This window comes from Asterias rubens, chromosome 20 (genome assembly GCF_902459465.1).
Source record: "Asterias rubens chromosome 20, eAstRub1.3, whole genome shotgun sequence".
Lineage (NCBI taxonomy): Eukaryota > Metazoa > Echinodermata > Asteroidea > Forcipulatida > Asteriidae > Asterias > Asterias rubens.
This window is the reverse complement of record NC_047081.1, coordinates 1,596,052-1,666,100: the sequence shown is the minus strand read 5'-3', so window position 1 is coordinate 1,666,100 and position 70,049 is coordinate 1,596,052. Positions and strand designations below refer to the sequence as shown.

At 40.3% G+C, this 70,049-nt stretch overlaps 3 protein-coding genes across 7 annotated transcripts; 1 reads left to right on the top strand and 2 right to left on the bottom strand.

The window, feature by feature from the left end:
• Nucleotides 1-22,162: 22,162 nt before the first annotated feature.
• LOC117304049 lies at nucleotides 22,163-38,049 on the bottom strand. The gene is made up of 12 exons (XM_033788528.1): nucleotides 37,944-38,049; nucleotides 32,774-33,084; nucleotides 32,248-32,361; nucleotides 31,608-31,749; nucleotides 30,663-30,757; nucleotides 29,846-29,962; nucleotides 28,303-28,924; nucleotides 27,125-27,217; nucleotides 26,405-26,457; nucleotides 24,899-24,973; nucleotides 23,835-23,909; nucleotides 22,163-23,604 (listed from the first exon to the last, which is right to left on the bottom strand). The coding sequence occupies exons 1-12, from the start codon at nucleotides 37,993-37,995 to the stop codon at nucleotides 23,503-23,505; spliced, it is 1,851 nt and encodes a 616-aa protein (XP_033644419.1). The 5' UTR covers nucleotides 37,996-38,049; the 3' UTR covers nucleotides 22,163-23,502.
• On the top strand, nucleotides 27,225-54,089 carry LOC117304050 (solute carrier family 15 member 4-like). Of its 5 annotated transcripts, none has more exons than XM_033788532.1 (9): nucleotides 27,225-27,338; nucleotides 47,668-48,430; nucleotides 48,912-49,116; nucleotides 49,642-49,811; nucleotides 50,454-50,680; nucleotides 50,900-51,095; nucleotides 51,448-51,657; nucleotides 52,333-52,467; nucleotides 53,096-54,089. In XM_033788532.1, the coding sequence occupies exons 2-9, from the start codon at nucleotides 48,028-48,030 to the stop codon at nucleotides 53,362-53,364; spliced, it is 1,815 nt and encodes a 604-aa protein (XP_033644423.1). In that variant the 5' UTR covers nucleotides 27,225-27,338; nucleotides 47,668-48,027; the 3' UTR covers nucleotides 53,365-54,089. The 5 variants fall into 5 exon arrangements, with proteins under 5 accessions (XP_033644423.1, XP_033644422.1, XP_033644424.1 ...); XM_033788531.1 differs by lacking the exon at nucleotides 27,225-27,338 and adding an exon at nucleotides 42,035-42,153; XM_033788533.1 differs by lacking the exon at nucleotides 27,225-27,338 and adding an exon at nucleotides 43,858-44,280.
• A 1,156-nt stretch (nucleotides 54,090-55,245) lies between these two features.
• Nucleotides 55,246-62,491, bottom strand: LOC117304052. Its single transcript, XM_033788534.1, has 3 exons — nucleotides 61,816-62,491; nucleotides 60,110-60,211; nucleotides 55,246-59,452 (listed from the first exon to the last, which is right to left on the bottom strand). The coding sequence occupies exons 1-3, from the start codon at nucleotides 62,489-62,491 to the stop codon at nucleotides 57,510-57,512; spliced, it is 2,721 nt and encodes a 906-aa protein (XP_033644425.1). The 3' UTR covers nucleotides 55,246-57,509.
• Nucleotides 62,492-70,049: the final 7,558 nt, after the last annotated feature.

The window sequence follows — 70,049 nt, the reverse complement described above, 5'->3', positions numbered from 1 at the left end:
ACCTCCTTCGATCATTTAAAACGAAAAGGTACTCAACAAATTGTGTCTCCGTGATACAAAATTATGCGTCCGTTTCCGCAGGGGTGATCCCCCCCCCCCCCTCGAAACGCGACCTTCAACGGTGGTGGACGGAGATACCAACTCGGCGCCAAGTCGCTCTTCTCACCTCATTGCGGAACTTTGATGGAATTGGGAAAATGATTTCACAGCCATTCTATCTCACTGAAAGATGACAGAGACCATGCAAGGTTAAGTCATTATTCAAGGACGTGCGAGAATCTCGGGCAGTTATAAAAATTTGTTAGTATTTTTCATTTAAATTTTTTTTTGAGGCGGAGCGCTTTGATTCGATACTGTGTCAGTCTACTGTGAAAGTCGTATTAACTTGTGTCGTGCATGGACGAGTGGTCTAGTTCACTGAGCCCAAGCTTTGGTGTTGTCAGCAGCAGTGGGTTCGAATCTCGGTCATGACACTTGTGCCCTTGAGCAAGGCACCTAACCCTATTCTTCTTAAAAAGTTGGGAAGGTAGTGCAGTTACTTTTAATAACTAACCAACAAGTTTGTTGGCGTGTCCTGGTCGAGCGTCGTTGTTTAAAGGACCCAAGCTCTAGTGTTGTCAGTAGCAGAGTGTAGGTTCGAATCCTGGTCAAGGCACCTGTGCCCTTGAGCGAGGCACTTGGCCATACTTGCTACCATGCCAGGCGCCTACATTCCAACAGACTGTGAAGGGGGCAACCAAACCTTGTTTCAGCTTGCCCTTGTGGCAGTTGATTTGGGTCGACAATTCAAATCGTTTGAGTGTATAGCCCCACCCTGAAGTGGCCGTAGGGCCTTGTGATGATAGGGAATATCTCATTTGTTGTTTAAAGACATTGGACACTTTCGGTAAACAGTATTGTCCAAAGGCCCACACTTCGTGTATCGCAACTTATATATAAAATAGCAAACCTGTGAAAATTTAGGCTCAATCGGTCATTGGAGTTGGGAGAAAATAACGGGAAAACCCACCTTTGTTTCCGCACGTTTCGCCGTGTCATGGCGTGTTTAAAATAAATCCGTAATTCTCGATATCGAGAATTGATAATTGTTTGAATGTTTTCTCAAAAAGTAAAGCATTTCGTGGAATAATATTTCAATAGAAGTCTTTCACCATTACCTTCTGTAAACCCGGTAAGTTATTTGTAAATCTGTGAACTTTTATTATTATTTTTTCTGTTCCGAAAGTGTCCAAAGGCTTTTAAGTTAAAAGGTAAAAGTGTCATCTACAAGGCGGCACAACCAAAAGTCCAAAATATTTGTATTCCAAACCCTCCCCATCACCTCGAGGTTCCACGAGTCCTTTACCATTACCTTTTTTGCCATTTCGGGTTCCTTTGATCTTTGGCTTCACCCCTCAGAGACGGTAATTGGAATTTGATGGCGATATTAATTTTTGTCATAGCGGCAATTTTCTAATCTCACAGCCTCTTTGACTTTCACTTTCATAGCCAACACACCATCGGATGCTGACCATAAATTGTACATCTTATATACTCCCGGGCACTGTCCTTGCAGCTATCTTACGAGGAAATCATATTTTCTTTAAGGAAGGGAGTTATCTTCCAAGATATTTGTGCATGGTTTTTGGCCCATTTCTACGGAGTGTTTTTTAAAGAGACATTATGTGAAGAACAAAATCGGTGAAAAATCTTGGCTTGACAAAAACAAAATCCTCGTTCATTTTTTTTCTCAAAGCGCTATGTACAAAAACAAAGCTACATGAAAGACGAAAGTCATTAGCAAAACAATGTGAAAGGGTTAAGAAAATACATGCAGCCATAGATAGAAAGAAAGAAAAAGGTTTCGGAACTGTGACTGCAATCCTATATAAATGTAAATATGTAGAGTGAAACTAACCAGCGAAAGTTTCATTTCAAAAGGCATGGTTGCGTTTTGAGTAACTCGGAGCGAATGTGTCCACGCAGATTACACAATCTGAACAATTTTTCTGAAAGTTAAATTTTGTTTATAGGTGGATAAAAACTGATATATTTTTTCCCATAGGCCTAATCACATTACTTCTGAATGAAATAATTCTCCAAATGCTTTACCGAAGCTGCGGTACTCAATTTCTTATGATGTTGTCATTAATTATTGTTTGAGTGATCACCATGCGTTTACCTTCCGCTTTCAGTCGAAGGATTGTCCTCTTATCTATAAAAGTTATCTTTCAATAGAAAATCTTCTTTTTTACAATTTGCACCCTTTCTCTTTCAAACACCTGACAGTCGTTGTGTGACATTATTCTTTAATGGATGATACCTTTGGCACGTTTGAGTACAATATGTCAATAAAACGTTGTTTATCTGACAGGAATTGTGAAGATGATTAGATAAGGATACATAAAGTGACTTCCGGACAGATTTTTTTCCCGGAATATGACTTTCTTAATTTGACATTTACGAAACTAAAGGAAGTGTTTTGCGTGTGAGTAGATTATCCTGCACTCGCTCGACGTTTTTTTGTTTATTTGTCTCCAGTTGTTGCACTTATAACACTCTTTTTTTTGTAGCCACCCTCATCTTTGTGCTAAACTTCCAACTCCCAGAGGGCACAAAATAATCCCAGACAAAACATGTTTGAGTTGGGAGTTCTTTTAAAAGCATTAAACGATTAAAACCCTTGCCATCCTCCCCCTTAAAAGGGTCAACATGTCTTGTGTCAAAGCTTTAAAGGCACTAGGACACTATTGGTAAATACTAAAAAAATAACTGTTAGCTTTAAGATTTACTTGACAACAAGCAATTGAGAGCTGTTGATAGTGTATAAAACATTGTGATATACGGATCGCTCTGAAGTAACGTAGATTTTTATATAAAAAAGTGGTTTCGTACTAAAGTATTTGAGTTTAAAAATCAAGCATGAAAGCACACAACTTCGTGTGCAAAAGGTGTTTTTTCTTCCATTACTCGCAACTTCGACGACGAATTGAGTTCATATTTCTACAGGTTTGTTGATTTCGGCATATGTTGAGATACACCAAGTGAGAAGACCGGCCTTGTGGGGCAATTCCACCAACTGGGCCGATGAATTGAGGTTTATGCATAGTTTAACCCAGATACTTTTGCCTTGTCTAAAATACAGTTTGAACTAACACTCTATGACTCGAATAACCGCGGGGAAACTGGGTAACAATTAGCGCGGTAGAATGACACAAAAGCACAGCCATTCTCAAGTCCCCAAACGCCCCCCCCCCCCCCCCCCCCCACACACACACACACACACTTCTTTCACCAGGTGCAATGATAATTTGGGCGGGAAAAACCTCAAAGTCAAAACAGCCGCGTATTTAATGTGATTTGCTCATCTAATATTTCTTCCAACGACCATAATTGCTCTGGAACGGATCCGTGGATCCCTGTGGATGGGGGAAAGATTGGCGGTTTTTTAAGTTATGTAATGAGGCAGGGATGCCAGGAACTTGCGGCTGGTTTCTTTTTTGTTTCTTGTCCTTTTTCTTCTTCTTCCTCGTCTTCTAACTGTTTTAGAAAGTTCACTGGTGGTGTTTTATCATTCAAGTTGTTCATTTTTAAAATGTCTTGCCTTTATGTAGGTTCTCCTCCTGTATTTTATTTTAGTTGTTCATGTGTGTTTAACAGCGATCGGTTAATCATTTCCTTTTTATTGTTCATTGATTAATGTTTATTGCTTTTAAATGTTGCAGTGTATAATTGACGTAATTAAGCCATTGGCTACATGTTTAATTTTAATAAACCATCAACAATAAAATTGTAAAAAATAAGAATAATAATAATATAGTCACACAATTTGCGATTCTGCATGCTGTTTTGGAACCCGTTTGCAGAAGAAAAATATTTCGAAACCATGTAAAATAAGGTCAAACCTTTGTTTTATTTTCACCTGGAAGAATTCCAAGTCCAAGTTCTCTTTCCAGATCCATAGAAGACAAGACAAGAGACAAGACAAGACAAGACTTCCGTTTCAATCTCACTTTCATTGAAAGCCATCTAACCTCATGCAAGAACAAGGATTTACACGACCCAAACGAAATGTAAGAGGGGAAATATGGTAAATAATTCCCTCATAGAATTCAGCCAGCCCTAGCAGCTGTTTTGGAATCGAATTAATTTCGACTTGTTGTCCTAAGGCACGATCAGCCTCGACGGTTTCGCAAAGGGCCTTCCTTTTGTAATGATTTAGATAGATATTTAGAGAGAGAGAGAAGGGATGGAGAAAAAGGCGGAAGAGGACACGGCTAATGTAGTTTAAAGCAGATTAGACGGCCAGCTCTCTTCTGCTTCTGTACTTTCAAACAGGGAATTCTGTCACTTTAGTCCGCCATTACAGACAACCGTCTGTAGTTGGACAGCGGTTTTTTCTCTCTCTTTCGTGATGAGCCAGTATTCTTCGCAGACGGGTGATGGGAAGGTTTCGGTAATAACTTGTGGAAGCCGGGACGAATAACAAAAACATCGGATCGATTAGACTGCATTGATTTGTGGGGTTTGATTAAGCAGTGTTGGGAGAGGGGGACGTTTATAAGAATGTAGAGTAAAGTGCTGTGAAAACAGATCATGTAATAAGAAAGTGTTCTATAAAAAAGGGAAATGGCTTTCGGGGGTTTGGGGAAGCGTGTGATCGATTTTTCTATTTGAAGGGCTGAGCGTAGAGGTATGGTGCAAGTGGTTCTTATTATTTGTTTGTTAAATATATTTCATTTGAATTACAATTGTCTAGCTTTCCGAAACCAGAAGCAATGGAAAAAATATACTTATTGGAAGTGAGTCATCGCTAAATAACAGTTTAAAATGGTTCAAGATTGTAAGCCGTTCTGTATAGGGAACATCCATTCAAACCAGTGGTGTACCTACGCGATATGTCCGTGCCCCCCCCCCCCCCCGATTTATTGAGATTAATAGATTGTCAATTGTTTAAAAAAAATGCAAATACAAATTATAATAAAATTTACTACAACAACAACAACAACAACAACAACTAAACCATTAAACTCGCTGTAGAAACCTCAGCCATTAGCCACTCCCGTTCGAGAAAGGGTCTCTGATGTGTTGCTATTTGCTAGCAAGATTGTGAACTTCTGCTTACCGATTTTGCTAAGCACGGTTGTGAAAATGTGGTGCAGCTATTCGGATATTAATATAGCCGATGTGGCGTGCGTTAACCCACTTGCATTGTCAAGTGACGAAAATGTTACAAGAGAAGCCGGTATCATTAAGTGAAAAGTTACACGATGATCGCATAAGTAGCGGGGACACGTGCACCTTGCACGCCGTGAAACGACACCGTCAAGTAGTACACTCGACTCCTCTGGACATGGTTTATGTTTCCACTGCGTGGTGTACGGCAACGTAAGCATGACCAGCGGTCAGCGCGTTGACCCCGGCCCCGCTAGCTTGAATGCAGCCCAACTCCTCCCATTCCCATCCAGTAACAATACCCTGTTTCTCCAGAAGACGATCAGAGAAAACTGGTCGAAACGTTGAGTTGAAACCTATACGTTTCTTCTCAGAACCATAACACCCCAACTCTGTAAGAGATTATCATTATTTTAACCATGCAAAGTTTCAAATCCTACTTAAAATCCTCTTGTCCTTTCCCAGAATATTACTCTAATAAAGTTCCACTCTCTTGTAACTTGAGTTTGTCATTTTTGCCAGGGCTGAGATGAGCGGTCATCAAGTGCAGCTTCAGCCAATGATACTGACCGTTCAGGCCAACTGGCCCTGCGGTCTTTATTTGTAATGTAATCCATTCTGGCTGACTCGAGCTTCGCTGACTCTCAGCAGTTCTACTGATTCAATATTCAGCGTCATAACTGCACTTGAAATATTGGTGTTGAAAATAACCGTAATTGTACCGTTAAGATCTTTGGTAATGATAATTCACTCCCAATGTATTATACTTTATTTGAAAACTCATTATCTGACTGAGAGGAGCTTTTTTGTCTCAGATTTTATAAAGATAATATTTACTATTTAGGGACATAATGACCGGTCAACGAAATTGTTAATGACCGCCTTTCGTAAATTTGCGACTCATCCGTAATTATTGTAGGTGTTGATATTACACGGTCCGAAAGGAGGGCATTAGTATGCACTGATATTGATAATGACTGGTCAGTAGCAGGAATAATGCATTGCTCGGTCGTTTGGTGTAGTCTCACTTTCTCCCAACCACTCAAATTATTGCCTTTGATTGTTTTAGGTGTTTGTAATTTGCGCAGTTGTGTATTGCGTGAGTTTAATGAAGGTCAACTGCAAATCCTTAATGATCGACACTCGCCTTAACAGGTCATTAAAACCTGTTAGTCCCTTAATTTATAAAGCTGCTGAGCACCGAATCGTGTATTGCTGCTAAAAAATAAAATTCTCCTTGCAAATGGTACAGCTATAGGTCACCGGTTGAACTTATTACATAAACTTTACATGTAAGGTATCACGGCTGATGTCGTGTTGGCTGTTGGCCCCTGCTAAGCACAACCACAGTTTTGCTTACCCAGAGTAAGATAACCAGCCAAAATAGCATTCCTCTTGTACCACCTCTGGCTGGTGTAATGCTAATTGTTGCTTAGTAGAAAAAAGCTGTTACACGGAGCAGATTTTTGACATATTTTGATCATCACCGAGCCGGCCCACTGATTGCCCAGGATTGCACTCTTACTAGCCTCCGCTCGTGCAGAAAGGTATCTGTTCTAATTATCAAGGGTGTTTCATTCTCCCGGTCAGTTACACCCAACACTATTTACCTTCTTGAGTGGAGACTAACTGTAATTTATTCATGATTATTTTTCGCTTCGGATGTCACGCTCCAATCAGTGCGGCAGACCGTGGAAATGTATTCCGAATTATTTGAATAGACACTCTAAAATCACGCTCTTTATTCTTATAATGGCATGGTTTGGTTGAAAAAGATAGCACTCATTTTAAAGGCAGTGGACACTATTGTAATTGTCAAAGACTAGCCTTCACAGTTGGTGTATCTCAACATATGCATAAAATAACAAACCTGTGAAAATTTGAGCTCAATCGGTCATCGAACTTGCGAGATAATAATGAAAGAAAAAACACCCTTGTCACACGAAGTTGTGTGCGTTTAGATGGTTGATTTCGAGACCTCAAGTTCTAAACTTGAGGTCTTGAAATCAAATTCGTGGAAAATTACTTCTTTCTCGAAAACTATGGCACTTCAGAGGGAGCTGTTTCTCACAATGTTTTATACCATCAACCTCTCCCCAATTACTCGTCACCAAGAAAGGTTTTATGGTAATAATTATTTTGAGTAATTACCAATAGTGTCCACTGCCTTTAAAGGTAGGGTTTTACTCCAAAATTAGCGTCTTAGCAATTTACTTTTAAAGTAAAGCACTGCAGCTAATATGATAATGTATAGCATTAATTGACAATTTTCTTTACAAGAATGTGGTTTTACAGAGACTTGGAATAGACTCCCTAATATGCACTTTTACCTTATAACTACATGGCTTGAATTGGATGGTTATTCATTTTAAAGCCATTATACTCTTTCGGTACAGAAAAAAAAAGTGCACAGATTTAAAAAATAATTTACAGGGTTTACAGAAGGTAATGGTGAAAGACTTCTCTTGAAATATTGTTCCGTGAAATGCTTGACTTTTTGAGAAAACATTAAATTAATATCAATTCTCGATAGCGAGAATTACGGATTTATTTTAAACACATGTCATGACACGCCCGAAACGTGCGGAAACAAGAGTGGGTTTTCCCGTTATTTTCTCCCGACTCCGATGACCGATTGAGCCTAAATTTTCACAGGTTTGTTTTTTATATATAAGTTGTGATACACGAAGTGTGGGACTTGGACAATACTGTTTACTGATAGTGTATAATGGCTTTAAAGGCAAGGTATACCTTTGGTAATTATTCCAAAAATTATTGACCATAGCAAAATGTAATTTAAACTGCCTCTAGCTACCGGGCAATCTTGGTGGTCTAGTTGGCGAGACATCTACTCTAGAATGGCCGTAAGTTGTTTTCACAAGACTCGGGAAAGTACTGAACAGCAGTGCTTAAAGGCAGTGGCGTGTTTGGTAATTGTCAAAGACCAGTCTTCTCACATGGTGTACCAATTACCAATAGTGTCCACTGCCTTTAAAACCCATTCGTGATAAGGATAAAACGAACTAAATTTTATTCCCCTGGTATGAAGCGCTGCCGCTAATGATAATGTATGACATTTTAACAATTTCCTTCAATGGAACGTGGTTTTACACAAAGGATTCAAATAGACTTCAATCTGAAAAACATTTGAAAAGCGTTTCATGCAAGAAACGTTTCACAGTTTGTGTATTCAGTGGATTGTTCTCCATGCGTGGACGTAACAGCTCCAGATTTTCGGCGATATTATCTACACAAAAAACAGGGTGATGTATAGAAATGTCTCCTACAATATGGTAGTGGACTTCGGAACAGAACATAAGTTAGAAAAAATCGTGCAGAACTTGAGGGACGAGACAAACAAGCACAGGTAAATCATAAATTGCTTTTAGGAAATGGAAAAGTTCAACAAATACGCGACGAGGGTTAGGGGAATGTCTATCAGTCGACCCGTAGATACTTCCTTGAAAATGGAGATCATTTACATTTAGTCCGAAAAAACCGACAAAACAGCTAATAAAAAACCCACAGTTGTCTGGAATTTTGTCTATATTAAACATAAACTGTCTAGGAGTTGTTACGGGGAAGAATAAACTATGTTTCCGATCAGATTTCGTATCTATTCAGGAAAAAAGAGAAGCATTTTACAAAGAAGGCCCCCATAGACGGGTCTTTTTCTAAGAGAGAATATTTGTGCTGATTAAAGTTATTCACTCCAGTGAAATTCAATCCATTCCATTCTTTGGAATAAAATGTGATCATTCCGATGCCTTTGCCTTGAGAAAAGAAAATTCATTAAGACAACAGTCATGCTCGGAAAAAGGGGTCGTAACTCTTTTACGCGGAAAAACAATAAAGAAGTCTGATGCAACACTTGGCGCTTTATACACTCTCGGTAAAGTAGGGGCGTGTGGACGTGATCGCTGTCGTGCTCTCATAATTGGTGAGCCACGCGATGATCGTAAATTTGGATGTCAAGAATACCTTATCCAAGATCATTCCATACAACATATTTTGTGCAAATTGTTTGTGATGGTTTTGGGTCGAGAGGTCTCCTACTTCTTCGATCATATTACATACTTTTTTTAAATCATGGAATAATATTTTATATTCAGTATATATCCTTGAATGACTGGCGCCTCCCATACGGTTTTTCACTGTTGATTTACCAACCGGTACATCAATCACGTGAGTGGTCATGCGTACTCAATGAGATGGGATGATCAGGGTTTCGCAAGAGGGCGCTGTTGATAGCCGTTATGTTGAGAGAGTTGTGATAACTTGAGACTATTTAGAAGCAATTTTTGAAGCAACAAACTCGTGTGTGCACACTTAGACTAAACTAAAGATTGGGTTGTTGTGTGGATGACGCATTCCTAAGACATCTAAAACCACACAGTCCTATGCAACTTTTAATGTTGTTTTTTCGTTCGTTATTTTTTTGCAATTTCGATGACTAGATTTAGCAATAATGTTCATAGTGTTTGCTACTGTTTTCCCCCTTGCTTGCTGCACGTAAGCGGCGAATCGTGATCGTAAGCGCAGAATTCCGCGGTAAGCAGAGCCATGAAATTGGGCCCAGATGGATTCAGGGCTTACAATATTACCAATTTTGACAACAAAAGTATAGGCCTATATATAGATTGTATAGGAAAATCTGATGGGTCTTGGGGGAAAAAGAACGCACTTTTCCCTAAAAGCGAACATAGCATTTTACCCTCCAATCAAGTGATTGTCTGTGTGTTCCATTTCCTTAAGATACAAATAACTATCAACATTACTTTTTCTCAGAAGTAAAGGAGATTGATCAGCCACCCACGGAAGAACACATAAGGTTGCCCTTTCGCGAACAATAAAATCACTCACTGGGGATACTTTATTTAGATGCGTAATCAAGCCACACAACAATACTCATGAAACCCGGGTATAACGAATTTCTAAAACGATCTACGTCGCCAAATAAACACACAGTTTTTGAACGAGCATTGACCCAATACCTATAATGTAAAAACGTATGGTTTTATTTGCTCTGCTGAAATTGTTTTTGTCCTGTGTTTTTACGTTGTAGACCTCTATGTTTTTACCTTCTGAAACAGTTCCTTTCCGGTTTCATTGATGCTATTTTAATATCAAAGTAGAACATTGCATCTGTGGGCAAAATATGATTGTCAACCAATCTTTGAAATGTACCCACAGAGGCTCGCATGGTAATCGTTTATTGGAACGCAACCACCCGTAGCACTAGTCTCATCTACATATTTTCAAACAGTATTCTCATGAACATATTCCTAACAGTAGCACTAGTCTCATTGACACACTATTCCCAACAAAAGAACTGTCTATTTCAACTGGACGTTTCGATCATCAGTATGCTCTGATCGTTCTGTGGAGAATGCTGCTGGAACTTTGTTTGAGCCTGCGACTCTCGCATATTTTTATTGCCATAGCATTCTCGTCATTATGAACTCCACATTTTTTAAGAGTTTCAGGCAAGAATCGATTCTGAGTGGACGTGTAACAGTATCTTCTTATTTTTCCCCCTCCCCTGTACAATGATTATTTACATGTTTTGTCTGTTATGGGCAATTTGAAACTGCGAGGCAACCATCGATCATGTTCGTTGAAGCGAGCCGTGAGTTGTTTGCTAATGATTACAGAGTGGCCATTTTGTTTTGTTGAACATACCTTAGAACATACCTTGAAGGCTAAACTATCACCTACAGTTGATTTGATGAGAAGTGTGGCAGGGAACGGGGCTTGCTTGCCCATTAAAACTCGAAATTGAGCTGAAGGGCCAATAAATTAAACCATATCATCACTAATTAAGTCATTTTTGTCATAGTGTTAGGATTGAGGGTTATATTCCTTGATATCCTAGAATGGACCAGAGGGGGTCAGGTCCCAGATTGCTTTTTTTTATTATTTTTTTTTTTTTTAAGAATTCTTTTCAAATATATCTTGGATGGTAGCCCTTTATCAATGGCTCGCAGGGATAAATTCAGCGTGTTGCCATGCCACGCTCTTTTAGGGAAAAAAACTTTTGCACAATACTAATAAAAAGATTCATTATGTACTGTATTCAAACAAGGAACATGACCAAGGTTTCTTACAGAAATTGTAACAGATTTATTGTGTATGTTTGGTAATTGGAACCCTGTTTCTTTCAATCATAATTTTATATTATATCAGATGTTCAGGCCATACAGAACACACACAAAAGTCACAAGTTTGGGTTTGGGCAGGAAGGACGGTTGTTTGTTCAGCTTTTGTGCCATTCATGTGAGCCATCCTGGTACGTCATTTAACTGTTATATCAAGATCCCATGCTAATATCAAACGATACCAATCCTTCCAAGTTCCGCTGTGGTGACTACCTCGTTCCCCGGTGATCTTTAAAGCTAAGCTGTAGCGACAACCTCGTTCCCTTGTGTTTTTAGCCCAGAAAAGAGAGTCTGTTGCTACTACTGATAAATAAATATCTGTTGATACCCAAGCTCTATAAAATGGTAACTACAAATCTGAAATATTGACCGGTGAATTTGCATAATTGACCGTTGCTTAAAACAACACAGGGCTACGATACCTGTGCGTTTGTGTTTACAAAGACGCTTTATTACAATATTGACACTACGGTGTCCCCAATGAGACCATCACATCAAGGTAAATTTCTATTTCGTAAACAAACATCTGATCAAGTTGATAAAGTTGACATGGTTCTCAAAAAAATAAATAATAGCAAGAGACCGAGAAGGCCAGTGTGTTTTCGTGGGACCACGCTCCTATGTCAACACGTATGCTGGCTAAATTTAACCATATAGAAATGACCACGGCAGGATGTCGTACGTCCCGGGCAGTTAAAATATACCTTAATCATGCTGCCTCTATCTTGGTCAAGTTCCTCGGATCAAATAACAACAATGACTGCTTATAATCATTTTGCAAATAGGGACCAGACTATTTTGTTCTTCCAGCCTCGGTTTCGTAACATTGATGTCAATAATGAGAAATTCAAGTTGGCTGCACCATGACAACGGTCTATAGAGATCAATGAGCCACACGAACTCTTTGGTAGGAGTTACGTCGCCGCATTGTACACTGGTAAACTACAGCTCATTTTGGGCCAGGTGATATCTTGCCTCTGTGCACCTAGACTTGATTCAAGTCCCATTCACGTGTGAGAGGTCCCTAAGCATATCGCGCCAACTACACTTCTAGCAAACAATCTGTACAGCAGTGCGCGCTCGCCATCAAAATGTGGTCCCGGAACAGTTAGGGGATTGTACTTTTTATGTGATGACACGGGATTGGGACTTGAGTCAAGTCTACTGTGCACCACACACGGCTGCACTGTGTACCACCAGTGTACAATGCGGCGACGCACCTCCTTCCAAAGGGTTCGCGTGGCTCATTGATATCTATAGACCGTTGTCATGGTGCAGGAGGGGATTGTATTCGTTTTCTGGTGATGACACGGGGTTGGGACTTGAGTCAAGTCTACTGTGCGCCACACACGGTTGCACTGTCTCGCTGCAACTCCCCAACCACCCAACATGGACACAAACCATACCACCCGTTAGTTCAGCTGCACAGACCTTGCATATAAATGGCAATATATCTGTCGATACACCAGATTACGCGTCTAATTCTGTATGCAAATAGCTGGCAATTTAGACAGGTTCCCTCCCTCTCCACCTGCATATAAACAAAATACTGCAGAGCTTGACGACTGTTTGTTCACGGTTTGTCTAACACAGAGTTGAGAGCCAACTCTAATTTGAGAGAGAAATTACTTCTTTCTCAAAAACTACGTTACTTCTGAGGGAGTCGTTTCTCACAAAGATTTTTTCTACTATCAATAGCTCGCTATTGCTAGGACAATTAACAATTATTTAATATAAAAAACTGCAGAGCTTGACTACTGTTTGTTCACGGTTTGTCTAACCTAGAGTTGAGAGCCAACTCTAATTTGAGTGAGAAATTACCTCTTTCTCAAAAGCTACGTGACTTCGTGAGGGAGTCGTTTCTAACAATGTTTTATACTATCGACGGCTCTCTATAAACAGTTGAGTAATTAAGTGCCCGGTGCCTTTAAAGGAATGGTCCTTTGGTAATTACTCCATAAACTTACGACTGCTAAAACTGTCTCAGCTCCCTTGTGAGTATGCAACCCGGGATTTGCCATGCACAATATCAACCTTTACCCTCGCAGGTATAGCCGACCGTTTATACACCTGGTTGGAGAGAAGCAATTCTGGTAAAGTATCCTGCTCACGGAGCACAAGTGTCACGACCGGGACCCAAATCCACACTCCGACGACTTAACCACCAGAACTTGAATTCGATGCTCTAAACCAATCGGCCATGACACCCTAAACTATTTGTTGAGTAGAAAGTTTTCTGCGAAAGTGTGTATTCACTCATTGCTGTACATGAAGAGAGCCATAACATAAGAATATCAGAATTTGCTGAGACATAAAACAGCCGTACAACAAAAGCTCAAATCTCGCTTTTGAATTCCCATAAGGAGGAGAATTTTGAAACAGCAGTTGAAAGGTCTGATCGACCGAACGGTGAAAAAATCGAATCTTTTTTTACGCGCGTTGTTTGTCTTTTGTAAATAGGCCTCATTCACATTGGGTGCAAATACAGCAATAATCAACGTGTTTTAAAACGTAAACGAAGCGTATCGTTGTTTTCATCAAAGATCTGGCCAACATTAAAAGGTTGAACAAAAAAGGGTCATTAGTATTGGACCCATGTTCAGTAACTATTGACAGTCTGTGATACATCTAAGTGTTTTACGTGCAGTTTTCACTGTATGCTATGGGAGTTTATGTTAGTGGTGCATCCATAATGTTACCTCTTTCATTATGGCGTCAATGTGTTCGAAATAGTGATGAGGGCACACGAATACCACTTGCTGCACACCTTAAAAGTACCGATGGACACTATTGGTAGTTACTTAAAACAAATAATATATGCAAAAAAACTGACCTGGTAACGAGCAATTAGGAATGAAACACGGCCTCCTTCTGAAGTAACGGAGTTTTTAAGAAAGAGGTAATTTGCCACTCATATAACAAAATACTTCAGGCCCGAGACCTTTTAGTATTCATCTGAAAGCACATAATTATGTGCTACAAGAGTTTTTTTCTTTCATTACTCTCTTGGAACAGTTTTGATGACCACTTGAGTACAAATTTTTCACAGATTCGTTATTTTATGCATTTTATGATTTTATATCAAGTGAGAATACTGGTCTTTGACTATTACCAAACGTGTCCAGTGCCTTTAACTCTTCCATTATGACATCAATTTGCTCGAATGGGTGATTAGGGCACACGAATACCAATTGACGCCCGCCCTCAAGAAGCTTCATTGCTAACCTGACCACGGATATACAGTGCCTCTGGCGTGAATGATACCTCCAACCCATTGAGGTTCATGCATTATGTAGCATGAATGCCCAACCCTCGAGCTTTGTGAGGGTGTCCAATCCACCCTCGAAGACTAAATGAACCAGACGAGATTGCAGGAGAGCTTTATGAATATTGAGAATGTAGAGAGCCTATTGAGGGTTAAAGTGGGAATGTCAAGGTACTGATGTACACAATCTGGTGCGTTTAGGTTCTTGATTGCGTGAGGTTTAAAAATGTACCCTCAAGACAGTTTGAGGCGAGAATGCAGCTGTGGGTTCGATTGGACTTGTTTGAGGGTTAGTGTACTTTATCATCCATTTTGGATGTATCTTTCGTACACTTGAAGTCCTGGCAAAAAACAACACTTGAAGTCTGATGCTAAAAATACAAAAGAGCCTTATTATTCAGTCATTGCGGTACCTCTTGTACTTCAAGCCATAGATTAGCCGCAGTACCTCTCCAATATATTCAGTGAACATGCAGGAGGCATATGAGTTATTTCAAGCCATAGATTAACCACAGTACCTCTTCAATACGGTGAACATACAGGAGGCATAAAATATGAGTTATTTCAAGCCAAAGATTAGCCGCAGTACCCCTTCAATACGGTGAACATTCAGGAGGCACTCACACTCAAACACACACGATTCATGAAGCTAACGTACTACGCTACGGTGTGGAAACGCAATATTGACCGATTGACACGTATCACACTAAAGATTAAACCAATATTATTAATTGCATTTTGTTTGGATTACTGGTTTGTTGATCAAATCCAAACTGAACCAGACACTTGGCTTGGGTTTAACCACTATCCAACGTACGTCCCGCGGAATTTCCAATAATTATGTGAGTATTTTTTAAATTACCTACATATTATATCAATAAAAAATTGCATCAAATCAGCTAAAAATTATAATGTTAATCCTGCTTGAATTTTTTTTATGATAATCTTGATTCAATACTAAGAGATTAATCCATTAATTTGAGTCCTAAGAGGATTGGTAATGGATGGGGATTGTCGCCACGAGAGGGGGTATTCAGAGGTGTTTGTGATGACGGACACCACGTCTGAGGAAAGTTAGGGTAGTGGAGCGGTATAGGCTACTAGCACTGTGAATGGCATGGATGTGATTTTTTTGTTTTCAAATTTTTTTAAGATGAAAGTGTATGTTTGTGGAGAATCCCAAAACTCACAAACCCGGCATGTATGGATTTGCGAGCCTGTGTCATTTTAGCACCAATGGGAGTATCATATTCTTCCTATTGTTATTATTTTTTTAAGGCATAATGGCAGTAAAAGGCCACTGGTCCAAGATATCCCCAGATCAAATTACAAATTCAATAGCAAGTTTTGGTATAATTATTTTTCCTCAATGTAAACTGACAACGTAAAATTCAACTAAAAATGGAAACTGAGCATTTTGAACGTTTTCACATTTTCCCATAGATCAATACAGCGCTAGGGTCTTATTCCGGTAGGGGTAATGTACACTTTCACCCTGAAATTTAATCTTCAATAAAATTGAGGTGAGAAAACAAACATTTCTTTATAATTGTTTGATTTACTTAGGGACACAATTCCAGTTGGGTTAGGTTACGTTTCATTTCTCCGGAATGTATTGATGAACTATATATTTGCCAAATGACAGATTGTATAGTTTGGGGACATGGCATTACGTTGTGTACATGAAGCCCCTACCAACGGCCACATCGCAAGTATCTTCAAATCAATTCATTTCACTTCTAATCAATATTAGTTTATATTATAAAATTACATCACCACATAAAAAGTCAAAGACTAAGGGAATTTATTAACAATAAAATTACATTACAAATATTTATATACATGTATAGTATGTTAAATACAATATTGAACAGATTACTTGAGTGTGAACATTATTTCGAGGTATAATTATTCGAGAGATTAAAATATCATTTCGAGGGCACAAAATAATCTGTTATGTTTATATTTTGTAGCCTTTTCAATTATTGTTTCTCAACAGAGAAAGTGTTCACCAACCATGGTACTTAAAGGAACACGTTGCCTTGGATCGGACGAGTTGGTCCATAAAAAGCGTTTGTAGCCGTTTTTTGTATAAATGCATATGGTTGGACAGATGTTTTAAAAGTAGAATACAATGATCTACACAAATTTGCCTCGAAATTGCGTGGTTTTCCTTTTACTGTGCGAACTAACACGGTTGGCCATTTAAATGGCTGACCGTGTTAGTCGAAGAGGTAAAAGGAAACCCGTGCAATTTCGAGGCATGTTTGTGTGGATCATTGTATTCTACTTTTACAACATCTTTCCAACCATATGCATTTCATAACAAACGGTTACGAACGCTTTTTAAAGACCAACTCGTCTGATCCAAGGCAATGCCTTTCCCTTTAGCTCAAATTTCTTTGTACATAATTCGGGTACAGTCTGATGTTTACCAAGGTAGAACATGTTTGTTCCGGGGAGGGTTTTCCCCCTTTTTATGCATCTGTGTGTTTACCAACCGACTCGAGACATGCATTTGTCCTCGGACGTTGGGTTGAATCACAGATCGACTGTCGAAACTTGTTTAGATGTGCCATCCATCCAGGACTACCCTCAAGTGCGCAAGAGTCCATTTGGGACGTTATACCCAAACCCTGTCATTTTGACAACTGGCATTGCTCATCCCAATAGTCATATAATGAGAGATAAACTTTCGTATAGAATTAAAGGCAGTGGACACTATTGGTAGTAACTCAAAATAATTACCAGCATAAAACCTCACTTGGTAACGAGCAACGGGGAGAGGTTGATAGTAAAAAAACATTGTGAGAAACGGCTCCCTCTGAAGTGACGTAGTTTTGGAAATAAGTTATTCTCCACGAATTTGGTTTCGAGACCTCAAGTTTAGAATTAGTCTCGAAATCAAGCATCTGAAAACACAAAACTTCGTGTGACAATAGTGTTTTTTATTTTTTCTTTCATAGCTATCTCGCAACTCCGACGACCAATCGAGCCTCAGGTTTGTTATTTTATGCATATGTTGAGATACACTAAGTGAGAAGATCTTTGACAATTACCAAAGTGTCTTTAAATCGATCGAACTGTTCCCAAAAGCAAAGGTATACTCAACTTTCCCTTTACTAGATCTCTTAAGCTGACAGCAATGATCCAAGAATCTAAGAAATCAAAAGTGCAGTGGTAACAATGGAACTCCGTAGGGGGATAGGGGGGGGGGAGATCTCATTTAATTACGGAGGCCTTTGGGGACATTGTTTTATTGTTTAGTTTCCTGTCAACAGTGTATAATTGCAAACATTAAGAATTTTACAAATTGTGTTCGACTCTAAAGGTTGCCCTCAGTAGTTCTGGCTGAAAGCTTTTTGAGAGAGTGGGAAGACTGGTCTTTGACAATAACCAAAGGGCCCGGTGCCTTTAAACCAGAGGCAACAGATACAAGTTTTTATTTTGATGTTTTGCCCTTCGAGACTTATCTCATGTTCACACAAAAACGCCACCAGACTAATTTCAACTGTAGCTTTTAACAAAGTTTGAAGTGAAGTATACCAATAGGTTGTAGTGATTGTTTATTCCTGTAATATAGATTGTACACGATGTAACTAAACTGTTACAAATTTATTTCAAAACGATGAACTTTTTCAGATATCGCCACTGTTATGTTTCTCAGATTCAAATTTTTGGGATAACAACTGAATTTTTTTTTCATGACCACATTACAAAATTCCGTACAGTGTGTTTAAATGCCGCTGAAAATTGTGCATTATCATGGTCTTTCACCGTTATTCACACGACAAGTTCAACCCGGGTTTGAACAAACAAAAACAAAACATGTGACTACTTTGTCAGGTCTGCCAATCCTGTATAATACGTTTAACGTATATGAACAATAACAATTATATTCTAAATTTTGAATTCCTTGTAAACAACGAGAAATATAGCAGAAAGAATGTATTCACACAATCAAATGTTAGCGCTCACTTTCGCTCCCCATAGACGACCGCACGATTATAATACGCAAACAAAATTACTTGGTCACTATTCAACATGAAATGAGGCAATAGTTGTTTATAATACGTAACAAGTCTAGAGCAAGCTAGTCGAAGCGTTGAGACCAATTTCAGAACTGACTCCGCGGCAGTACAGTTAATTACGATCCTATAAGCTAAAGTAGTAGACCAGTCTAATTTCTATACCATCCGCCCTGGTAATAGTTAAAAAGCAGGACAGTTCTTTTCAGAACTGAGAAGTCTCCCGAACCTCCGATTATCTACTCCACGGCAGTAGAATATAAAAGCAAGACAGTTCCCTAAGAACAACTCTACCTGGCAAGTAGATACACACAGGGTGTTACCGCAAACCAAATACATTGATACCTCACCATGCAATGCCTCAAATCCTATATACGTAACAAGTCATTGCGCTTCAAAATGTTCAAGAAAATAACGAAAGAGTTCTGTACGTACCTGTTTTATTAAAGTCCTTTCTTCTCCGCGGATATGGCCACTATAATCAGGCGAATATCCTTTAAAGGTTAAGAAGAAGAAGAATTTCCCAAGTTTCACTTGGAAATTTATTTAGTTTCTACGAATGTCGAACCGGGTGTGCTTATTTGACTCGTAAGATAATGTGATCATGTACTTACTGCTCCGACGTTGATTACAGATCCGTCAATTTAGGTTTTCCTGCCCGAAAAAAAGAGCACATCTTCTCTCGCGGTGGTTTGCTCCGCATACCTAAACATGAATGGAATGCGGTGATCGAACAACCACCAAGATTTTGTGAGCTCCTCGTCCGAATTTTGAAAGTTCCTCGGGTGAACCATGAAGGTAGAAATACTTTAATTTTTGTTTATATATCTATTACATGACTATCTCTAGCCTTGTTTTGTCACTAGTCTAGTTAATGCAGCTGCAGAAAACCGAAAGAATTGAGCCCGAAATAATGAAGAAACATACACATGTCGGTGACGAAACCTTTTCATATACGCATGAGGTCGCTTTCTAAGAAAGGGCGTATTTTCTTTGCAAGCAATATGTCAAAGCGACTGTTTGATTTATTGTGTCACGAAAAACTGATACACTTGCAAACTTCAATTTTCTCATCAAGATTTTGTTCCGTTGAGGCAGTGTTTTTTTTGTCAGTGACAAGGTTGTATTATTGTTTTCGATCTGTTGTGAGGACTCCCCGGACCTCGGCCATTATTTGCTCTTTTCTTGAAAATTCCATGAAATGTTGTTGACGCTGTGATGATGGTAATATATGTTGTTGTATAGATTCATTGCGCTCTTTATAGCTTTGTATTATTCGAAATGATAGAGAGTAAAGATTTTTGTTCAAATACTTAATCATGTAATAATCCCTTTTCGGCCGAGGTTGGTTTAATCTCGACGTTTCCACAAGGGTACTTACTCTCTATGACGTCACCAGGAGACTCAAAATGATGTTTAGCTGTTCCATTGTGGGTTGGGGCAAGTTATGTAAAGGTTATTATTACGTAATACTGCATCTTTTATGACATAAAAGCTCATGTAAGGCAATAAAATAAAACAGCAAAAACATTTTTTTTTAATTTAAATATCGCCTTACATTACGAAGCCGGACGGCCATCTCTAAATGGAGGCAACAAGATTTGGGCTATCAAACCACATCAACTGCCACCAAGGGTAGGCTTACGTTGCCACCTACTCCTGGGGCTGAAACAGGGTGACCTTCTTCCCAGTGGATAAGAATGAAGACATGGGTATCATCCATTATAGACGATGTGACCTATGTTTACATTCAAACCGCCCTCTGTTGACAAAACACTATATACGTCATGTTTCGCCGGGCACTGAGTTGCGTAGTCATAGTAAGATTGCGTACACTTTCTAGCTGGCTGCCAAAACACAAAGGTTTTGCCCGGCGGTATGCGCGCGAATCATGTTATGGTTTTCGTGTGACGTCAGAGGTCACATCGTCTATAGGAACCATTGACTGGTAAAGCAGAATGCACTAACCTTCCAAACTTGTTTACGAAGCAATAATTATTGTTATAAAGTGCCTTGGTTAAGAGCACGTCATGACCGGGATTCGAACCCACACTGCTGCTGACATGAGCTTGGGTCCGGTGAGTTCGCTCGGCCACGACACACCATGTGACTGGTGTTTCAATCTGCACTTGCATTCAATCACAAGTCAGAAACCTTCCTGCCAAACAACGAGGCGTTCCTGTTTTTCTTGTATGTTAAAACCGTCAAGGATTTTATAGAGCAAGTTAAGTGTTATCTTGTTGGGATCCCAAAAACAAAACAACGAAAAAAATGTGGTCGATTGAGCTGTTGATAAATTCCAATGGAAATAATGTGACGTCATGTTATACATGACAACTTTACGTCTGCCGAAAATACCCATAAAGCCACTCCACCCCCCCCCCCCCAAAAAAAAAAGGGGGGAGGCAACAGAAAAAAAACGACTAGGAGTCCTGAATTAGACCGTAAAATGGGTCACCGATGCCCCCTTGAAGAAATCGTCTGAACCCCCCACAAATTGAAGGCCTCTGCATCGGATCGCTACATTTTCCCCCGTCCCTGGGACGAGGTAGCCGATGGTAGGTTGATACATACGTGCGTAACTATTCAGCCCCTTATTGGGACACCTGCGTGTAACTAAGTGTAAAGATAACACATTAAAAAATCATCGATATGGTCGTGTGTTGTCTGAAGAGGGTGAAGGGGAAAAAACATGACGAGCCAGAATTTCTATTAGCCTTTTTTGAGGTGTGGCGGACATTATAAACGAGTGCACTGTTTGGTTTGACTATACAGACAACTATATACACGAACCCAACAGTGTAACATGAATATGTCAACCATAATATCTCAAAATGGCTTACTGCAACGTCACAGCACGAGTTTTTGCCAACCTATACGGGAAGATATAATTTCAAATTACTCCGTGCTGACGTATTACACTTTCTTTAGTGTAAAAATCGGGACATACCACCAAAAAATACTAATAATAATTGTGTTTAGAGATAATATTCATGAACAGCCATTATGACTAGCAACTAATTGGCTTTTAATGAAGTTTCATCACTGAACACAATTTTTTGTTTTGTTGTGGTTTATCCCGATTTTATACTAAAATGTATTTAACAACAACATGAAATGTTCGAGTTTATTGTGTGTATTTATTCAGTGTTATAATTATTCTCGGGGAGGGGTGATTTCAGTGAGGAGATTGGTAAAGGTGGTTGTCAGTTGGGGAGTAGCTTTGTAAACGAAGGCCTACATGTTCCATTTGTTACTAAATGACAATCAAAATAATCAACAGCTACTTAAGGAGTCTTTGTTTCATCACTTTATTCAGATGAAGATTACATCAATTCTTTCTTCAACCCTCAAAAACATTTAAAAATGTACCCGTTCAGTTTCCCTTGAAGATACATCTATTGTGCATAATTGTACCAATATGAACTTTATTATCAGTGAGCCTTCAGTTTAAAAACTGATCATTAATTTTCAACATTACCAATCATCTCCTCGCCGAAAACATCCCTCCCAAGAACTATTATAACCCTGAATAAATACACACAATAAACTCGATATTTCATGTTGATGTAATACATTTTAATATAAAATTGGGGTATATCAAAAAATACAAAAATTGTGTTTAGAGAAAATACTACATGAAAAGCCAAGTTAGAATCACAATGTACTATGCTGCTCAATTTTATAAAGCCAGTGGTCATAAAAATGTGTTAAGCACATAACTAAATTGCTCAGCTGAAACAGAATACCTGCCAAAAGTCCAAATGATAAACATTGGTGTCACTGGTGCCCTTGTCCTTTATGCTTGGTAAAATAAAATGTCAAACGATGCTTTTGCTCTGTGCAAGTGAACTAAGCTTGAAATCACAAAAAGCACTAAGCCATAGAAGTATCTTGTTTACCTGAAAACACAGGTTAGCCTACCAGCCAAAAGTCAATACGGTTTACAATACATTGGTGCCATCCAACTAAATTTTCCTAAGCGAAAGAAATTGCTAAGCAGTGTTTTCTGCTAAGCACCTTATGGAATTGGGCTCTGGTCACTTCCCTTTGCAAGGAAAACAAAAATGAAGCATCGAGGGAGGCAATGTGGCTTGTGTACGTTAATCAAATGTTTAATTTGCCAATTATGTTTATTGATGTCAACGATGAATTAAAATAATGTAACTTCCACAAGTTGTGGAAGAATGATAACGTCATAACAAGTTTACTAAGCCTCCAATTCTTAAATGGTTTTGACTGTTTTGTTCTCTGCTAACGATTGAAAGTTTGAAATTTATATTTTTTAAAAACGTCTTTAAAAAAGATTTCTAGTACAAAAGAAGTGCATAGTTATAATAACAAATAATTGAATGTATTTTTTTAAAGACTGGTCCGGTTATTATAGAAGAGGGCGCCCTCTTTATAGATCTGCAAGTCTTCAAGCTATGATATACTTAATAAGGGCTCATGGTTTTTGTAACTCACTGTCATATAAAATCTGAACAATTAAATTGAGCATCCTCACAGACACATAATTGTATGTCTGGATTTTGGGTGTTTTTTTTTTAGAATGGTGAAAGGGCGCCCTCTCTTTCTTGATGTACACGTCTTCCAAAAATCAATGTACATGTGTATGTACTGTACGTGTGGTACACAAGCGTGCATAGTTTATTTTTGTAGAACTGTTTCGAGCAGTGTCCGTCCTGTACAAAATTACATTCACTAGTTGTTTTTCTTTCTCTACCAAGTATTGTTTAAGTTACAGCGAATTAAAGGTAAACTATAACATTAATCAATCCATGAAATGAGCAAAATGCGGTTACAAAATCATTTCACACACAACACAAAATTCGACTTTCCTCTAATAAAAAATATTTAAAATTTTGATTTCTTTTGGAAATAAACAAGACCATCTCTAGCAGAGATTGAGGAGGGGGCAAACTTCGTCTGGTTTGACGTAGCTGTCAATCACCTTCAGCACCAGGCCGTTCAACATACGGGCTACCTCAGTCTTGCACTGTGGGAAATCAAATAAATAAATAATCAATAAAAAATAGAGATACCACAGGAGTGTCAATGAAAGAAATTGTAATAATTGTTTTCCATTTTATTTGTCGGTGTCCCAGTGCATTCTGTTCATCATGAAAGCAAAATATTACTGAGCGATACTTTTTACCGCTAGGTGGCAGCAGACTTATCGGTTAAAGGAGTTGTAGGCCTATGTAAATAACTAGAAATGAACTTTACCTCAGCAACAGTAGTTGGTGGGAGTTTGTTGCAGATACCATTGGCTACTCTCATCAGCTTCTCCTCGAACGATCCCTGAATCATCACAGAGAGCAGAAGAATAGCATTATAATTTATTCATATATTCAAATAGTACTTAAATCAAACAGAGAAACGCGCAAACTAGCCATCGGTGGCAACTTCGAATTTTAACGGTCGTGATGAGGTTAAAAAATACCGGTGCATTATTGCTTACATTCCAAGGTTTGCTCAGTCTTGCAAAAGAGTAACTCCAACTTCAGAAACTATTTCAGGTCAGTTACCTGTAACCATGTAGGTCTACCTCCATGAGCAAGTTCGAGTGTGCACAATGGTTAACTAAAGGTTGACCATTTTGACTCGAACCCAGGCTGGTCGACCATTGGTTGACTACTGTGGTCGACAATTTGGAACCAGCCTCGAGCCCATGGTTTCTTCACTGGTCCAAACAGCATGTTCCATTCTAGCATGTGTTAAGCGCAGAGAGGAACCAGTGACACTTTAGCGAAAAGGTGGAAAGTTGACTAGACTCGTTCGGGTGAGTATTGTAATGAACATGCTTTGTGATGCATTTCAAGCTCCTTTTGTTATAGTGTTTAAACACATGTTCTGGCTCTGTATTGGCCTGCAATGAATGTGTATTGTTGCGCCAGACGGGGGTACAATGTAGTCAGTTATGTCATTTATTTATCATTCCCACCGCTGCCACAAAAATCTGTAACGGATCAACCCTGCATATCTGTTTCCATTTTTGAGTAGTTATTTTGTCGCTGAGTTTAGCAAGTGGTTCCCCTCCCTTTCTGGCGGATGCAGGGTTGATCCGCTACAGTATGTCACTGCGCATGTGCGTTGCTAGTCTGTGGTCGACCACTGGTGGACTAAATGTGCGCACTCGAACTTGCTACATGATGTAGCTACTAAAGAGGGCCTGAACCCTGGTCATTTCACCATGATAAAGAATTCAAACATGGATGATACCAGATAATAATTGTGTCTTTGATTTTGTTGATGTCGAAGCGAAGGAGCATGAAAGTTAAGTTTCTTACCGCACGTTCCAACAGGTAGCTTTGGAGAAGATCAACACCGTATGTGCACGAGTCACACTGCCAGTTGTTCTTCACCTGAAATATAACACAACAACAATTACACATTGATCAGGGGTCGATTTCACAAAGGTAGTCCTATAACTTTAGGACAAGTCCTAGGCAATGCTAAGAGATATGACCAGTCCTAAGTTAGAACCAGTAACTCATCCTAACTTAGGACTGTTCCTATCTCTTAGCATTGCCTAGGACTAGTCCTAAGTTAGGACTACCTTTGTGAAATCCACCCCAGTGGTGACAGTAAAGGCACTGGAAACTATTGGTAATATTGCCAAAGACCAGTCTTCTCACTTGGTTTGTCCCAACAATATGCATGAAATAACAAACCTGTGAAAATTTGGACTCAATTGGTCGTCGAAGTTGTGAGATAATAATGACAGAGATAACACCCTTTCAGATGCCAGATATCAAGTCAGGCTTTTATTGTTTTGAGTGAGAAATTACCTCGTTCTCAAAAACTATTGCTTCAGAGAGAGCCGTTACTCATAATGTGTAATACTATCAACAGGCTACAGCTCCCCATTGCTTGTTACCAAGTGAGCATTTATGCTAACCTTATGTTGAGTAATTACCAAAAGTGTCCATGCCATTAAAGCTAGAGACCAGTCTTCTCAATTGGAGACTTTCTGGGACAATAGAGGGCAGCAGACTTACCGGGTAAATCCATTGTTCTCAGAACTATGCGCATGTTCAGAACTACGTAAACAATGGAAATTTACCCGGTATGTCTGCTGCCGCCTAGCGTTGGAAAGTCTCCTATTGGTGTATCGCAACATTATGCATCAATTAAAAAACCTGTGAAAATTTGAACGCGATCGGTTGTCGGAGTTGCGAGATAACTATGAACGAAAAAAACACCCTTGTCACACGAAGTTGTGTGCTTTCAGATGCTTGATTTCGAGACCTCACGTTCTAAACTTGAGGTCTCGAAATCAAATTCGTGGAAATTTACTTCTTTCTCCAAAACTACGTCACTTCAGAGGGAGCCGTTTCTCACACTGTTTTATTTAAGTAAGGTTTTATGCTAATAATTATTTTGAGTAATTACCAATAGGGTCCACTGTCTTTAAATAAAACGTTAAAGAGCATTATTATGGTGTACTGTGCACGTTTAGCGTATTGCGAAAACGAGAAAACAGCTCGAACAAAGACAATAACTAGTTTTTTTCACACAAATTGGATCTACTTTCATATAAAAATGTGCTTATATTCATATACAATTTATTGAAAACACCACCATGTAGGCTAAATGGATTAAATTTTTTGACAGAACCACAATTTCAATTTTGATTAATCATATTATGTTAAAATTAAAATTGAAACACAATTCAAACTTGGGACGTGATTTTTTTTTTTTTTTTTTTAACATCATCTAGTGGCACTCACTCCCGATTTGGGACAAGTATTTTGAACAATAATGAAGGTCACATTGTTACATTGTTTATTTACCTCGGGTTCAAGTTCACCTTCGACATCATATGGGAACCCGTTGTCCAGATCGCCTACAAAAACAATAGCATGGAGCTATAAGTCAGTTTAACATTATTTATTAAAATGCACTGGTCATTTTCCGCAAGGATAAAGACAAGTCCCTGCTGGCAGGTCCAGTGCATGATTCCATTGGATACAATGGCATTGGATAAACGTGCACCCATTATGCCCAACGGGACACTACTGTCAAGTCCGCAATAGAATTTGACTGCGTATCTCTATGTGAAAATAATGAGGTCAAAGGTTAACACACACGCCAGTTTTTGATGCCGGTCTCTGGCGTTATTCACGAGCCTCGAAGTGTGACGTCAGATGTTCAGGCTAGAGACATCATTGCCGAAACTCTGGTGCGGTTTAGATCAAAAATGTTCTGAGAGGTGGGGATTTCACAAAGAACTAAGGCTAGTCTTATTTTACAAAGAACTAAGGCTAGTCTTATCTCGAGTTAGGACGAGTTACTCGTCCTAACTTGGGACTAACCTGTAACTTGTAATATATCATAGGACTATACTAGTCTTAAATTAGGACTTGCCCTAACTTTTATGTGAAATCGACCCCTGGCTAGATAAAGTGAAGTAACAATAAGTCTATTAAAACAAAATACAAAGTAAGAAGGCAATATTGGATCAAGAGAGGGCGCTAGTTATTCACTCGTGTAGGTTTAGGCATTCAACTTACCGGTATTGATTGTGTTGATAACCACAGATCTCCGACCCCTTGGTACGATGCACACTAACCTCTTAAGGTTAGGAGGTGCATTTCGGCAAAAATCTGGCTTGGCAAACATCACAATAAGGAACATGTTAATAATATATGGATCCAGGCTACTGGGGAGAGATAGGGGATAAATTTCCGATAAAGGGAACAGTCGGAGCGGGAAAAGATGGCGGCGGTAAGTTTTATGTATACATGTAGAATGTTATCAATCATTTGCCCTCTTATAGAACTGTCTGGCATGAAGGTCCTAGGTTTTGGTATTCATGATGCTACTAATAAAACTGCTCCCACTCTTAAATCCCTCAAACGTAAGGATTATGGGACTCGCTATTGAGTGAAAAGTGTGTAAGTATATTTAACTGCCTTTTGGGTTTAAATTGGACTATGTCTGGTAATGGTTTGTTCCCTTATTCAATATTGTTCACAAATACAACTGTTGTCTGTTCCTTGGGGTCCTTACCAGACAAGCAATGTTTTTTGAGAACCCCCATCCGCCACATGCATAATTGTTTACTCCTATATTTTTCTTCTTAGTTTTCTTCAACATAATGGTATTGCTATCTAACCTTTATAAAGCTGATTGTGTCTTTGCTGTTATTTTATAGTTTGCATGGTGTGTGTCATGCAAATATTGTGCATATTAAGAGCTGTATACATGCATGCCAAATTCCGAGATTCTTGTGGTTATGTTATGTGAACTCTCCCGTGTGATTAACGTTACACAATCTACGTTCCACATACAAAGAATACTAAGCAGGCTGAAACGGGACTTTAAAAGAGATCGGGAATAAGTATTGAGGCTAAATTCTCAGGCGCATTCATTGTCATTTAAAGGCTCTGGACACCTTTGATAATTGACAAAAATTAGTATTCCCACTCAGTGTATCCCAACGTATGGATAATCTTTGAACATTTTTTACTCAATTGGTCATCAAAGTAGAAAGAGAATAACAGGTAAGGAACAACAACCTTGTTGCATAAGGAGACTTTGTGGTGACACAAGGTGGCAGCAGACTTACCAGGTATATCCCTTGTTCTTAGAAATGTGAGCATGCTCAGACTGACAAAAACAATGTAAAAACTACCCGGTAAGTCTGCTGCCACCTAGCGTTCAAAAGTCACCCATTGATGATGTTTACCTGCCACTTGGTACGGGTTTTTCCCCAGGAAGCCCTCTGGAAGCCCTGGTGTGGATGGTTTCTTTGGTGGATATGGTTTCTTGGGGTGGATGACTTTCGGGTTGGGGACAAAGGGCAAGGTTGGGCGAGGGGTTTCCGGGCGAGGGGTTTCCGGTTCGGGCATCGGTTCGGAAGTTTTGGTGGGTTTCTGCGGTGGAGACATGGGGTCAAGTGGTCCGGTTGGTCTGGTGTGATGACCTCCCCAGTGAGATGGGCGTGGCCAGACGGGGCGCATTGAGCCCGGGAGCCACCACCTCGTGACAGAAGGGCGGGGTCTACTGACGGGACCGTGTCCATGGTGTCTGCCGTAGTGGTACTCTTGGTACTGGTGGTTGTGGTGAAATCCACCATGGGTGCTGTTCCGATCATGCTCACGGTGGGTGCTGTTCCGATCGTGCTCACGGTGGGGGTGATCTCTAGGTGCTGGCTCGCTGTCCGGACGGGGTCGGGGACGGGGCCTGAACCGACCGGGTTTAAATAAATCCATGTCTGGGAGGATGTCGTCGAAGATTCCGCTCAAGGAGTCCAGTGGGTCCACTTCAAAACCGGGACAAAGGCCAATGGCTACGCATGTCTGGTTGTTCTATTCAAGAAAAAGGAAACGACGAGTGGCTTAATTTTTAAAATGAGACAAACCTTCGAAGAGTGTGTCCTTAACTGTCTGGGTAATAATGTTCCTACTATTTTGCTTTTGCCATAACCGACAGCGGTTACTGGCGAACAAAAAAAGATACAAGAAGAACCGGTTGACTTGTAAGTCAATTGTAGGATATTGTAGTACTGCTATGATGTTTGTTGGCCCCTGTCTTCTTTTGATTCGTTTATCAAATGTTTTGGGCAAAGTTTGCACTTTGAAATGGTTAATCGTTCAGCAAACAAATTATGAATAGTTGACGTTAAATAGCTTCTTTTCTTGTATTATTAAAACAACATTAAAACTTGTAAAAGGCGCCCTGGTGGCTTTGCCACTGGACTCACGCACGTGGTCTTCCCTTCCAATCGCTTGGGATTGCGGTTCCACTAAGCTGTCCAAGCCACGAACACCTTGAAAAAAAGGATAGAGTTCAGTGTGCTTGACTGCTCGGCTACGACACAGAAATCATTGTTGCTTTAAGACATGTGTCAGGACCGGGACTTGAACACACCTTCTGCCGACCAGACACACCGGTGTTTGAGTCCGGTGCTCTTAACCGATTGGGTTATTTGACATGCATTCAAATGGTCGTTCCTCGCTTACGGACACAAGTGCCAATACCGGGACTCTTTTAAGAGTCGAACAGAAACACCGGAGCTTGCGTCCGGTGTGCTTTACCACTCGGCCACGACACACTAGACTTGACTCAAGTCCTAATCCCGTGCCACCGCCAGAAAACTATTGTATTGTGATGCTCTGCATTTCCCAAACCTGTTCCGCATTCTGGAGACCACATCTTGACGGCGAGCTCGGCGCGGTTTCTTACACGAGCACGGGACTTGAATCAAGTCTACGACGCTCCATACTTACGAGGTACTGTTTGGCCAGGGCTTTGACTTCAGCGCTGTATTGCTCAACTAGCTGAGTGCACTCTGCTGCCACGGGGGTCATGCCGCAAACCTCTTTCAACAAAGCCGTTACCTCATCCTAAAAAGACGGGAAAAGAAAGAGAGAAAAATCTTGAAAATTTACCACTTTACAGAAAAACAATCATTTTAAAAGGAGGACAGTATGCTTCGTTTTTGAAAGCGCAAGGGGCACGAAGGCATGTGCTCCTTGGTTAACGTTCACTCTATGACTTGAAAATTGTAAATTTCTACTGGAGCATTTTAAGGCACCAGGGCAATGCCAAGGGGCAGAAGGCATTGACAGTTGATTTCGTTAATACCTCCGTGAAGTAGTAGGTCTGAATTGGTCCTTAAGAATGAGCTCATAGCTTCAGCTTTCTATGCTGAAAATTTTACAAACCCGCTGTGCCTGTGTTTGTGTGGAATGTGTGGAACTTATGCACGTACAGTCAACCCTCGTTGTAAATAGGTTCTGCTTAGAGTACATTCAAAGTCTGAAGTCCTAAATCTCATTTCTTTAGCCCGGTTTGTTTATCAGAAATGGAAAGGTCTATGCCCCATTTCGAATCCACGGCTTCGGCTTCGGCTTCGGGCTCCGTTCTCTCGTCTGAAGCGCTGACCACCTACACGCAAAGCACGCGCAATTTTACAAACAAACGCGCGGGACCATGCTAGCCCGAGCTGAATCCAAAGCCGTGGTTTCGAAAAGGGCCTATCATATACACAGCTCTGTGCCATAGAGTTACATCTGTGTATGTTGAATGGCGTTGAACACTTACCAAAACTTGATCAGTGATCAGCTCTGTGTACAGAGCTTCGACAATCTCGTCACAGGCTTGGCATAGGTAGTCATTACCAAGGGAGTGTCTCATCACTGTATCATGAAGAAGATACAGAATACATTTTATTATTTCCAGTTGTCTAATAGTAATAATAATAATATTAATAATATAGAAGTCTTATAATAGCGCACGTATCTACCAAACAAGGTACTCAAGGCGCAGAGTATAATATACAAACTCTCAGAAAGATTGCAGTGATAGATTCTGCGACCCAATAATTATGTAGCACCATTATTTACATTGTGCTACGGCACATTTAGCACCCACAGCCAGGATCACCGGGCGAACCCCTTCTCTTTCGCGATAAGTGCCTAGGTTATTTTACATGCGGTACACAACACATGGGACCAACGGTTTTACGTCCCATCCGGACGAAGCAATGGCTAAGTCTCTTGCTTAAGGACACAAGTGTCATGCCAGGGTTTCGAACCCCTACTAGCTTTGCGCAAAGAAATATCCCGTTAAAGGCAGTGGACACTATATTTGGTAGTTACTCCAAATAATTGGGGTTGTAGGTCAACTCATTCCTCGTCACTCTACTAAATCCAATAAAGGGTTTCAGATAAAATAATGGTGAATAAATGGCGAATAATTGTTGTTTCAAATCTCCACAAATAACTCGTTGTTAAAATTATTTTTAACAAAACTTTCATCAAAGCGATGTGCCCTCCAGACCATGCCAACAATGACAAACATGTATATAAGTATATAGTATAAAATATAGAAAAAGTATGAATTATGACAAAAAGGAGATGATAAAATATTATAGAACACTACTTTAATACTTTAATAAGGCATGAAACACTTAACTGACAAAAGGTTACGAATTTTTACGTGGATTGTCAAGACTCCTGCAACCAAAACTATTAAGAACGAACTTACAGATTTTGTCCACTCCATGAGTCTTGATAACCCTCCGGAATAACTTGACAAAGCGATCGAAGGGGTGCATTCCTAGACGGCTATCCACCTCAGTTTGCCCGGCAGTGCACAGGGTGATTTCAGCACAGATCTCATCTGGGGTCTTCATAAATAGAAACGAACAATTTTAATGCATCGATGGCAAAAAAAAAATGAATAAAACGCCCACTGGGCGATAAATTCAAAACGCAGAATAAGATTATTTGTTTCTCATCAAATATGAAACTTCAGACAGAAATATTTCAAGGGATGTTTTCTACTATATCATAATTAGACCGTGGAAGTCTTATGTATATCTGTGATCTTCAAGATTTTTGTTTCTTACCAATTTTGTAACGTTCCTTTGAAAGTAAATTTTCCGGCATTTGGGACGTTGGAGAGGGTAAGGCCATTTTTCATTTTGGAAAGGGCACTTCCATTGGAAAATCATTAAGTCTATGGGAGACTTTGAAACGATAGGTGGCAGCAGACTTACCAGGTAAATTTCCATTGTTTACGTACTTCTGAGCGTGCGCACATTACTGAGTACAATGGATTTTACCTGGTAAGTCTGCTGCCACCAAGTGTCCCGAAAGTCTTCCATTATGTTTTTATCCCTTACCGAATTCTCCAAGAAGTCAATGATGTATGGCGTCCAACCATCCACGTATTCTTTGCATGTGGCGGCGTACTCAGCGGGAAGATCAGCACAAAGTGAATCCAGGAAAGCGACGATCTAAAATTTTGCAGAGGGAAAAATAAACAACATTGAAGCAATATCAGAGCTGGAATATTACAGTTTTGTATGTGTACTATATTATCAGTACTCGTACCCGCTGCTTGGTGCTTGTACTTTAAGACACTGGACACTATTGGTAATTGCCAAAGACTAGTCTTCACAGTTGGTGTATCTCAACGTACATATTTTTTTATGCATAAAATGACAAACCTGTGAAAATTTTAGCTCTTTAATTTTAGCTATTAATGAAAGAAAAATATACCCATGGCGCACCATGGTCACACGAAGTTGTGTGCTTTCAGATGCTTGATTTTTAGGCCTCAAAATCTAAATCTGAAGTCTCGAAATCAAATTCGTTGAAAATTAGGGCGTCACTTCAGAGGGAGCTGTTATGGGTCTAGAGACGAACCTTGGAGGAGTCGTTTCCCAACAGTTTTTGCAGGTCAGCAACGACAAACTTGCAGACCTCGCAGACGACTGGGTTCTCTCGCAACGTCGTCGTGACGTCATCCTCCCTTATCAAGTCTGGATATTCAACCTCTACGTCACCCTCGACTACTTCCGTTGGGGTTGGCTCCACACGCGGCCTTACGGGGCGCTCGAACCCGGGCTTTCTACGGTGCTCAAAGCCGAGTTTTCCGGGGTAGTCAAAGTCACGCTTCGAACCCGGGAAGTCCAACGGTCGCTTCCCGTGAGCACCGCGAGCACGAAATGAAAGACCTACAGAAAAAAATGGCAATGATAACAAATGAATGAGGTTTTAAACACACGACTGCCTCTTCTTCTTCTTCTATTTTAAAGGGGCAGGTTTGGTACTTCACGGGAGGCGTTTGCCTCCATGCCCTTGGTCATTGCCTTGATGCCTTTGAAATGCTCCCGAGTAGAAATTGTGTCAATTTCCTCATAAGGTGACTTTTACCGAGGAGAAATGCCCTGTTGCCCTTGCCCTTGTTAAGACGGTACTTTCGATTCGTAAATTTAAAAACTCGCAAGACTCTATTGGCAAAGGGTTTTATTGTCTACTGTATTCTACTTCCTCCAGAGGGGGAAAACAGACCATGCATACCACAGGATTTGTTTTCGTCCGTGCACTAAAGGTTCACAAAAGCAACGCAACCTTTTGCAAGGTTCTAAAACAATGGAACCCAATACCTTCCCAAAGAATGGAATGAAACGCCAGGAGCATGGACAAATTACTCATAAGCCGCTCCCAAGGGGGAATTCGTAAATTAAAAAAAACAAGGTTGTGAATGGTTGTTATTGTTAATGAAAACGGCTGTTCTTTGTTGACGTGTGTAGTAAATTGACGATAGTTGGATGGTTTAAGATAGCAAGAGCGCACCAAGGTCAACAGACCGTCAACAGACCGTCAACAGACCGTCAACAGACCGTCAACAGACCGTCAACAGACCGTCAACAGACCGTCAACAGCCCGTCAACAAACCATTGGTGCTCTGTTCTGAAGGTCCTGCCTCGTGGGTTGGTCAGAGGGTAGTAGTCTTGAAATCAAGTCGGTAATTGTTAAGCGCGGTGTGGTCACGGGGAGGGTGTCATGCAATTGTGTCCGCCATGCTATACTGTCCGCTCCGGACACTTTTGCATAATTATGCAATCGTGTCCAGGGCTATGCAAAAACCGTCTGGTGGACATGTACATGAGACTGTACATGTATGTGCCTGCGTAAGCGAGCGTGCATGCACTGAACCTACGTATAAATGCAGCATGAATATTCACGTATTATGATTGCAGTGAATACCCCGTGTCATCATTCACATGCACTTAGTTAGCTCGGAAAAAATGGCAAAGGTGTTCCGTCGACCAAGGGCGTTTAATTTACTGCAAGGACGGTTTTGCACGGGGGCGGACACATCTGCATTATGCAGCAGCGTCCGGGCGGACACAATTGCGTATGCAGCAGCGTCCGGGCGGACACGATTGCATATGAAAAACCGATCCTCGATCCCAGTATGTGTGTGAGTCAGTGGCTGCCACGTGCTACCTACGACCGTTACATGAAAGTATAATCGCATTGTGACTGCTACATGAATGGCAGGTGTTTGTAATAGGCAGTGCCTAACGACTCGTCATCAAGTCTAGTCAGAGAGGGTGCAACCCACAAACTTCAAAAGCATACGCTGCAAAATGCTGAACATTCAAAAACACACGAAAACAATTAGGAAGTCTCATAGCTTTTCACAGTAAGAGAAGTATTTACTCTTGAAATTTGAACCTCTGCTCGACTTGATATGGGGAGTCCCATCACATGGAGCTTTTCTCCCTACAAATGTCATTTTGAAATGAACAAATTATTGATCGCGGCTCCACGAAGCTGTCCAAACCAGGAACCTTGAGAAATGCCAACTTTTCTTTATAGATTCCTGCCTGTATTCTTTCCTACATAGTTTATAAGTTATAATGAATGCAGGAAACTGACCAGGGTTCATCTGGAATTAAGTCAATATTTGTTCAAAACCGAAACAATACAAGGAAGTGCAACACAGGCACAGGGATGTATTGAGTCACATGACTCGACCAAAGGTCATGGAGGAAACACATTCACGACCTTTTTAAAGGGCATGTATTCATATATCGTTTCAATAAGCGGACTAATTCACCTCTTTGGTTTCCGGACACAAACGCTGGTGTTTCTGATCGGCAGAGTGTATCTCGTGTGTCGTCTGGAAGTTCTCGGGATGATTCAAAACACATTGTTCTAGTTTGAATCACCCTTCCTCAAGGCTTCACAAAGTACACCCACTCCCAATGCTGGACCAGCAGAGGGCCATTGCGATTCAAATTAAAAACAATAGATTGCGCAACCTTGCAACATTGCTAACCTACAAATAAATATAGCTGCTGATGAGAACGTTGAGGACAAATGTTTTATTTTATGCCGTGACAACACAGAAACAAGAAACAGCTGAACAAGTTGTTTTGTATGTGCCCCCCCTCCCCCACCCCCTTTAAAAGGTAAATGCAAGCTTGGTGAACGGCTGGAAATTAATGGCAATACAAACCTACGTGACTGGTAAAGTGCTATTCACGCGACAGCAATTTAACTTGGGTCCCTTGCTTAATTTTGACAGTAGAATCAGTTATTGTCCGTTCACACAAAGTACATTAATAAAATTACAACCACGCTACAATAATAGCAAGGGACCCTTGCTAAATTGCTCTCGTGCGAAAGGGGCTGAAGTTCCATACAGTTTCCCCTGAAACGTCGAGTTCTTTTCATAACCAACCTTCTCCTCCCATAACTAACGCAGATAACCCGAGATCCCTTTACACGTCACAAAATCAACAAACAGTCGTTGATATCACAGCCGTAGGGGCTATGCCAGTTTTGTTTCGAAGAAATTAGTCAACACTTCAGCACTTATCGTCAGGTTCAATGCATTGCATTACATTTCTCATGTGATAATTCAAAGCAAACAGTTGTTTTCTTGGAAAGATTTAAGCCAGATAACTAGTTATGAGAGAGGAGACTTGGCATATTTTAAGCCTTTGCATGGAGGCACCTTCATACTTTTAACTATATCTGCTGATATTTACTTGACGATTTAATATGTAGTTCAGAGATAATCATCTGTAATCAATGATTTGGGTTAACCATGTAGTCCCTTCACTGCGTTCATATGATCATAATAGAAAGGACAGATGATATACATGTACATTTTGGTAAACTGCTGCCCTGTGATCACCACACTGAGCAAAGGGGGACTTTTGGGATGCTAAAATTAAGCAAGGGACCCAAGTTAAATTGCTGTCGTGTGAATAGCACTTTCAGTTGTTGTTGCTTTTCTCCGAGGACACTAAATATCAATTTCTCCACCCCTCGATTCCCAGGGAGTGTGCTTGTTACATAATAAAGAAGGTTGTTAGTCTCCCCTCAATGAGTTATTACCTAATTCCCCCAGAGACCCAACCAACAAGGCCCCCGGGGGCAGAGTTAGAATACCTGGGTAGTTCCTTCTTTAATTTCCTCCTTAACCTCGAACCAACTGTTGAGGTATTTATTTATTATTATCAGCTGGTACGCCTTCTGGCATACTTTAGTTTGATAAGTAAGGAACAGGACAACGCCAGATGCGATAAACACTCGCCCCTGGATTGTAAAATAATAACTCTGACCCAAGGTTGGAGTTCCTTTGTCTTTCAAAAACCATATGCATAAGGATCTCAACCTCGGCAAGACGTACGTACAATGTAAATAAGGCCCTCAAAATATTCTACTTTAGACTGATTTGAGAATCCAAGAAAAGTGATAATTTTTTTTTTTTTACACTCTGAAATTGGGCCCTAATCAGCTCATAATAACATCAAAAAGCACCCTACAGGATGGACTGGACTGACTCTAGAGGGGGGGGGCATTAACATGGCAGAGTAGCAGGACAAAACTCTGCCAGCATATCCATTGTGTACAAAATCGCTCCGTTTACGTATATGTAAAATTTGTGTCGTCACTTTGGTAGACCATGGAGGGAGAAATATTAATTATAATTTTCTTCCGCATTTGGTAGACGAACTAAGTTTTATGGTTTTAAAAACAAAAGTGTAATATGCAAACAAAATAAGCTTCATAATCAGGTGTACGTCTAGCTAAATACAATACTGCTAGAACTATGGGGTGCGTTCCTCGAGACGATAGCGGAACAAACCTCCTCGTAGTTCTAGGCACCTGTACCTGGGTTTAAACTTTTTTTTATCATCCATAAAAAGGTTAACCTTCGACATTCAACATGCACCACACATCAGCACAGCTGCGCAATAGATTTGGCCTCTTTCCACTATCTCTCAAACTTCGCGGAAACGGATCAATTGTGACACTTGACCCCCCCCCCCCCACGAGTGTGATTTTCTTTTTTCACCCACCACCTGAACCCATGATCTAGGGATCGACTGGATCATCATATTGTGGTCTTTTTTGACCGAGTTTGAAAATAGTTTAAACAGATGCACGTATGTTTAAAGTTCTACTTAGTACTGGCTCCGAAAGGTATAGAATAGTTAATATAGGTTTTGTTTTAATCTGGATTTCGACCAATCTTTACAGATAATATCCCGATAGCTGAACGGATTTCTAATTGTTCTACAATCCCAACACTAGTTTAATAATAGCCTGACGTTTCGACCATAGCAGAGTCTGTCTCGAGGGCTTAAAGACAAACATGAACATTAAATACATGCATTGAGAAGCACATTACAGACAAATCATCCGGTTTTCAAACATAACCACACTGCCAAATAGAGAGACTTCACATTGGACATTTTGCATAGGCTACATTGCTCCCAACTAGCTACATGCAAAGTTGGTCCATGGACGTACCTTGGCCAAAGAAAAGTTAGAACCAATCAATAATGAACAAAGGAACATAGACGTCAACAACAACAACAACCCATTTAATGTGTTCTCTGTGTGTCCAGAGCTTCCTTGCTCTATGGTCTGAGAATAAAACACTGCCGCTGAACATGCAACTGCACTTCTAATGACTAATCGACTTCCTGGTGAAATAGCAACAATTATTAAAAGCCTACTCCATTATTTGAAATATTATACAGGAATAAAATAACAAACTTACCACATCCCAAAAGGGAGAAGAGAAAAATTGTTGTTATCACATAAGACCCCATGATGGCAGGACCTGATTAAGCTAGAACAATGTCTGGTCCGTGCTTTTATACGTTTTTAGTGCTCTGTCCACTCACTGGTCCCCATCCAGCAAGCTGAGCGTGGTAACACTTCCTGTACATGTAGCCCATGTACATATACATTCGTAGGAAACATGAGAAGGTCGTGCCTTAAAGCTCAACAGCCAATCAGAGTTCAGTACTTTCCCAAAGCTCCTGTAACTAAGCAGTACAGTGACACGCGCAAATGACGTCATTACAACACTAAAGGTACTCACTTGTTAGGCGTAAAAATGGGGTTGAGGGACTTTGCAAATGAGGTATCATTGCAAATTGGTTTGAGCATGTTGAGGTAACACCACGTGTGTGTGAGGTGTACACATTCAAACCGGGGACCTATAACAACAGTTGGGAAACGTGTACAAGATCAATGGGGAGCTGTTGGCATAAAGGTCACTATTGCAAAAAAACAAATTGTAAACAAAAGAGGGAAAGTAGGAGGTCCCCACGGTTGCAGGCGCGTGTACAAACTTGGGAGTATATGTTGGGTATCAGGCCTGATACTTCACGTAGGAAACGTAGGCGACTGCCTCCATGCCCCCTGGTTATTATTGCCTTGGTGCCCTTAAAATGCTCAGCAAACAAAATTCCTCACTGGGTGCCCTTTACCCTTTACCAAGGAGAAAATGCCTTGGTGACATTGCCCTTTCAAAAATGAAGCTACTGGCCTACGGGTTCGAGTATGTTCTTTTCAAAACTTGTTTTTAATTCTGTTTTCGGAATTCGATGTACCTCAGGAGGCGTTAACGTGACCGGGTGTTCACCAAGGCTTTTTATGATATCGCACCATACACCTTACGATGTGTGTGTTTACCAGGGTGTTTATTTTGTGGTCAGTTAAGCCGGCTTAACTCGAGATGTACCTGATAAAGTTTGATGAGATAAATATTGTCGTATTGTTCTTTGGTGTTAAGTGTGTGGTGGACTTTATTGATGGGGGATTTGAGTCATTGCATGGTGAGGTATCAATGTTGGTTTGCGGCAACACCGTGTGTATCGACTTGCCAGGTAGAGTTTGTTCTTTAGATAAGTGTCATATAATATTATTTTATCGATTAGTGTCCAGTGACGGGTCTGTTCTTACGGAAATAATGACCGGCAAAGACCGTCATCAGGCAACGCTCTGCCGCTGCCATGTTTTTTAGCTCAATGTTTTAACTCAACCTTTTGAAGAAAACCTTATGTCCATGGGTAGCTGTGCTTTAGTTGGGAGGGGGCAGCTCCTCATGCGTGACGTAATCATCAGTTCGAGCTTTACTTGTTTAATTTCTTCCATCTTTCTCTGTAGTTCATTGTGTTTGGTAGATATTCGAATCTGAATCCGGTATCCTCCAACATTGCTCTATGCCTCCATCAAGTGGTCAAGGTCTTCTTTTGGCGTCCTCTGGTGTTTTTTTTTTTGCCATGGGTGGGTTTCTACAGTGGAACATCCCCAGTGAGTGCCTGATCTTTGCTATGCCAGCAATGACTAGCAAACCGCATTCTTTGTTGTCAAATGGATTTGCTGATTCCTGAAAGTGTCCCATATAAATCTTTGATCGTATGATGCTGTATGTGATTGCTGCCTTTTATCGGCACCTGTATCAGCCTCGTTGCAAAAAGGACCCTTCCATTTTACGAAGTCGAGTTTTAGGGATGAAGCAATTTCGCCAAGCAGTGCCCGTACCTTTAAAGTCTTCAGGTCTCCTGTAATGTCAAGGGAACTGACGTCACGCACCTGCCCATGAACTTGCCTCAATACACTCAGCGAAGGTCATAACACGACACGAGAACTTCTCCCAGCACGCGATGGTATCACGTCTGTAGTCGGTCAGGTAGCACACGGGTGCACCCCACTTTTTAGTACTGCCATAGCTCCATAGTACTCCCATACCATATAGTGGAAAATGTTAGATGTTCAAAAATAATTGTTACATTTTTGGTTTTCCTCCATGTATAAGTCAACACAATGAAACCGAGGCTGAGAGTAAAAATAAACTAAGGTCACTAACAAAATCGAATGACTTTCAACATAAACTTCACTAGAAAGAGATGATATAAAAACATGTAAATATACCAATGCGTTTCTCTGCCATGGTGAAAGCGAGTAGTGGGCCCTGCATTCAACTTGAACCCCTTTTTGTCTTGACCAGTTCTTGGAAGAGAAGGCTGAAGAGATGACAAACCAGCGTGGGGGAGAACGTGTTGAATGAGGGGGGTCGGGTCACCGTATCGCATCAACCCGGACTTGGTTTTGTTTTTGTTTTTACTGTTCCCAGTTCTTCGAAACCTTTGGAAAGCAAGTGCCAAACATCTGAGTAACACTGTATGAGTCAACAGGATGTAATCTGTCCTCACTCTAGCCCCCCCCCCCCCCCATATCCACCCGGGTATAACTCATCTAAAAGCCCCAACAATTTATTTCACACGACATCATTAAAACGAAGGTCCCTTGCTTAATTTTAACATGGCTACTAAATTGTACTACTCCTGGTGTCAAAGGACAATAATGTTTATACTGTCCATAAAGGATGGCATACTTGAGACAATTTCACAAGGGACCGTGGACAGTCCAACACTGGGTTGTCCTTTCACACGAAGTGCAACTTGTAAAACGTTACAACCATGCTCAAATTAAACAAGGGACCTCTGCTAAATTGCTGTCGTATGAAGATGGCTCTATACCAATTCTTCGACAGATGTTTTCAGTGACCATAAAGAACGGCAAATTTGAGATTTCACAGGGGAATTTGAATAGTTTAAACATAAAGATGCGCCCTCTTTTCACCATAATATAAATGGTTGATAACAAAAACAGAAAGTTCAATATCCATAAAGGTTTCCCCTCTGTGTTTTGGTTTTGACGACTACCCTTCCAAAGACCAGTCCTTTTGAAACCTTTGAAAATCCAGTGCCAAGCATCTACAATTTACCATCACTCTGCATCATGTTGGCCAGAGGGGGGTCGGGTCACTGTTTAACCCCATCAACCGTTCCCAGACTTGGTGTTTCCAAAATGCTAGTTCTTTGACAAGAATGTTTTATACTGTCCACACAGAACGGCAAATTTGAGATTTCGCAAGGGAACTTGTTTAGTTCAAACATAAAGATATGCCCCCTTTAAATCAACATTTGATGTGAAAAAACACCTGTCCAGAAAGTACAATGCTCCATAAAGGTCTTGTGACTCTTTTGTTAATAGCAGTTCTTCGAAACCTTTGGTTGGAAATGCAGTGCCAGACATCTGACCAACACTGTATCATCATTTTACCTCATGGTGCTTTCATGGTAACAGAAGCAGTTGTCGGCGGTTTCGTTAAAAACAAATTACAAGATTTTATCCGCACAATTTTTCTAGAGATGGTAAAATAATCAGTTAGGGAAGAGTGATTTCAATAATGGTGGTACAACTTTCAATTGAAAATAAATTAATTTCTAGTCTGATAAATGTTTCATGTCAACTGTCGACTTTCTGCTTTATGGATCGGCTGTAATGAAGTCTCACTTTTCTATTTGATTTGAAAAGTTCATTTCACCATTTAAAGACACTGGACACCTTTGGTAATTGTCAAAGACCATTCTCATTGGTGTATCTCAACATATGCATACAATAATAAACATGTGAAAATTTGAAATCAATTGGTCGTCGAAGTTGCAAGAGAATAATGGAAGCAAAACACCCTTTTCACTCAAGTTGTGTGCTTTCAGATGCTTGACTTCGAGACTTCAGTTATCCCGCTTATATTTGCTCATCAGAAAAATTGTTAATCATTATTTTCTGCTTCGGCAGCTCTATTAAAAATATAGCAACAGAGTTATTGTTTGACATGTACTATACGATACAAACTCGAACGATGTACGACTAGAAAAACAAAAACATATTGGAAAAACACCATATGTTGTTCGCACTACACAAAGGTCATGCCATGCATGCATGAGCTAAACTAATATCATATTTCACAAATGTTTCTCTTCATTATGGTAATAATCATAATATCAGTTAGAGCAAACAATACTACTGCATGACAATTGTCTTACGATGACTACTTAAATGTTCCTGTCTGGTGGCAACAATGTTGGTTTGAAACTGTCTTGATGACAAAGACTCCATTTGTTAAAAAGGTAGGAATTAATTTGTTGTTTTTATAATGTAGAAAATTAGGATTTAGATCAACGAGCAATGCATGCAGTGCATTTTGAAGCGTGACAAATAACATGGCGGGCAACTCAGCACGAAACAATACCATTCCGGCCATTGTTGTATGTTCATTTTTATTGATTATTGAGTTTATTTAACATTTTGTTTTTGCTTGTACAGGCTAAATTTAACTAAATATTATTTTGCTTAACAGTTTTATGCTAAGCAAAAATGAGCAAGATACCAGTCACACGGGTAAAATTGTATATGATTTTGGCTGGTGACCTTATATCTTGTATACATTATTTTTGTTCTGCTCACCAGCCACGTTTTGTCACTAGAAATGAATGACATCAGGGCACTGAACCTTATTTCATATAGAGTTGCTGAACACAGCAAATTGCTTAACGGTTTTCTGCTAAGCAGAAATGAGCAGGGTCACCAGTCACTGATGGTATGTGGAATGGTCTTTTTGGCTGATTTCTCTAATAAATGCCAGCACATGTTTCTTGTGTTCAGCTATTTCTTGGGCTTATATACATGCAGCTGTATTTGAAATTGCCTCGGCCCAACAAGGAAGTATCAGCGCATTTTCTTTTCTCAGATTCATGGATCAAATAAAACGGACCTTTATATTCTCAGCCGTACTGTCTTTTTCCTGTTGAAACAATGCCAAGCCAAACCGAGATTTAAAGGGAAAAGTAATTTGTTGTTGGTATTTAAAAATTAACCAAACACTGTACAATATTTGGGGGGGGGGGGACACATGGAAACTTGTGTAGCGTATAAACTAATCGCTATTAGGATTTTATATTCTGCTTGTGGTTGTCGTTGTTCTTTTAAACCAGAACCTCCCCACCCCCCACCCTCCAAAAAAGAATCAAACAGCAACAAAAATACTTCGCATACTTCAAAATATAAATATTTTATGTAATAAATAACTGAACTGTTTATCTGTTTCCCAGTTTCTACAGCTGCAGCTGCTAGCTGGTCCTATTTGTTTTGACGATAAAGTAAATATTTGAGGTGCATAAACGCTGTGCCATTTGTAGTATGCTGCATTAAGGAAACTTAAGGAAACGTAATAGCTATCAAACAACTTTACAGGCAGGTTATCTTTGGTATTGTCTTGTCAAAGACCATTATTTTCACTTAGTGTATCCAATGTTGATAAAACCTGTGAAGATTTGGGCTCGATTGATGTTTAGTATGTAGTTGGAAGCTGGACTAAAATCTAAAATGAAAGAAAGCACTCGTGTTACATATTGTGTGCATTCAGCTTGAGAAGGGCTTCATTGCCTGAATCTCAGATTCAAATTATTGGGCGACAATCTCTAAAACTACATTACTTCAAAGGGAGTTGTGTTGTAGTAGTATCAGCAGCTCTTTAGTTAAAGGGCGCCCTCCATTGATATTGTTAGGGGTTGATGAACGTGTACAATTCTCCTCTTGTACTGAAGTACCCCGCCTCTTAAAATCCTTTCATGAATTCATGGGCTCCAACACACAATGGGTGCGTTCGTTTAGCTTCCTTGGGTCGACCCCGGTGTGTGGCGTTTTTTTTTTTTTTACAGGACGAACGTGTGCAGATAATTACCCACGTTCGTCCTAGAAAAAACAACCGCCACACATCGGGGTTGACCCAGGGAAGCTAAACGAACGCACCCAATGGAGACACAGTAGGAGGACAACACTCCCCCATATCGAGCACCAAATACAACAAGACTTTTAAATACTTTTTGCCAAATAGTCATAACATTCACTTTTCAATAATTAGTCGGCGCCATAGTACAGCATAGAGTAATGGTTATATAGCATGTAGCTCCATTGTGCACCTGGTTGAGGACGTGGAAATTTATACACGTATCCACCAGTATAAAAAAAAGGCCGATTGAAAATGGTTCGGTGAATCCATTATCACAAAATGACAGTTAGTTGTCGATTCTATACACAACAATCTAAGCGACCATATGTGGTGTGTTCACGCGTACCATTCTTACTGCAGTATTCACCATGTAGAGATCTACCACAGTTCTGGGGTATTTTGCAGCAATCGAGGCTTTCAGTCAAGAACCGGATTCACTATAGTTGTGGAGGCAATACCTTTTGAAGTTGCGTGAGTTGACTTGTTTACATTTGCTCAATTTTGTTCGATATTTATCACACCATAACATTCTCTCTCGTCATGACGTACTGTGGTTTTTGTTTGCACTGTTCTATTGTACACGGCTTAAATCGACAACTTTGAAAATGTTGACATGGCAATATGAAATGGCTAATTCGACCATGTTATTCACTATGGCGTCATGGCCATGGAAATAGAACGAATTTTCTTTCTCCCGTTACTATGAAGTGTCGGTCTTTTGACGTTTGTTTGCCTAAAACTATAGCTGGTCTATGGTCTATGTAGAAAGTGGGTCAACACGATTGCTACACCCTGTGTTCCGGGTCCCCTTTATGTTCCAACTCAATGTTCCGATGACCTTATTGTATTTTTCGTAGCCCTAACCTTAACCCTTACTCTAATACCCTATGGCATGCCCTAACCATAGTGAACAAAACACATGGGGTTTTACCTTTCGGGACATGTGGGGGTCGGAACAATAATATGGCTTTTGCAAACATGTAGTTAAAGGGACACGTTGCCTTGGTTCAGTGAGTTGGTCTATGAAAAGCGTTTAAAACCGTTTGTAATAAAAATGCATAAAACAAAATTAATTGTTGGAAAGATGTTTTAAAAGTAGAACATAATGATCCACACAAATATGCCTCGAACATACACGGCACGCCGTTTTGTGGTCTCCACAAAATTGCCGATGTCGCATGCAATTATGTTCTCTATGCAATACTATCCGGAGGACATTGTTGCATATGCAATCATGTCCGCCGGACGGTTTTGCATATGCAGTTGTGTCCTCCCCGTGCAAAACCGTCCTTGTGCAAAACCGTCCTTGCAGTAAATTAAACGCCCTTTGTCAACAGAACACGGTCGCCATTGTTGTACAAGATGGACAATTTTCAATAATCGACCGTTTGGTATGTTGGGCAACCATAAAATACGCGAGTAATGCTGCATTTACTTTAGGTTCAGTGCATGCACGCTCGCCTATGCGCGCATATACATGTACAGTCATGCACATGTACATGAAAAAGTGTCCGGAGCGGACACTATTGCATGGCGGACACAATTGCACCTGACACAGACCGTGTTAGTTTGCAAAATAAAAGTAAAACCGTAGACGGGTGGCCCGTCTATGGACAGCCAAAATAATAAAGTTATGTAGAGTTAAGAAGACGCGTTAGATAAGGAGTTGGACCATTTCTCTACAGTCCAGTTTTACAGTGAAGTTCAGTTTAGGCTTTGCTGAGCCCCGAGTTTGGTGAACCTCAAGAGGCAGCAGATGAAGTTTCTGAAGATGGATTTAGATGAGGTTTGAGTATTGCTCACTCAGCTGCAATCTGAGCAAGTCCCTGAGAATCAGAACATTCTATCCTGGTTTATTGATTTCAGACTATGTGGGTTAATTAATACAGGTGCATGATAACTTGTTGCTAAACTAAGTCGTCATTGCTCGAGTTATTTATATATAAAAACAAGAATGGTCTGTTAACAATACAAATGCCCCGCTGAGTTTGGAATGGCTACACCAAGTCCTTTTCTTAGCCATAATGAGCTTAATATTTTACTGAGGGGTCCAAAAAACAATAGGCTTCTGGGGGATCCCATGACCAATCCACAAACCAAGCTTGGAGTTGGTTCGCCAAGTCCTTCTTGAGATATCGCTCGGACACACACGGAAGGACAAGGCAAACGCTATATGCCCCTTCGGCTGGCTTCGCCGGCAGGGCATAAAAAAAGATTTATGTTATGCTGGTAGGTAGATGTTGAAAAACAGTCTAGACAAATATAGATGGTGACAAACGTGTCATGATTATTTGTTAACAGTAGGCATGATACATAACTCCTTATATGATGCCTTCTTATCATAAAAAGGTTTCAACCACCAACCAGCGGCGAATAATATGGTAAAATTTGAGGGAAGGGTACGCCATTTTGTTTTATAGTGGCAACTACTGGCTATCAATTTAAACATTTGCATTTCTCTTAAAGAGGCAGGTTCGTCGTCACATAGAGCGTTTTGTATCACAGCGCCCTCTGTCGTTCATCATTTAAAGGGAGAATGTATTTTGCGGTTTTCGTTGTTGCTGCTGTAATAAAAACAAAATATCATTTGCGTGGATGCTGAAACATGCCATGGCGATGACGACGAGCAAGCTTTCTCCTTGTATGATGCATTAAAGGCAGTGGACACTATTGGTAATTGCTCAAAATAATTATTGGCATAAAACCTTACTTGGTAAAGAGTAATGGGGAGAGGATGATAGTATAAAACATTGTGAGAAACGGCTCCCTCCTAAGTGACGTAGTTTTCGAGAAAGAAGTAATTTTCCACGAATTTGATTTCGAGACCTCAAGTTTAGAACTTGAGGTCTCGAAATCAAGCATCTGAAAGCACACAACTTCGTGTGACAGGGGTGTTTTTTCTTTCATAGTTATATCGCAACTCCGACGACCGATCGCGCTAAAATTTTAACACGTTTATTATTTATGCATATGTTGAGATACACCAAGTGAGAAGACTGGTCTTTGACAATTACCAATAGTGTCCACTGGCTGTAATTAATTCAACTCACAAGTTTGTTTCCGTACTGTCAAAAACACAGCATGACAGAATGCAATGTAATAGCGAACAGAGTAGTAAGGTTTGCACAGTCAAAGAAAAGCTCAAGAAAAGGAGAGTTGCTCCAAAACGGATCGATACACAGAATCAGTTCATGACGTAGGTACATCACCTGAGATTGGTTTCGGTTTACCTCCCCCCCCCCCCCCCCCCCACTGTCTTTTTCGTTACCTATCCAAGATGAATGCTATCTGGTTTTGAACGTATTCATTGTCGGCTATATCATTTATTCGTTTGTTGTGCCCGAGTTTAACAAACATGTGTTCAAACGTGCATTAAATTTGTAACAAATACAGATAATATTACCAGTTATTTTTTAAAATTTACAAATGGAAAACACTGTAAAATAGGTTTGTGATAGGGTTGAGTGGCCAAGTTATAAACAACATCATTAATATTTGCACAGTTACCGTGACAGTGATACAGCCAATTTGGTTGGTTGGTTTTGTGGGTTTTTTTTAGTGTGTTTTTTTCGCCATTTGCTGTTTTTATTTGTGTGTATATGGTGAATATGTACACCGAGTAAGCATACTGGTCTTCTACAATAATTATTACCAAAGTATATCTGCTTTTAAGCTAATCCTACCAGCACATTCAACTATCAAGCCTTCATATAAAACATGAGCTTGAAATCTGAAACCTGAACAACATGTATGGTGTCCGACTAGTAAGTGTAAACTGACTATTCACGTTCTTTCCATGCTCAAACAGTAAAGGTCAAAATTATCATCATCGGGTTTATTCTACTGTTCACAGACGCATAGCAACGCCGGGTATTGTACTGTACATCGGCCATTGAGTGGACAACTCGTCTTCGGAATACCAGCTTCATTGTAAACGCTTCCGCGTACTGCCATTTTGTTGCCATTCAAAAGAACGTGTATGAAGTACAGCGTGGATTTACACTGACATTTTAATATTTTGGACTATGGTTGATGCATGGAGGTTCCTCATCCATCCACATTTTGATGAGTGTGGCCTCTGCAATCGCTCGCCTGCAAAATTAACGCACAGTCGTGTGTAGACTTGAACTCAAGTCTGAGACTGGTTTATTAACCAGTCAAGTAAGGTGAGAGTTTATTGTGTTTTTCCGGATGAAATATTTGTGGTGATAGAATGAGTGTCAAGCCACAGGAACTTAAGGCGTTGGAGAACATCCCGTTGGTTGGTAGTCAATTCCTAACTGCGGATCATGGCGGTACGGGGTCATCTCCGGAAAACGGCAGGAAAGGAGACTACGACGACCGTGCTCACGAACCGGACCATCCGCTCCACAGGCGAGCGATCACGCACATCCTATTCTTCGAGACGTTCATATCAATCGCTTTTCTGGGCGTTCGGGAGGCCATTGTTCTGTACTGTATCAATGTGCTGTTTTATGTCGATGGGGGCGCCCCGAAGATGATAGACGTGTATGCAGCCGTTGTGCCGTGCCTGCCAGTCTTCGGGGGTATACTGGCCGATGTTCTCGCTGGGAGTTTCCGGATGATCAAGATTGGAGCCTTCACTACTTTAGCAGGTTTGTTTTCTGTTCCTGTCTTTACGAATCACTAGCTTACGAAACTATATCCATTTTCATTTATAATATCAATTTATTAGACGATTTCCATGATGCCCTGTGCATTTTTGTTATGTCTTTTCAATGTTTGTCAAATAAATTGCTATTTATTGCAATCTTGTCAAGTAGGAATGCTCAGTATGTTCAAGTGATCCTTGTTTCTAGGTGATTTATTTCATAATGGGGTTTCAATGTATTTGAGGGCTCCCAGGACACCCTGTTCATTTTTGTAATGTCTTTTCAATGTTTTGTCAAATTTGTATTCCTATTTACTGTCATCTTTGTAACAAATATATTCATGTACCCCCGTACTGCGGTGTAAATTTTTTACAATTGTTGTACCCTGTTGTGCTGTCAGGTTTTAATTTGTTTTTAATATAAATGAATGAAGACAAATCTATCTATCTAGAACTATCTACCAACAATTTTTTGTTTTTGGCAGGTGTGCTTCTCTTAACGTTAGATGTGGTCCCATTCGAGAATTGGTACGCTCGAACCATCTCCATCCAGGCGAAGAGGGGTGTCTTTCTCGTCGGTTTTACGGCGATGTTTCTTGGCTATGGCTGCTACGGAGCGAACGTTGGGCCGTTTGCTGCCCGTCAAGTTGAACAGGCTGGAGAGAAGGCTGTCAGGACGCTGTTTCATTGGTAGGTCAAGGGTCGTGTCAAAGGTCAAATACATATTTCAAGCTATGATGTGGTAGTTATGTTTAATTGTTTCGTTGTTGCTTGCTCGATGGCGAAGATTTTGAAGCGCGTTATTTGTTTGTTAAATCAAACCGTGTGTTGTTTCTTACAAGCCATTTGTTTGCTGTTGCAAGATGTTTGTTTGTTGTTCAAAATGTTTATTTTTTATTTTTTTAACAAGCCCTTTGACGTTTGTTACTCCTATGTTTGTTGATTGAAACCCATTGTTGTTTGTTGTTTGTTGCAAGCAGTTGTTGTTGTTGTTTTTGTTTGTTGTTTGTTACAAACCTATTTTCTTTTTTGCTTTGTCTGTTTTACAAGCTCATTGGTAATGGGTGCTGCAGTTCAGAAAAGAAGAAAAAACTTAATTTTTTCTTAAAAGCCCATCATTCTGAAATGCATTGTTGAAAACAAGTTGAGAAAAAAACATCTCACTAACTACTATTTTCTCTACCAATAAATAAACCACCATTATTTTACTTGTAGGTTCTACTGGTCTACCACGTTTGGTCTGGCCGTATCTCTACCCATTGCAGACTACGTAGAGAGGGCCTTCAACTTCGGTGTCGGCTTTGGAGTCCTTTCCGCATTACTAATCATTGGCATCATCGTGTTAATGTCTCTGAGACACGACTACGTCGAGATTCCGCCTCAGAGTAAGTTATGCCCTATAGACATATCACGCTGTCACTATCTTGGTCGTGTTCCCCGTTTCCATAGCAGTAATGAATGCTAACATTCATTGCGCAAACTTGGCACCAGACTATTATTTCGTCCAGACTCAGTTTGGTTACAATGAGTTGGAATGTCAGTATATTGGAGATCAATGGTTGGAATTGGGTAAAATCAAGAGGGCCACACAGTGGTAAAGCTCTCTAGTCTGGTATCCTGCCTTTATACGCAAACATACTGACAGGTATTGGCTTTATATGTACAAAAATGTACATCAAAATTTACTACGAGTCTCCAGAACCAAAGCCATGTGTATGATGCAAGGTCAAAGGTGATTATGTGCGTGTGCTCAACAGCAGATCTCTGGCGTACACGTGCCTCGAAGTGTGACGTCAGACGTTCACACTAGTCCTGCCATAGACAGCGGTCCCCTGATTCGATATATACATTCAATATCATTCTCTCAAACATTCATGCAATTTTTGTCTAATGTCGGTTTTCTTCCTACTCCCAATCATAACTCAGTCATCTCAGCGATTACCCACAGAAAAATATCTCCTCCTTCAGTAATTAAATATAAAATGATAATTAATACACTTAATTTTGCTTGAATTCACAATCTTTAGGAGATGCCCTCACAAATGTTGTCAGGATAATCTTCCAAAGTCTCAAGAATCGATTTTCAAGCAAAGAAGTCACGGACGACAAACAGAAACCGAAAGGCACGCTCGATCACTCCAAGCAAGAATTTGGCGGGAGTTTTTCCCGCCTAAAGGTCGACGAAGTGAAGCATCTGCTGAAGACACTACCTGCTTTTCATACAGTTACAATCTACGCCGTTGTTTATTTTTTTGTAAGTAGTGCCCTCTTTTATTTACTTTATGAAAAAGGAAAATGTTTTACGAATTGCCTTTGATTCACTTTTATATTGCCACACGAAACCCCTTGTTAGTATTGGTTGAAATGACACTGGACATATTTGGTAATAATATTGTCAAAGACCAGTCTTTTCACTTGGTGTATCTTAACATGCAAACCCTACTATTTATTTTTTATTTTGACGCATGTGCAGATCATTGAAACATACTTAGAGCAGTACAAGAGGCTCAATCCATACTTCGGCGAAATCGGCAATTCGGGCATGATGCCCAACGTGTTTTACCCGGTGTACGGCTCCGTGGTTGTGCTGGTTCTCACACCAGTCTTATGCTACACCTACCCATGGCTGCAGAGAAAAGGCTTCAAAATTACCCCATTAAGGAGGATTGGTAAGTGAAGCAATCTGCGAGTGAATCCACGGCTTCGGCTCCAGGTTTGTCTCAGGCTAGCTTGGCCCCGCGGTTATTTTGACAATGCACGTGCTTTACGAATATACGTGCTCAGGGCTTCAGACGGGAGAATGTAGCCTAAAGGGCCTAGATAAAACAAACATTTTTATTTGCGATGATGTAACAATTTGTCTGACCGCGTGAGGGCGTGTGTGGACCTTTACGGATGCACCACGCTAGTAACTCACGTGCTGCAACCAAGGCTAAAATGCTATATATTCAAAAAAAGTTTTAAAAAATAATTCAACTAGTTTTGTTCACAACAAGTTTCTCTTCTTCGCATCATCTATAGGAGTCGGTATTTTCTTCTCCGTTCTCTCCGTCGTCTCAGCGAGCCTGGTGGAGTTCCGACGCAAGGACGTAATGAGCCTCGACGGCGGGACATTTAACTTGACAGACACAGTAACCGGTGACGTGTACAGGGCGTCGACCCTGCACTGCGGCTCGCAACTCCCGCAGTTCACGTTCAGCGGAGTCGCCGAAGCTTTCATCCGAGTGGCTGGTAAGTTTCACTCAGCTAGAATTTGTATTAGCCTAGCCTGAGCAATTTCATAGGGCTGCTTTAAGGCAGTGGACACTATTGGTAACTACTCAAAGTAATTATTATCTTCAAACCTTTCTTGATTACGAGTAATGGGGAGAGGTTGGTAGTATAAAACATTGTGATAAACAGCTCCCTCTGAAGTGACGTAGTTTTCGAGAAAGAAGTAATTTTCCACGAATTTGATTTCGAGATTTCATAATAATAAAATACTGCTTATACTGATGTTGTCAGCAGGTAGTGGGTTCTGATCATTATCCTGACACTTGTGCCTTTGGTTAAGGCACCATTTTTGCTTCGTGAAAAGTTTGGGAGGTAGTGCACTCTGTTCTACCAGCCTGGACAAATTTCTTTGCTAAGACTGCAACTGGAACTATAGATGAAGAGCGCCCTCGCGTGGCAGAGAAGCCTATTTTTTAAAAAAAATTTTGATATCCAACAGCGGATAGCCGCCACTTACAGGAATCATTAAAAACTGTGTATAAATATAAATATTTTGCGTACATACATGCTTTTTTTTCAATCTAATTATAATAATAAAATAAATGGGGTCCACAAGTTATGTTTTAGAGAAAGTTTTTTGACGCTTGCATATCATTATTTCATTACCATTCTTTGATTATTCCTATACACTAGGATTGGAGTTTGCCTATTTGGAAGGACCGGATAATCTGAAGGGACTGTCGACGGGGCTGTACATCCTCATGTCGGGGGTCGGTAGCTACATATTGGCGAGGATCCTCGTGCTTATTGTTAATGCATTATCGACAGGTAAATAATCGAACTATTGGGATTTGAGGCATTGCATGGTGAGGTATCAATGTATATTTGGTTTGCGGTAACACCATCTTCTTGCCAGGTAGGGTTTGTTCTTGGAGAACTGTAGATACACACATGGTGTTACCGCAAACCAAATTTGCACACTTGAATTATTGTTATAAGAATTAAAACTTGGCAGTGTATCAAAACAAAACAGTCCACTCCGCTGATCCGAAATCAGAGCTCGAGTCTATGGCAAATTACTACATGTTCGCTCTAGAGTCGTGCGAACCAAAAGTACATGAACAGTTTGATGTCTGACACTGTTAGGGGCGACTGGACGCGCTAGAAGATCGACTGTTGCAATCGGAATGACTCTTGAGGAGGGCCTTGGTTTAAGACGTCGATCTTGTCATGAGCCGAGCCGCGCCATTGTAAATATTAAGTGGTCGCATGTCTGAAACCAACACGGATTCGGGTCTACCAAAAGTCGCTCCTAATCTATTTTGGTTAGGTATTTCTAGACTGTATCCGAATTGACAGCACTTCAATTGTATCTTGTATGAATGATGGTCAACATCACTTTCGAAAACTTTAAATAAAAATGACAAAACTGTTTTTTGTTTTTGTCTGCCCGCAGCAAGCCCTTGGTATGTGTCGGAAATAAACGACGGACACATGGAGTACTTCTATTTGATTCTGGCTGGTGTCCTGCTCTTCGATATGCTATATCTCTACCTCATATCCAGAAATTACGACTATGCTCACTGGCGTGAACGTGCTGCACAGGAGGGAGGCTACCCAGGGAACGAGGCAGTCACACCGGGCTACTCACGGGTTGCGGAAACCAGTTCAGGAAGTGATGCCGATGCCTCACCGACACGAAACATTGAGGGCGCTCCAAAATAAAACAAAATGGCAGACTATAATGTGCAATGGGCTATATAACTGGGGACTTTTGGGACGCTAGGTGGCAGTATAAATCAGTTTAGGAAATTTATGCCGATGCCTCACCATCACGAAACGTTGAGGGCGCTCCAAAGTGAAATTAATGGCAGACTACTAATGTGCAATGAGCTTTAATTTGGGTAACGTTGCATGCCCAGAACTACGTAAAATTTTTTATTTAAAAAAACTCCAACACAATCAGCCATTTTTGTCTGTCTCTCAAACAATCATAGTAACCAAAACGAGGTTGTGGTAATAGAGCATAGACCTTTTCGCAAATACCCATTGCGCAAGCGTCAACTGTTCAAACTTGATCGCTAGCTAGACCAGCATGCACCTCATGCCACGCCTAACGCGCGCGTACCAAGTATTTACGATAAGTCAATGGTAACCTCTTGCTTAAGTTGACCAATATTAATTTGAACATTAATTTGTCACTATCCTTGTATTTATTTAAGTTAACAGTTTTTTGAACACCTTTCTGGCTATGAAATATAATTATTATGTTTTTCATAAAAACAAGAACCCTTACTAATTATTTGTTATGATATTAACTATAATTTGTAAATGGTGAAAAGAATAAACAAACATACAATTTAATTATGTTAACAAACGGAGCTATACTATTTCCCAAGTGTGAAATTTATTGGTGTCCACAGAAAACTGAAAAAGAAATAGGCCTATTAAAATGGCACAGGTTCGAATCTTATCATTGTTTCATTATTCCGTGAGTCTGTATGCACTTGACTTGTGATTACGAAAGTCACCCTCATCGAAAACAAGTATTACGCGACGGGCTCTGTAATATTTGCGGTTTGTGGCAAGAGAGAGCGCCCTCTTGCGTTGACAATACACGTGTATTATTGTACTTTGTGCCCCCCCCCCCCCTTAAGATATGTTGGATGCTCCAGTCGTCCAGGGTCTATCCATGACCGCCGGGATGGGCTAATCGGCTTGCATAGATTCTTGTTCAGGAAATAATAATGTTATGAGTGCAGTGCTATTTCTACAGGGGTGCAGTGTGATGCGTGATGGGACTGAGCATTGTCTGGATAGACCAATGAGCGTGCTTGATACGTTTGCCCATCCCCAGCGCATTTGGTTATGAGGCAAGGCGCTGGGGACGAGCGAAGGATATCAAGGTCCTCAACCCACAGGTCATTGAACTCTTGAGAAAACAGTGAGATCAATAGTATGCGCTGTGAATTATAGTGCTACCGGCCCTCAATACATGTAAATCACATTTTAAACTATTAAAATCACACACATACTAGTTCACACGGAACTCCATTTTTCAAACATTGAATTTTTCTCCATTTTTCTCCATTGTCAACTCGACATAATTTATTGCAAACAAAAAAAGTTATATATACATACATTTCATCATTGGTAAAGATATATAAAATAAATTTAAGGCACAATTATAACATACTTTTTATAGCATTATTTTGTCGGCCTCCTATAACAGAGGCGTGCAAGTATCGCGTGTTTTCAGCATTGGTCCGTGAATATGCGAGATTTTGGTTCATTCTCACTTTAAGTAATGTATGTCACCCCATACTGTATTGTTAAAGGAAGTAGGGGGTTATTTGGGGGAAAATTTAAGTCGATCTTTCAAGGCACTGGACACTATTGGTAGTTGCTCAAAAACTGACTTCTTGGTAACGAGCAATGGAGAGCTGTTGGTTGATAGTAAAAACATTGTGAGAAACGGCTCCCTCTGAAGTAACGTAATTTTTGTGAAGAAAAAAAATTCTCACTCAAGTAATATTTGCATTGATTTAGAGACCTCAGCTAAGGTCTCGAAATCAAGCATCTGAGAGAACAAAACTTGTGCGACAAGGTTTTTTTTCTTCCGTTATTCGCTCGCAACTTCGACGACCAATTGAGTTCAAATTTTCATAGGTTTACTATTGCATGCATAATTGTGGTTCCCTTGTTAATACATCAAAGATGGCGGCCGATGACGCGTATTGCAAACCATCTATTAAAGGGAAGGTATATGCCTCGTGTTTCAAACAGCTGCTGAATAAATTTGATTCATATTTCATAATTCAAAAAACATGTCTTAAAATGTTTCTGTTTCTGCTAGCGCTTTGTTGGGTACCTTTTGGTAGATACGTGCGCAATATCAGACTGTATAAATGTTTAATTGGTGGTAATAGTGTTTTGTTTGTCTATTGGTTTGTTCTCTGCATGGATGCAAAGCATTGCATACCATGGTCTCAAATTTGAACACCCCAGTTTTTACTATGATATATATATTAATTATTAAAATCAAGTACTTAAAATATTAATAAATAATGCTTAAAACTCCATACGGTATATAACATCAAAAAAAAATTGATAAAAACAAAAAACCGACACTTTTCTTTCAAATCAAGCGGTTTGTGCGTGTCTATAACTTGTTCTTTATAATAAAAACCCGATAATACTACATGTATGTTATTACACTCCATTGTAGTACTATTACTAAAATATAATATAGGATACCAACATATAATATAAGATATAGTTCACCAATGTTTGGTACGTTGTCGTGTATAGTCCATAGACTTATCGTATAGTGTTTCCGTGAATGCCTCAGAGGGAGCCCGACTGTTCCTATTCCGTTCAGTCTAACTGTTCATCTTGAAATCCCCGCCCCCTTCCCACCCAGACCAACTGTTAGAGTCGTAGAAGGCAAGAAAGGTGGGTTAAAAACTAGACATTTCGAAAGGTATTGCTTTAATAATACGGTGGGAAAAGGTTATTTTGTTTCTATGGAAAGCCGTGCCCGAATAAGGCATCTGTGAAATTATTAGAATAGAAGAAAGTTCCCGCTTAAATTTAGAATCAAATTTTGAAGCATTTGCTTCATTGCACATTGCCCAATTGCGGCATAGAAAGTACATGTACTGCTTATTTTCTGTGCTAAGCAGATACGAGCAGGGTACCAACCATGCAGCCTCAAAATGTACATGACGTGTGACATGTAGTAAACTTTGCTATAACCCTTTTCTGCTTAGCCTAATTTTAGCTCCTTTTTGAAAATCAGCTCTTTGAAATAGGCACCAATTCGGACACGGCTAACAAAATAAAATATGCTCGTCTGGTTGGTGCGGCCATTTTGTATTTTCACCAACTGAAAATTCGGAGGTTTTTAAGGCGAGGTTGAAATTTTAAAACATAAACAAAGACCATCATGTCCAGTTTAATGGAAGACGTTTTAGACACTTTAGGTGGCAACAGATTTACCTAATGCACTGAGACTTTAGACTTACGTACACACTGGACACTTGGGCTTATTCTGCTGCCACCTAGCGTTCAAAATATTCAAACAAAATTGGTTTACTCTAAACATGAAAACAGCGGCTCAAACTTAATATCAACATTGAAAAACGTTGGTCTTAAATTTAAAATAAATGTCAATTAAAAGTGAAAAATTAAAACTTAAACTTGTGGTTAATCATTTTGGTAAAATAAAACAACTGAACCGCAGCACCAGATAACATACATTAATGGCATAATACATCGTTGGCTTAAAAGAGTATAAAACAATCGTTAAAATTTCTTTTCTATATAAACATGAAACATCATTAAACGTATTATGTAGGACATTATCTTTTTAAAACGTCGTACGTTTTCGAAAAAAGGGTTCACAAACTTTAAAAAGTTCGTTTGTGGTGGATAGTTTTGTATATTAATGCAAATCGCTAACATTGTTATAACTCCACTGAATTTGCTATGGGGTTAACAATTCTTAAGTGCTTTTAACGCTGCATACGAAACCGGGACCTGAAAACAAAAGAGGTCCACGTGCATACGACCACACAGTGTTTTTAACGTGTTGAACAAAGGAATGTCAACAGAGTGTGTACGGAACACAATGTTGTGTGTGTTCGTATAATGTGTATGAATCAGACTGGTATGAATGCGTTGGGAAACCATTGGGTTTGTAAGACCAGTGAAAGACAGGGCACCAGTCTAGCGGGTCCACAGTAAACGTGTAATCAGACTGGTATGATTGCGTTGGACAACCATTTTGGTCTGTTAAACGAGTGAAAGACAGGGCACCAGTCTAAGGGGTCCACAGTAACCGTATAATGTCTGTAATATAATTAACGCTACCTCGGGTCTGGGGACGGGCCGCGGACAGCCCTCCGTCTACGACTCTTCCATCGCACCGAACGCAGTCGGACTCTGGCGCTGTACACCCCAAACTTTGCAGATATTTTCCTGGACAGAAGCGTGAGTTCCAAAGAGCTGAGACTCATGCACATGGAGGTGAAACAGAGTCCGAAGAAAGAGTATAGAAAGGAGAAGACCAACCCGGCGTGGACGTTCTGCGGGAGGAAGACAAGGTCTCCAAAACCAATCGTGCTGAGGGAGATGAAACAGTAGTAGAACCCATCCAGGAAAGTCCACATTTGCATGGCGGCAAAACACCCCGCGCCAAATATGAGATAGATGAGTAAAAGCAGCAGCGCCAGCCATATCGGAATGCTCAGCATTGCGATATCGGCTTCTGAGATCCGGGCGAATTCGCCGATGGTGCTGCGTCTGTCCGTCACGCCAGTGCGTTGGCGGAACCTACTCATCTTCTTCTCTTCGTCCGAATCCATGACGTCATCGTCGCTGACGACGTCATCATCGTCGACGGAATCACCCGAGTCCATTGTTTCACCACCGGCCACGTCAACACTGACTGAGTACGGCTGGCGCTTCGGTGAGCACTCGGTGGAGTTTGAGCTGGACGACGCCACACCCGAATCGGTCGCGGCCCGGTCTCGGTATTCCCTGTCGTAGTCGGTATGCCGAAGTTCGTGGTCCAGATCACTAGAGTCGCTACGAGTCCTTTCCTGGATGTGGTTTGGCAAGCGACCGTTCTGCCGGACGGGCTGTGCTCGGAAGCTGACCACACCGGGCGCTGAGGTGCGCCGGTCGGTACCTCCTCTCATCACCGACGGCCGGTTCGACTCACGCCCGGTCGAGTTTCTCAGGCAATAAATATCCTCCAAAGATTTCGATTTACTTCTCGATAATACTGCGTGTGTATTCGGCATCTTATCGACCATTCCTTTCCTTCTTTTTCTCCTGCTGCTTCCAACAGCCGTCGACCGTCCGTTGTCGACATTTGGGTCTACAACATGTTCACTTTGCAAGTACTGGCCACATTTCTCACATTTCATTGAGTCAACGACTATTTCATGTACGTCCGAACCTTCCCCTGTTCCGTCTGGTGTCACTATTGTTTCGCTACTATCAACAGTCCTTACGGGGTTTTCCTCCTCCAAGCTCTCATCGACCACTACCGTTATTTCCTCGCAATCTACGGCAGGGTTACCGGCAATCTCCGCTGCTAGAAACTCCGTACCCTGCCTGCCGCTCATCGCAGTGTCATCTTTTGGTGTTCTTTTTGGACAAACAGCATCCTCTTCCGGCGATAGATTCTGATACACAAACACATCATCGTCCGTTGCACTCACACTGTCGTCATAGTTTAAATCCACACCCGGTTTCGTTATTTCCCCACATTCTGAAACACTTTGATCGCCAGTACCTCCAAATGGTACCTCGGTGGTTTGAGGAGCGGTTGCTATTAAATGTGTATCTTTATCAGAACCGTGAGGTTCAGTGTCTTGATGAGCCTCATTAAAGCAGCCAGTACTCGAACCTCCGTACTCGCTGTTCGCCTGCTGCTGTTGCTCGAGGTACAGACTCCCCAACCCGTACTTGGCGTAATCCTTGGTACCCCTCATCTCAACCTCACGATCGCCTCTTGTGGTATCAGCCTCACACGACTCCTCGTCGAGTGTTGACATTGCAATGTTGATGTGAACCTCTGGGATGTTGAACCGCGTATTGACCACATCGCTAATATGAGGAGTACCTCTCCCTGAGGTTTCATTGTTCTTATCCTCAGCATCATCGTCCTCACATCTGGAATCTTTGGAGTCAGCGTCTTCCCCTTTCTTTTTCTTCCTCCTTTTGCATCGCTGACAAAAGATGTATTTCCCCTTCCGGAAGGCGATGACGGCAATTTTGGTCCAGCGGGCGAACTTATTTCCTGTAGGGAGGAGAAAGAATACGATGTAATTACGTTTTTTTTTTTTTTTTTTTTTACTTTTTGAGGGGGGTGGGGGGCTGGGGTAAGCAAGGAAGTCGCCAGACACACAAGGCTTGAAGGTCCCTTCAAGGTGTGGGCTTCAAATCAACTATTTTTCCAGGGGCCGTTGCCACCATGATCATGGCTGAGACAGGGTTACCCCCTTTACTGTGTTCTCGCATAGTCAAATATTGAAACCATGAAACCAATTATTATTGTGATACACCAGTAGAACCTTCGTATCTTTCTTGGTAATTCTGCCTGTAAATAAATTATCAATTCATTGACCCCCCCCCAAAAAAAAAAAAAAACAACAACAACAACAACAACAACAACAACAACAACAACAACAACAACAACAACAATCGATGATCCTTCGTTTAGTACACATTCAGGAATAATTACTCAGAGGTTGCTATGGTTTGGAATCATTTTTTGTAAGTTTGTTTCTGCAACTCTACGGTTCAAAACCACCCCAAACTATTAGAGATTATCATATACATGGTGTATACCGCAAACCTTACTATATCGTAATTCCACCATGCAAAGTTTCAAATCCTACTTTCTGTATATCAATGCATGAGATTTATTCTGCACAAAATTGATTTGTATACTTGCCTATATCGGTTATAAACAACAACATCAGGGGTATCCCAATCACTGCATAGAAAATGGCGAACATTCGTCCGAGGGGCGACAGTGGCGTGACATTGCCATAACCTGAAGTAAACAAAATATAAGAAAACCATGTTAGTTATAGTATGGCATACTCTTGTTTTTGCTGTTCCCATCTGTCAAATGTCATTGATTGCAATATCAATTTCTAATGGCGCGTTTTAATATAATTTTATCAATGTGGTTTGATACATCAGTGCCCTGGTCATTGGGCCAATAACATTCTTGCAAACAATTCTCAGCTCCCCGGGAAGCGAACTTTTTTTTCCAAACGACATTGCAATATTTTTTTCCCTCTGCCGCTGTGATTGGCTTTTCCCGTCAAAATTACGTCATAATGAAATTGGCCTGTTATTTTACCAAAATCATTGCAATGTCGTTTGGGGAAGGGGAAAAAATAGCCCCGGGAGGTATAGAGCCCCTGGCTGCTGTGGCGCTCAGTGGCTTTTCCGTACACCATATCAACATCTACCCACGCACGTACCCATTTATAGCCACATTAATAGTGACGTGTCTTGATTCGAACCCACGGGATTCGAACCCACACCCCGATGAATAAAACACCAGAACTTAAATTCGATGCTCTAAACCATGACGCCCTATTTAGTCGAGTTCACCTTTGGGAGTAGATGTCCTAAACGTATTGTACAATGTAGTGCACAATTTATAACCGACGCAGCGTTTAGGTTTACATGGCTATGCAATATAGCGGCCAAAAAGGCAACCGTGGCAGATGCCAGTGTAGTCACACGTTAAGTTGGTCCAATCAGTCAATAGACCGATTCGGTCATTACAGCACATACTGATACTGCTCAAAATGAAGTGTTAATGATTAATTCATTCACAAACACCATAGTGATTGGTGCTTAAAGAGAGGGTGATAAGTTTCTAACAGTCCAGTTTCCTCACTTGGTGTATCCCATTTTTATGCAAAAGATAACCAACCTGAGATCCCTCAAAGTCAAATCTGAGAAACGTTTCTGTCAGATATGTTTCTCAGATTGTGTATTCCGAAGTAAACAAATATTGACTGCTTCGAGTGCGTTGTTTAAAACTATGACTCCCGAGGTGATCCCCGGAGCATTCTATTTTCCCGAGGCGAAGCTGGGGGAAAATAGAACGCTCCGGGGATCACCGAGGGAGTCATAGTTTTAACCATTGCACGAGTAAAGGCAGTCAATATTTGTTTTTTAGTAAACGACGTATACGGAAAACCGTTCAATATAACGAAAACCGTTGGTATAGTGTCCAGTGTCTTTAATACAAAATTAAGAACACTTAAAGGCACTGTACACGTTTGGTAATATTGTCAAAGACCAGTGTTCTCACTTGATGTATCCCATTATATGCATACAATAACAAGCCTGTGAAAATTTGGGCTCAATTGGTCATCGAAGTTGCGAGAAAACGATATAAAAAACCACCCTTATTGGACGAACTCGTGTGCTTTCAGATAGAAATAAAAGACTTTTAGCTAGAAGTCCATTATTTTAGTGAGAACTTACCTCTTTCTCAAAAATTACATTACTTCAGAGGGAGTCGTTTCCCACAATGTTTTATACTATCAAAAGCTCTCCAATCTCGTCATAAGTTAATATTTGTTTTGAGTAATTACCCAACTTGTACCTTCCCTTTAAACACCTCCTTACCTATTGTTGATATGATGGTAAAGCTGCAGTAGTAAGAGTGAATCCACGACCACACTCGCCCTTCCTGTATCTCTAAGTAAATTGGCGGGAACCTCACAAGTTTTTGCTCCCAAATTTTAAGGAGATCCACATGGCATGTTTCGTTTCCCGAGCAAGTGTTCAACTCGGCTGACAAATTGTGCCGCAGTGACTCCATCAGGTTCCACTGCTCTACTTCTCTGGCTGCCTCCATCCACATGAAACAGAACGCTCCGATGCAGAGGTAGGATTGAATGAAGAGGAATAGACCGAAGGATGAGGACATGACTCTCTTTATGAACCTCCAGGCGGGGTTACCGGTTGGTTTAGAGAAACTGGGCCGGCCTTGCGCCATACTGCTACGGGCCATCGAAGCCTGTCTGAGGTACAACCCCGGACCGATGGGGAGAATATTACTCGCATCCCGGAGTGGTGGCGTGGATTCCAAACTACCGGATCGGGAGTGGCTCATCTGATCGGTGCCTCCGGAGCTCCCGACGGTAGTCCGACGGGAACGAGAGCTCATGCCACTGACCGTGGAGAAACGCTTCTTCCCCGGGTGGGCCCACGGTGGGGTCTCGAGGTAGTACGAGCCGATTTCGTTCTCGTCGGCTTCGTCCGCCGCATTACGCGCATTGTGGGATTGTTGGAAAAACATGGTTGTTTTGGGGTGAACTATCCTACTCAAATCAATTCTACTTTCCTTTTGAAAGCCCACACATTTTCAGCCGAAATATCTAACACAAATCTGATGACTTCAAATATTTATCCACGGCTTACATTCCTCTGAAAAGTTATTTGTAAAATAACTTTGACAGGCTTAAAATATTTAGTGTCTCCAAATCCGTTCAAAAAAGTCATGTACTTCCTCACGATACTTTCTCCCTTTTTGAGGTAAAACAGGCAATTTATGAGCGTGTACTCCAATTCACTTTCTTGCAAACGTCCTCACTAGCTTTGCTCCCAATCGGCAGAAGAAGTTGCAGACGAGTTTTCAAACTATCTTTTATCATTCCATTTAGCGTGTGACGTTGTTGGTCTGATAACCAAGAAATATAGATCCTTAGGTAAGCGTAATTCCATCCGATAATGAAGTCCCCCTTTAGTTGTCAATGTTTTACGCGTGTTCCCCCTCCTGAGTCAACTCGACATACTGATTTTTAAAGTTGGTTAGTTCTCCTTAATCTAAGCTCCAGTAACATATGACGACAGCATGAATTTGATGACGTTTTGAAGGCTTATCGAAAGCGATGTCCAGACTTGTTTATTTTCCTACCTTGGGCAAAAAGTTAACATAAAGATATGACCTCCTTGTTGAATACAATGTCAATTTAGTGCGATGGCGATTTCGCTTCGTCATTCCCTGGTTATAGTTTCCAAGTGTCTCGTCGCGTTCTCGTTGAAAGGGTCTTGAAGAATGCTCGACTAGTTCCCTATAAGTTTGCCGACATTATTACAGTATATTCCACATGATGAGTGTGCCTTGGTCAGTCAAGACGTCAGCCAAACTTGTTACGCAACATTACGTTGTGTTTATAGTTTGTACGAACTCCGATGACGAGCGAAGTTGATGCTCTTCTAGAACCAGACCAATGCGACCAATTATTGGCGGGTGTACGAAACACAGTTTTCACCGGATGTCACTGACCAGAGTCGCATAATTACGCTATGAATACAAGTTTTTTAGACTTGGTTAATGATGGTGTTAGTTTGTTTCTTGTACTGTGGATGTATCAGTTGCCAACAACCAGTCGTTCGTTTCGTCAATGGCGAACCTACATGAAAGAAAAATAAGAAACGCCGATCAATAATGCTCGTTTTAATCCGCCCATACAAGCAAAATGTACAACACAAAGAAGTGAGCGTGGGGCCTGGGTGTTTATTATTATTCATGCACTTTGGTCACAGTACGGGGACGGAAGGCGAGCGGCCATCTTGGGTTCTTAAAACCCATTCAAGTGTAAACAAGTTGAGGTGACCGAAACGAGGCTGAATTGGGAGTAGTCTGGCCCCTCTAGTCACATGAGAGTGAGTTACTCTTACTGGGTATAAATGGGATAAGAAGACAAGGACAGATGGAACTTTTACACATGCTTTGGGTGACGGAGTACGAAGTACCAGACTGGAATGTTGCCCGTGGAACCCTTGGTGTGTGGGAAGGGTTAGGGAGGGGAGAGGGAGGGGGGGGGGGACAAGTGCCCCAAAAAAGTGAAATATGATGTGTGAAATGTGGTTCATTTATGTGTCAGATGTGAACTTTTTGTTTCCCCAAATGTTAAATTAAAGTCCTTGTCCAAAATGTGAATTGTATTGTGTCCGAAAATATGAAATTAATCGTGCCCCAAAAGGTGAAATGTATCGTGTCACAAAGCTTGAAATTTATTGTGTCCCGAATTGTGATTTTTTTGAAATTGAGATGTCAAATGTTTATGTTTTTGGGTCTAAAGGTATAAATGTTTAGGTCCCAAAGTATGAAATTTATTGTGTCCAAAAGTATTAAATTGATTGTGTCTCAAACTGTGAATGTTATTTTGTCCCAAAATATGAATTGTTATTGTGTCAAAATGTGAAAAATGTGTGTCCCAAAGTCAAAATAACGAGGCACAGAAACCATAGAACAAGTTATAAACTGCAAGGATGTGTAATAGTTTCGAAAGCTTAAAATTACCGACGTCATTATTGTTGGTTCGGGGCATAGTTACAACCAATGAAGAGCACAAATATGTGTATTTGTGTTTAAAATGTGTTTTGAATTGCAACTGCATCTAGCTATTGATGATTTTTAGTGCGTAGGCCTATGCTTATTTCAAAACAATAGTTATTGGGGAAAAAACTGAGGAAGTTCATAATGTTCATGTTTTGTTAACGTGGCGTTTATATAATCAAATAAATTAATAATAACAATGTTGAACTAGGGCGCCATGGCTGTCAATAATGACACTCCTTGCGCGAAAAGCAAGAACTCTGCTAATTGAAGTTTTTTCATTGAAAGCAAAACAAACAAAAAACAAAAAAAAGCAAATAAAAGGAAATTTCTTATAAGAGATGAATGAGTAACCTGTCAATGTCCATTATTTTTGTTTATATCTTGCAAAGAGAACTTTCTTCGAGATGGGTTTAAGGCCTTAGCGTTAACCGCTATACAACAACAGCTTGGGATGGTGATTGGCTCATCGACGACTGTTGCATTTCGCCAATCAACTCTAACTCAAATAGTATTTAAATAAGAACTTTTCAATTTCAACACTTTGCGCTCACTTATGTTATTCTCTTTTTGCCCGGTGCATTGTCTTCGGGTGTACGATTTTAAAAAAAAATTATAAAAAACGCTCGTTCGAATAAGGGCAGTAAAAAAATGTAATGAGGCAAGGTTTGGACATACATCAGCCGTCGTACTCGATCGATTACACTTTTGAGTTTACCTTATGAATGATTGAGGGCGTTAGACAAAGAGATTAAGAATTACCCCCTCAAGCGATCGATATATCGCCATGGTGTGGCTACATCTAATGTCGGCTTGTTACACATCGCCCACACTACGGTGTTATTTGAACGGGGTCGATGGTAAAGTCATCGGTTTCGCTTGGTGGTCGATAAATTCAAGATGGCGGTGTTTACTGTTTTAGTCCAGTTGAGTCATTTGAGTTGGACCCAGTCGTATCTTAATATAATAATGCAATGCATTTATATCGCGTTCTATACACAGTGCCTCATAAGCTGTGAAATTATGTGAGTTTTGAGTTGGCGCTTGAAGGTCGCACGCAGTAGACGATGCTTTCCTAATAAGCCTTTATGAGATATGGCGGACACAGTGCTACAACACTTTAAGGTTTGGGTAAATTTGTGGGTATATTCCCAAACCAAACGGTACACTCGTAACACGTCAGCCATACCTCAAAAAGGCTTATAGACTGAGCATATGTTGTTAATTAGTATCACATTTTACATAAGTGATTTACAACATAAGTGATTTTAACAACATAAGTGATTTTCAAGGTCATAAATTACATTACACTAAAATAATGGACAAAACAAAATCTCCCTGCGTAAAACTCCATAAGGTTGGGCCCACGATGGTCCCATAAGTTTAAATTAATTAATAGTGATGCGAGACTTGCACAGTCTATGGTACACGGTTGTTCCACAATCTAAGGGCAACAACATGAACTGAACAGTAGCCATCATTCAGAAACATAATAATAGTAGCAACATGCAACTTGTTGTAATGTTCCTACGCTCAAATGTTGCACATTAGTTCAAATTGAGGATACAAATCTAACTAAATTTGTAAATATACGGTAGATGAGTCTTGCGTACTCTCTAAATGTAAAAGAGTGAAAAACACCACTCTTTACATTTCGAGCTGTCCCTCATATGGCTCTTCAAAAAGAGTGGTGGTTATTTCACTCTTTTAGAGGGGTTTCACTCCAGGACAGAGTGAAAAATCACTCAAAAATATGCAAACTTCAATCTAAAAGAGTGGAAGACCACTCGAAAAGGAGTTGTCCTTCATATGGCTCTTCAAAGAGTGCTTTTTCACTCTTTTACATTAAAGGCAGTGGACACTATTGGTAATTACTCAAAATAATTATCATCATAAAACCTTTCTTGATTGCGAGTAATGGGGAGAGGTATAAAACATTGTGGGAAATTTGAGCTCAATCGGTCGTCGAAGATGCGAGAAAATACTGAAAGAAAAAACTGCTCACTCGATAAATCATGGTGCATTTTTTTTTGTTATGCTTACGCACATTCTTATCCGACATTAAACACAAAAATGTGCTTACCGGTAAACAGCTTTATGAAATCGGGCCCAGGTCGTCGTCTTGTGTTTTGATTTTATTTTGTATAGTAATTATTTGCCCTGTTTGTAACCCCTCTCAAATCATTTCAGTGATTGTAGTTGAAGTTTATTTGACAAGGAAGGGTATAGACACCTGTGTGCACCATGTGAATTATTATGTTAATCCAGTCTGGGGAAACATCTGTAGTCACGTCGATGACAATTGACTAAAACTAATTATGTGGAACAAATTATAACAGAAGACTGCGGTAACTCAACAGCGGGCAGGGTTTTTATTGACGCTAGATTTTTTTAATTTTTTTATCTACCATTGTATTCGTTTAATATTTGCGTCATGGCGCACGTGAACTTAATTTTTAATAGATTGAAATAACATTTACTTTTTTAAAGGAACATTGCAGAATTGGAGAGAAAACACATCGTGAAGATCACAGAGTGGCATAAAACTTATATGGTCTAAGAAAAGTAATGATATAATTGAAAACACACCTTGAAATATTTCTGTCTGGAAGGTCGTATTTGATGAGAAATAAATGAAACTAATTACCCGTTCGGAGTTTATCGCTCAGTGAGCGTTGTATTAATTTACGGATTTGCTTTGTCATGCAACATGTGTAATCAGTTTTTCACTATTTTTCTCGTGACTCAGATGGCCGATCGATCTCAAACTTCTACATGTCTGCAGCTTATGTGTTTGGTGGAATACATAAAGTGATTACAATGCCAGTAACTGTTTTGTTATAGCGAAAACCAAGTATGTAATGTTCATTTAAAACTGTTCAATAAAACAAATTGTAAACTGCATTGCGTGTCCATTGCGTGTTTCCCTCCATTGATGTCCATGCAAAAAGAATAGTATACACATAATGAATGTTTATGAGTGCAATGGTGCGAATATGTTCATGAGTTGAAAGATGGAATGTTCTATTCAACGAGGCGGAGCCATCCAAGTAGATCTTTGTAATTTTGATTGAAAGATACAACTTTCAAAACAATCAATTTCAACTGTAGAAGCCGAATGCTAGTAATTTTACTATGCCTTCTTGCAGTAACACCTGCTGCGTTACCAAAGACACGCGCACGCAGTGATGTTTTTACTCAGCTTTTTCGTTCCATCCGAAAAGTACCATTGCACGCTGCCAGCGTGCAATGGTACTTTTCGGATGGAACGAAAAAGCACGGTGAGTGACTCAGCGTGCAATGGTACTTTTATTTGCTATCACGTGACGGACGATCCTCCAATCAAATGGCAAGGATCTGCTTGGGTGTTATATAAAATGTTCTATTCAACGAGGCGGAGCCGAGTTGAATGGAACATTCCAGCTTTCAACGAATGAACATATTCGCACCATTGCACGAATGAAAAACATTCATTATTTGTTTTATATAACATCCAAGTAGAACTTTGTCATTTTGATTGAAAGAAACAACTTTCAAAACAAACAATTTCAACTGTAGAAGCCGAATGCTAGTAATTTTATTATGCCTTCTTGCAGTAACACCTGCTGCGTTACCAAAGACACGCGCACGCAGTGATGTTTTTACTCAGCTTTTTCGTTCCATCCGAAAAGTACCATTGCACGCTGGCAGCGTGCCAGCGTGCAATGGTACTTTTCGGATGGAACGAAAAAGCACGGCGAGTGACTCAGCGTGCAATGGTACTTTTATTTGCTATCACGTGACGGACAATCCTCCAATCAAATGGCAAGGATCTGCTTGGGTGTTATATAATCCCCACTAACGAATACACAATCTGAGAAACGTAACTAACAGTAACGCTTCTCGGGTTCCATTTATGGCAATTGGGGGGGGGGGCTTGTGTGTGAACTTTCTTTCGGTTTTGTTTCAAAACTTCATAACAATATCAGTAGACAACCGTGGAACAATGTTGTTCTGTCGCAAGTGAAATATTTTTCAAAACTTAATCAATATACATTTGAATGTGCTTATTTTACTTCATGGGGAATACAAAATATGATCAAATAAATTTGTTGAGGATGTGTTGAATGTTTTGAAATAAGTTCGAAAAGACTGGCAACAAATACATTTACTTGGGTTGTTTAATACCTTAGGAAAGGTTGTATATTTACACACAACGAGGCAGGGCATACTTTTGGTATCCTCGTTTGGTGCACCCAGCGTGCATAAAATAGCAAACCTGTGAAAGTTCGGGCTCACTTTGTCTTCGAAGTTGCATGAAAATAATGAAAGAAAATTCACACGTGTTGTCTAGAACTGCGTTCTTTTTGGATGGCTTCATGTCTGAAGCCTTTCTCAAATTCTAATTTTTAATACGCAACACCTTTGTTGCGTAGAAATGTATGCTTTCAGATACCTGCTGAGAAAGGCTTCATGCCTGAAGCCATTTAAATGATGTGGACACTATTGGTAATTACTCAAAATTATTATTAGCACAAAACCTTATTTGGTGACTAGTAATGGGGAGAGGTTGATGGTATAAAACATCGAGAGATATGGTTCCCTCTGAAGTGACATAGTTTTCAAGAAAGAAGTAGTTTTCCAGGAATTTGATTTCGATACCTCAGGTTTAGAATATTGAGGTCTCGAAATCAACCATCTAAACGCACACAACTTTGTGTGGCAAGGGTGCTTTTTCTTTCATTATTATCGCGCAACTTCGATGACCAATCAAGCTCAAATTTACAGGGTTGTCATTTTATGCATATGTTGAGATTCACCAAGTGAGAAGACTGGTCTTTGAGTGTCCAGTGTCTTTAACCAAACTTGTGCAATATTTGTTTACCTCTTTCGCTAGAACTGTATTGCTTCAAAGGGGGGCGTTTCTAACAATTAACAGCTCTCCTGTGCTCTATACCGAGTACGTTTTTATGGTAATTAATATTTTTTAGTAATTACCAAAAGGTATACTTACCAAAGAAGCACCATCCCCTTAAAAATGTGATCATTTAAAACGCTAGATCCAATTTGCAGCGTATTAGATCCGAAAACCTATTTGAATTTCAAATAGCTATTCCTAAAGTTTGGAGTGGTTACAAACTATCAAAGGGAGCCGTTTCTCACAATGTTTTATACTATCTAACAGCCCTCATTACTCATTACCAACGAAGTTTCTACGCTAACAATTATTTTGAGTTCTTACCAATATAGTGTTCAGCGCCTTTAAACGAATCTGCCACAAGTATTGAGTTTTAAAAAAAATATGTGATTTTCACACTTTGTTTTAACACGTGTTTTACCGCAACATCACACAATCACAATGCGAGTTAAAGCACGATCAATTGAATTTTGCATTGCACCTAAAGGTGTGTTACTGATATTTAGAGCTTCCGTTTAACATTGAACAGCCGTTCATCCGCTCATCGGGAAAGTTGAATGTAGTCATTGCAACTTTAAAGTAAATTCATATTTTCAATTTTGTTTAGAAGTTGCA

Bases quoted from the DNA above. Each gene is read 5' to 3' on its own strand.
- LOC117304049 (XM_033788528.1), bottom strand. From the start codon at position 37,995: ATGGGGTCTTATGTGATAACAACAATTTTTCTCTTCTCCCTTTTGGGA. The intron at 30,758-31,607 runs GTAAGTTCGTTC...TTCATGATACAG, and splicing joins TCATGGAGTGGACAAAATCT to TGATGAGACACTCCCTTGGT. The intron at 23,910-24,898 runs GTAAGAAACTTA...GTGATGATTCAG, and splicing joins GCTACCTGTTGGAACGTGCG to GGATCGTTCGAGGAGAAGCT.
- LOC117304050 (XM_033788532.1), top strand. From the start codon at position 48,028: ATGAGTGTCAAGCCACAGGAACTTAAGGCGTTGGAGAACATCCCGTTG. The intron at 49,812-50,453 runs GTAAGTTATGCC...CACAATCTTTAG, and splicing joins CGTCGAGATTCCGCCTCAGA to GAGATGCCCTCACAAATGTT. The intron at 51,096-51,447 runs GTAAGTGAAGCA...CATCATCTATAG, and splicing joins TACCCCATTAAGGAGGATTG to GAGTCGGTATTTTCTTCTCC.
- LOC117304052 (XM_033788534.1), bottom strand. From the start codon at position 62,491: ATGTTTTTCCAACAATCCCACAATGCGCGTAATGCGGCGGACGAAGCC. The intron at 60,212-61,815 runs GTAAGGAGGTGT...TGTTTACTTCAG, and splicing joins TACCATCATATCAACAATAG to GTTATGGCAATGTCACGCCA. The intron at 59,453-60,109 runs GCAAGTATACAA...TCCTCCCTACAG, and splicing joins GTTGTTTATAACCGATATAG to GAAATAAGTTCGCCCGCTGG.